The sequence below is a fragment of the Cebidichthys violaceus genome, unplaced genomic scaffold (assembly GCF_023349555.1).
Source record: "Cebidichthys violaceus isolate CVI_PGR_0920_01 unplaced genomic scaffold, fCebVio1.0.p SCAF_3, whole genome shotgun sequence".
NCBI lineage: Eukaryota > Metazoa > Chordata > Actinopteri > Perciformes > Stichaeidae > Cebidichthys > Cebidichthys violaceus.
Genome location: NW_027176483.1, coordinates 1,283,467 through 1,340,602, shown reverse-complemented (window position 1 = coordinate 1,340,602; position 57,136 = coordinate 1,283,467). Strand labels below are relative to the sequence as shown.

General features: G+C 41.0%; 4 protein-coding genes and 1 long non-coding RNA gene across 5 annotated transcripts; 2 read left to right on the top strand and 3 right to left on the bottom strand.

Annotated features, from left to right (window-relative positions):
* Positions 1 to 8,514: 8,514 nt before the first annotated feature.
* On the bottom strand, positions 8,515 to 10,081 carry LOC137881912 (E3 ubiquitin-protein ligase TRIM21-like). Its single transcript, XM_068724105.1, has 2 exons — positions 9,990 to 10,081; positions 8,515 to 9,753 (listed from the first exon to the last, which is right to left on the bottom strand). Exons 1-2 carry the CDS (start codon positions 10,079 to 10,081, stop codon positions 8,835 to 8,837), a joined length of 1,011 nt encoding a protein of 336 aa, XP_068580206.1. The 3' UTR covers positions 8,515 to 8,834.
* Positions 10,082 to 26,641: 16,560 nt separating this feature from the next.
* Positions 26,642 to 32,497, top strand: zgc:172145 (Ferritin light chain, oocyte isoform-like). Its single transcript, XM_068723440.1, has 3 exons — positions 26,642 to 26,995; positions 27,734 to 27,880; positions 30,844 to 32,497. The coding sequence occupies exons 1-3, from the start codon at positions 26,828 to 26,830 to the stop codon at positions 31,132 to 31,134; spliced, it is 606 nt and encodes a 201-aa protein (XP_068579541.1). The 5' UTR covers positions 26,642 to 26,827; the 3' UTR covers positions 31,135 to 32,497.
* A 1,497-nt stretch (positions 32,498 to 33,994) lies between these two features.
* On the top strand, positions 33,995 to 37,971 carry LOC137881211 (myoblast determination protein 1 homolog). Its single transcript, XM_068723024.1, has 3 exons — positions 33,995 to 34,742; positions 35,469 to 35,547; positions 36,436 to 37,971. The coding sequence occupies exons 1-3, from the start codon at positions 34,155 to 34,157 to the stop codon at positions 36,684 to 36,686; spliced, it is 918 nt and encodes a 305-aa protein (XP_068579125.1). The 5' UTR covers positions 33,995 to 34,154; the 3' UTR covers positions 36,687 to 37,971.
* Positions 37,972 to 40,710: 2,739 nt separating this feature from the next.
* Positions 40,711 to 53,475, bottom strand: tnnt3a (troponin T type 3a (skeletal, fast)). The gene is made up of 12 exons (XM_068724104.1): positions 53,472 to 53,475; positions 52,715 to 52,909; positions 51,066 to 51,083; positions 50,167 to 50,185; positions 49,995 to 50,040; positions 49,781 to 49,897; positions 47,838 to 47,915; positions 47,490 to 47,603; positions 46,580 to 46,692; positions 46,393 to 46,483; positions 43,909 to 43,949; positions 40,711 to 41,022 (listed from the first exon to the last, which is right to left on the bottom strand). The coding sequence occupies exons 1-12, from the start codon at positions 53,473 to 53,475 to the stop codon at positions 40,986 to 40,988; spliced, it is 873 nt and encodes a 290-aa protein (XP_068580205.1). The 3' UTR covers positions 40,711 to 40,985.
* A 322-nt stretch (positions 53,476 to 53,797) lies between these two features.
* On the bottom strand, positions 53,798 to 56,360 carry LOC137881300 (uncharacterized). The gene is made up of 3 exons (XR_011103854.1): positions 56,206 to 56,360; positions 54,268 to 54,308; positions 53,798 to 54,074 (listed from the first exon to the last, which is right to left on the bottom strand). It is a non-coding gene; the product is annotated as an uncharacterized lncRNA (long non-coding RNA).
* Positions 56,361 to 57,136: the final 776 nt, after the last annotated feature.

Sequence of the window (57,136 nt, the reverse complement as noted above, 5' to 3'; positions counted from 1 at the left end):
CAGAGGAAGCGGTCAGAGGTCGGGTTCAGGTCCGGTCAGGAGGTCAGGAGGTCAGGAGAGGTTCTGAGAGCGTCAACACACGAGTCCGTTAGTGAGGTAACACTTTACCTGCTCCTTAATATGGATCAATCAATAAGTGAGATCATTAGAACCTTAAACTCAACACACAGTCAGCTGACTCACTGATATTTCTTATCATTTTCTTATTATATTTTTCACTTTTATTCCATTACATTTGCTGTAATATTTGTCGATTTAATCACTTATTTCACATTCAAAATGTTTCATGTTTTGTTGTCAGTGCTCCTCCTTTAAAGGATTCAATGACCTCTTCTTCTTGAGAAGGAAAGCTCTGAATCCTGAAACACTGAAGACATGAAGATGATGAAGACCTCCATGAAGACAGAATGAGAAGTCAACGTTCACTGACAGCTGTTAGACAAAGACAGTGTTAAACAGGCTCACTGAAGCTCTGCTGTGCATGTGTACTCTGAACACCACACTGAGCTATCGGCTGCTCTGCTCTGGTCTAGTCTGCTCTGGTCTAGTCTGCTCTGGTCTGGTCTGCTCTGGTCTGGTCTGGTCTGGTCTGCTCTGCTCTGGTCTAGTCTGCTCTGGTCTGCTCTGCTCTGGTCTGGTCTGGTCTGGTCTGCTCTGGTCTGGTCTGCTCTGGTCTGGTCTGGTCTGGTCTGCTCTGCTCTGGTCTAGTCTGCTCTGGTCTAGTCTGCTCTGGTCTGGTCTGCTCTGGTCTGGTCTGGTCTGGTCTGCTCTGCTCTGGTCTAGTCTGCTCTGGTCTGCTCTGCTCTGGTCTGGTCTGGTCTGGTCTGCTCTGGTCTGGTCTGCTCTGGTCTGGTCTGGTCTGGTCTGCTCTGCTCTGGTCTAGTCTGCTCTGGTCTAGTCTGCTCTGGTCTGGTCTGCTCTGTCTGGTCTGGTCTGGTCTGCTCTGGTCTGGTCTGGTCTGCTCTGCTCTGCTCTGGTCTAGTCTGCTCTGGTCTGCTCTGCTCTGGTCTGGTCTGGTCTGGTCTGGTCTGGTCTGGTCTGCCGTTGAACTTGACGTCTCCACTGTTTGACACTAAACTCTCACATTTCCAAAACAGTCTGCTGACCGATGAAACATTCAATGATTCTTGGGTTTCAGCTCTTCGCCCGGCGGATCGTACCACGACGTCCTCCCCCCTCCTCCTCCCCACCTCTCCTCCCGGGGGGGTTGCCCCACCCGCCCGGACCGTTGCCCCCCCCCACCCCTCCCCCTTCTCTGGGCAGAGCTTGGACCTCGTCAGTAGGAAGCGGGGCCCCCGGGAGCCATTTATACCCCGACCCCCCCTGAGCTCTGCCGAGTGTTAAAAGAGAGCTTCTTTTAAAAACAGAGCAGCCGAACGCACCGGAGCTTTCAATGGGGGGGGGGGTGTCTCCTCTTACAGCAAAAAGCACTCAGAAAAAACGAAGCCGGACGCCTGCTGACAGGTCGGCCATCTTGGAGGACTTTGCTGTGGTGCTGTGTGGCGTTTCATTTCAACACTGCTGTTAAGTTTGCTGCTATATTAGCTTTATTAAATATATATTTATATATATATTAATATATATATATAGAGCTGTCAGTCCTCTCTTCTCCTCCTCTTCCTCTCCTTTTTCTCTCCTCTCCTCTCTCCTCCTCCTCTCCTCCTCCTCTCCTCTTCCTCTCCTCCTCTTCCTCTCCTCTCTTCTCCCCCTCCTCTCGTCTTCCTCTCTTCTCCTCCTCTCCTCTCCTCCTCCTCCTCTTCCTCTCTCCTCCTCCTCTCCTCTTCCCCTCTTCTCCTCCTCTCCTCTCTTCCTATCCTCTCCTCTTCTCTTCTCTTCCTCTCCTCCTCCTCTTCCTCTCCTCTCTTCTCCTCTCCTCTCTTCCTCTCCTCTTCCTCCTCCTCTTCCTCTCCTCTCCTCCTCTCCCCCTCTCTCTTCCTCCTCTCCTCTCCTCCTCTCCATACAGAGAGGTGTACATCAGGAGTTGGTACTTAGAGATAAACGTGTGTTCTGTGTACTAATACTGAGTTTAACAGAAACAGGAAGTGTGTGAGCAGGAAGTGTGTGAGCAGGAAGTGTGTGAGCAGGAAGTGTGTGAACAGGAAGTGTGTGAGCGCTGTGGCGGGGAGTCGTGGGATAAACGCTGCGTTCCCAAAATAGGGAGGTGAAGACCGGAGCGGCTCTGGTCTGGACTCTGAGCCTCCTCAGATAGAGTCCTGGGTCCTGCTGTTCTTCACTTAGGTGGAGCTGATCTCACAGCGTGGTGACAGCTGCTAGTCTGACCCGAGGTTTGAGGACAGGAAGCATCCGTCAAGGTCAACGTCGAGTCATGTGACCCGGAGACAAACCCGCCTCTTAGGACGCATTGACGGACGCCTTAGTGACAAATAATCATATCAGGACTTCAGAGCTCCATGAAATGTTGCTATTGCCCCCAAGAACACCTCATGTATCGCTGGTTTAGCTTCTTCACATAGTTAATCATTCTTGATCATTTTGGGGGGTTACAGCTGTTCAGGAGGGGGGGCCGGGGCCCACAGGAAGTAACCTGTAACTTAAGGTCCCCCCCCCCATTGTTAGCAGAGACGAAACATCGTCAGCTGTGATTTATAATGCTACATGTGTCCGTGTGTCTCAGTGATGAAGATGGATGATGATGATGATGACGACGGACCATTAGACCACAAATACACAACTTCATGTACTACCCTTAAAACCCTGGACTTGTACTCTGATACAGGCTGTGAGTCACTAGTTCACATACATCAAATACAGTAATACTTGATACATAATACAAGTACACGCTGCAGACAGGTGGCTCCTCTTTGAACAGTTATTCATTGAGTTGAGGAATATTTAAACACTTTATGTTTTCAGCCCCAATGATCAGCTGCTGACAAGGAGCAGTATTCTACTTATTACAGTACAACAGTACAACACAAGTACTTGTTAACATAGACCTTCAGTAAAGAAACTATCACAAACTATCACAAACTATCATAAACTATCACAAACTATCACAAACTATCATAAACTATCATAAACTAAACTATCACAAACTATCACAAACTATCATAAACTATCACAAACTATCACAAACTATCATAAACTATCATAAACTAAACTATCACAAACTATCACAAACTATCACAAACTATCATAAACTATCACAAACTATCATAAACTATCACAAACTATCACAAACTATCATAAACTAAACTATCATAAACTAAACTATCACAAACTATCATAAACTATCACAAACTATCACAAACTATCATAAACTAAACTATCATAAACTAAACTATCACAAACTATCACAAACTATCATAAACTATCATAAACTATCATAAACTATCACAAACTATCACAAACTATCATAAACTAAACTATCATAAACTAAACTATCACAAACTATCACAAACTATCACAAACTATCATAAACTATCATAAACTATCACAAACTATCACAAACTATCATAAACTAAACTATCACAAACTATCACAAACTATCACAAACTATCATAAACTAAACTATCATAAACTAAACTATCATAAACTATCACAAACTATCATAAACTAAACTATCATAAACTATCACAAACTAAACTATCATAAACTATCACAAACTATCATAAACTAAACTATCATAAACTATCACAAACTATCATAAACTATCATAAACTAAACTATCACAAACTATCATAAACTATCACAAACTAAACTATCATAAACTATCACAAACTATAATAAACTAAACTATCATAAACTATCACAAACTAAAACTATCATAAACTATCACAAACTATCATAAACTATCATAAACTAAACTATCACAAACCTATCATAAACTATCATAACTAAACTATCATAAACTATCATAAACTAAACTATCACAAACTATCACAAACTAAACTATCACAAACTATCATAAACTATCACAAACTAAACTATCATAAACTATCACAAACTATCATAAACTATCACAAACTATCACAAACTAAACTATCATAAACTATCATAAACTAAACTATCATAAACTAAACTATCATAAACTATCACAAACTAAACTATCATAAACTATCACAAACTATCATAAACTATCACAAACTATCACAACTATCACAAACTATCACAAACTAAACTATCACAAACTATCACAAACTAAACTATCATAAACTATCACAAACTATCACAAACCTATCACAAACTAAACTATCATAAACTAGGATAAACTATCACAAACTATCACAAACTAAACTATCATAAACTAGGATAAACTATCACAAACTATCACAAACTAAACTATCATAAACTATCACAAACTATCACAAACTATCACAAACTAAAACTATCATAAACTAGGATAAACTATCACAAACTATCACAAACTAAACTATCATAAACTAGGATAAACTATCACAAACTATCACAAACTAAACTATCACAAACTATCACAAACTAGGATAAACTATCACAAACTATCACAAACTAAACTATCATAAACTATCACAAACTATCACAAACTATCATAAACTATCACAAACTATCACAAACTATCACAAACTAGGATAAACTATCACAAACTATCACAAACTAGGATAAACGATCACAAACTATCACAAACTATCATAAACGGCAACAGAGTCGAGGAAAAAACACTGAATTGAGGAACTTCCAGAGGTGGAAAGTAACCAAGTACAATTTTGAGGTACTTGTACTTTACATGAGTAAACTTCACTTCACTCAGAAGGTTCCAGTACTTTATACTTCTACGTATTTCTGATTCTTCTCCAGAGTCAAAATGTTTACAACTTCTACTTACTGACAGTATTTATACACTCTAGCTAGTATCTTTCACCACTGCGTTTACACTGTGTAGAAGTACCTGCTGGTGTTGTACTATTCAAAGTTTTACCTAAAAGTATTAGCATCACAATATAACTGATGCTAGATAGTATGCTACTTTATACTTCTACTGTACTACACCTCAGAGGTACATGTTGTACTTTTTACAGATTCAGATTAATTACAGGAAATATAATCAACAAATAAGTTCTGATGTAATATTTTAGATTAATATACTATTGTGTACTAACTTTTCCAGAGAGTAAGTTACAAGCTCAGTAATTAGCAGATAAAAGTATATATATATATATATATATATATATATATATATATATATATATATATATATATATATATATATATATTATTTATATTATTCTGAAATGGCCCAATCTGCGTAATGAGTACTTTTTTGTACACTTTGAATGAAGACTGTTACTTGTATCAGAGTATTTCTACTGCGGTATTCTTTGAGTACAAGACCCGAGTACTTCCGTGACATTAAAAAACACGAGAGCCAGGGAATAGGACGGAGCCCTGTCACGTAACCAGCGACTACCCAGACCCGGAGCGGTTAACGGGACTCACGCTGTGTTGCTTCTCCGGTCCTTCACGGAGGGTCATTGGTCCGAAACCACACCGTGACGTCCCGCCGAACCTGCTGCTTGTTTGGCGCCTTCACGGTGACCACACCCGACCGTTCACCTGCTTCACCTGGTTGCTCTCTCTGTCAGGACACCTGCACCGGAGGCCTGCAGTACCCCTGGTTCACCGCTGTCGCTGGCCCTCATGTACCTGCCGTTACAACCCGGAGAGGCGCTGTTTCACTCATTTAAAAATAATAATGATTGAAGAGAAGAAGAGATCAAATGTTTTATATTTTTAACAACACAGTGAGGGAATAAGTACTGAGATGTTTTACTGAAGTAAAAGTAGCAATACTGCATTATGAAAAAGTAATCTATTACAAGTAAAAGTCATGCATTGAACATTTTACTTCAGTAAAAGTAGAGACGTATTGGAGGCAAAAGGATTCAAGTCATTACTTATTATGTAATATTATTAGTGATGCAATAACATGTAAGAAGTATTTAAATTTATCAAGGTGGAGCTTTAAAAATAAATATATTCTCAGGTATTATTTCAGATATCTAACATTTAATCAGCATTAAAACAACTAATAATGAATGTCTGATTAATATAACGGTTATTTTCTCAATTAATTAACCCATCAACATGTTTTTATAGAACGTAATATCTGTATATATATGTATATATATACATGTATATATATATATATATATATATATATATATATAATATATATATATATATATATATATATATATATATATATATATAATATACATGTATATATATACATATATATACACATACACATATATATATATATATATTATATATATATATATATATATATATAATATATATATATATATATATATATTATATATATATATATATATATATATATATATATATATATATATATATATACGTGTTGTATGTACACATGTGTCTACATGTGTCTATTTGTCTATTACATGTGTCTATTTGTCTATTTGTGTCTATTTGTCTGTGTCTATTTGTCTGCCTGTGAGTCGAGAGCTTCCTGAGACGATCAGATCGTGATGTCTTTCACAGATGGACAGACACCTGTCGTACCGAGACAATGACCCCCCCCCCCCCGTCAGCAGGTCAGCAGGTCAGCAGGTCACATGACCACACAAACACATCGGCCTACTTCTGAATAGTAAAGACGCATAGATCGTATCAATCTGCAGCATTTTCATAAACACACATGAAGTCAACACAACGCAAGAGGACAGCGTTCACGGTTATCAATATGTGTGTACATTATGACAATTAATACAAATAAACATAATTCTTTAATGAAGCAAAGACATGAGTATTAAAAGAGAGCAGCACTAAGAAACATTAATGATAAAACAAGGAAATAAAATGTGTGTATATGCATTTTCACATATACAAATACATACCCAAACTGTATGTATTATAAATATATATATATAAATACAGTTTATTATTGAATGAGGTGAATATATATTTTAATCTGATCTGAAAGTTGTCTCATTGGGCTCTTGAAATTATATTTTTATAACATTTAATAAAGCTCAGTTGTAATTTTCACATCGTTTTTACATCTTTACAGGATTGTGAATATGTTTTATTAGACTCATAGTTTCTGAAGAGATATATTATGAAGGTAATCCACCAAAAACATAAAGTACTCTTTCACCTTTACGTGTGAGGATTCCTGTGTATATTTCTCTGATTTTGTAGAATGTCTTTGAGCTTCACAGTTTTCACTATTTTCTGACATTCTACACATTAAACAATATTGATTGAAATACATAAGAGACTTAATTAGACATACGAGATGTATCTGTGACGAAGGTGTCGCCATGGTAAGTGGATACTAAACTGAGGACTCGAGCAACAACACAAAGAAGAGGAAGAGAACGGGTGACTGCATGACGACGTCCTGAAGTCAGACCAACACAATAAATCGTGGACTTGAGGGCCCACATAGAGACCAGGAGCTGCACTGTCAGCAGTCCAAACGCTGGTGGAGCATCTGGAATCTTCATCCACTTCCACCTCTGACACGGCTCACCCCCCCCCCCCCCCCCAGGCTGGGACACTGCAGGGTGGAGGACAGCAACCTGAAGGGAAGTGTCCGGGGTGGGAACTCCCACGGGGAGGACAAACGATCTGCCATGTTACTGAACATGACGCACCCGACCTGGAAGTCTTGTTTTCTACATCAGACTCAATGTGGTCGACCAATCTCTCCTCAGCCGTCCTGGGAACCCAAACACTGGCAAAGTAGGAGGGAAAGTCTGTCTGCTTGATGTTCCCATCAAATCAATGAGTTAGTCTGAAAACATGAAATAAAAAGAACACAAGAACGAGTCGAAAGAGACGAGGATTCTAAAAAAGATGCTGACTGCTTGAAACAAATGAAAAACACCTAAAATCTAAAACAAAAACATGAAAACAACTTTAAATACTTATCCATCAGAAGTACTCAGATCATACTCCACTAAAAGTAAGAGAGATTAGAAAAAGTAACTAAAGCTGTCAGACAATGTAGTACAGTAAGCATTACTCTGAGATACAGTAAAAAGTACAATATGTACTTCTGATGTAGTACAGTAAAAAGTGTCATAAAAGTATAAATACACAAGTAAATTCCCTCAAAGTGTTCCTTAAATCCAGAACTTGATTAAATGTGAAATAAAAAGACAAATCAGTTCAAACGTTCTTTGTTTTTATTGTGTTGAGGATCAGCAGAGAGGAGGACTGTATGAAATACAAATAACACGATACACAACTTCTCTTCTCTGGTCACAGAAGCTGAATGTTTCATGATCACATTTTGTTGATTCATTTTCTACAAATATGAATCAATAATTCATCTTTTAATGGACCCCTAAAAACATACAGACAGAGATCTCTTGATTTTTATGTTGATTCTAAAATGATAAAAACTAAAACCCTTAAACACCTTTTATTTAAAATATATAATAGTAGTACATGACTTTATCAATAATGTGTTCCAGTATTCATAATGTATTATATATACAATAATCAGACATTAAACATTTTCATTTGGCTCCAGATATTTAAGGAATGTTCAAATGCTTCTTATTCCTGAGTACATTGTTTTTGATGACTCAGCAGTCTTGAAGGCAGGTTATGCAGTTATTAGAATGAATTCGACTACATTAGATCATATCAATCAGTGGATTAATGTCTGTGTGTTGGAGAAGTAGAAAAAACATTTACAGACAAATATAAAAACCCATTGATCATAATGTGAAGAATCAATAATGTTTACACCATAAATCACCAATAATATAGATTTGTTACATTAAATGAAAGAGTCTCTCTGTAGAAGATCAAGTGTTTGTTCTACTCAGTTTGATTGACAGGAGAGATGATCAGAGGAGCAGAGTTTTTACCACCATTGGACATGGACCAAAGTATGGATAGAGCTTCTCAGTGAAGCAGCAGCCAGTAAAGGAGTAGATAAGAGCTGCAGCATCAACGTCATAGAAGGAGACCAGACCCTCCTCATAATCCACAAACACCCCCACCTTCTGAGGCTGACACTTCAGAGAGAGACGGACTGAAGGGCCAGCACAAGCTTTGTACTCATTCTCATTCCTCAACACGATCGTCCAGTATCCATTCTGAGGAGACAGTGTGATGTGTCCCTTCCTGTTGATCGACTCTCTGACCACTCCTAAATCCCAGTCAGTCTTCCCTTCAACCTGAACCTCGTAGTAAAATCTTCCTGAAGAGAAACTCTGCTTTGATAAGACCATAGCATGAGTATCAAATCTCTCTGGATTGTTTGGGAGATTCTTCTTCACATCACCAGTTTTAACTTGTTGTCCATCATCAGACAGGATGAGATAAGGATGTGCTGTATGAGGATCAAGTGTCACATCCACTGCAGATTGCTGGACCCTCTTCAGCTCGACCTCAAACAGCTTCTTCATCTGTTTACTGAGCGTCTCCTCCAGCTGATTCAAAGCTCTCACCACAGTCCCCTCATATGAAGGTGGACTGACTCTGACTCCTGTCCAGTTCTTGGTGGGTGGAGCAGTGTTCAGGGTCCTGAAGCTCTGGAGGAGGTGGAGGTGGTCTGCAGTGTGTGAGAGCTGAACCACCTCAGTGCTTCTCTTCTTCAGCTCAGAGATTTCCTGTTCCAGCTCTTTGATGAAGCCTTCAGCCTGTTTCTCTGTCTTTCTCTGCTTCTCTTTGATCGTGTCGATGAGCTCGTTTAGTTTACTCTCAACAGACTCCTCAGAGCGGTGAAGACCTGAACACCATCTGCTATCTCTCTGTCTGCATCTTCCTCACTGAGCTCCACTGAGTGTTTGATCTCCTGAATCTTTATTTGTCTCTCCTGGAGCATCTGCTGGATTTCAGTCTTCGTCCTCTCCACCTCGGCCTTCATTCCTTCATATTCTTCTTTCAGTAGAGAACAACAACATGTGTTTGTGGTTTAAAATTATACAGAGCTGGAAAACACACATCAGACCCAACAGGTAGAGCATCCAGGGCTTCAGTTTGGTTCCAGTGCAGACGTCACAGGGAACTTCTCCTGGTTTGCAGCTTGTTGCTCTGAGCTGCTGCTGCTGGCTTTCTGTTGAGCTGACTGTCTGAACTGAGCAACCATCTCAGAGATGAAGGTGTTGACCTGCAACTCAGTTTTGTGTTGAAACCCTCTTTACAGTTTGGACACTGATAAGGGACATCAATATCCAGTGTTCAGTGATGCAGGTTTTACAGAAGTTGTGTCCACATGGTATGGTGACTGGATCAGTGAACACATCCAGACAGATGGAGCACAGAAACTGATCTTCAGTCAGCAGACAGCTGGCAGCAGACATATCTACACTCTGAGGACAACAAGAGTGAAAAATAAAACTGTTATTACATATCTTTATACAGTATTTTTTGTTAAATCAAATCAAATCATGGTTAGTAGAATACAATGAGAGTCATCCTGAATTATGTTGTTATATTATATTACATTTACTGTGAAGAACAGCTCAGATATGAAGTTCAGTGTTATAAATCTGATACTTCAGCATTGCAGTGATGACATCCTAAACCCTCTGCTTCTTGTTTATATCATAATTTAAACAAGTAAAATCACAATAGAATTCAATTTAAAGCCCAAAAAACACAATGTGATTCCTAAATTACTGTGACATCACATATTAAGCCGAGATAGTAATACTGCTACCCTGCTGTTTATACTGTTATTAAAGTGAAAATATGTTGAAAGTAGACAAAACGTTTTAAATATTGAACATAACACATACATAACAATTTACTGTGATATATTTAAGCAGTATTTGACTGTTTTATTGAAGCGTCTGAGTGAGCAGAGCAAAATAAAAATCACTTTCTCTGTACAAAGATCTTTAGAGTCAAAGAGTCAGTTTGGACAAAGAGGAGGAAGAGAGAGAGGAGGATGATGATGATGATGATGATGATGATGATGATGATAGAGAGAGAGCAGAGAATCAGACACATTAAATGTACAGAATAAAAGATGGAAGCTATCTGCTCTGGACTGACAGGATATGATATATAACATTATTTATCTTTACAACTCTCACGACCTTTGATTGGAGCTCAGTCAAACATTTGCTCTGAGTTGAACTTCCTGTCTGAGTAGAGCTGAGGGTTTGAGTTCAACCAGGAAACAGGTCTGTGAATTAGCTTAAGCTAATGCTAGCTGTGACTGTATTCTGTCTGACCTTTAACTAGTCAGAGTTCAGTCACTGTGGTTTAGTTTCTACCTCTGATGGTTTTATCTACAACGACACATTCTACGACTTAATATTCTTTATATGATAAAACAAGATGTAAAACAGTCAGATTCTGGTTTGAACTAAACTTGGATCAAATACTCAGTGAGTGTATTTGGTCTGTAGAACAGTGAACTCACCAGAGTTTGTGTTGTTGAGAAGAAGCTGCTGGATTCAGTTTGAATGTTTCTTCAGAGAGAAACAGAGAGACTTGTCTCGACTGCAGCTCTGATGTCACTCAGAATAACTTTACCTTCACTTCAGGTAAAGTGACTTTGAAGCTCCTCCTTCAGTGTAGCTCCTCCTCTCAGTGAGGGAGGGGTGGAGGAAGTATTCAGATCCTTTACTAAAGTAAAAGGTACTATTAACACACTGAAAATATTCCACAATAAGTAAAAGTCCTGCATAAAAACTTACTTTTATAGCAGATATTTCTGTATTAATATTCCTGCTGTATAATGTGTATGTTGCAGTTTATCACAAACATTCAACATCAACACATCTGGAAGAAGTATTCAGATCCTTTACTTCAGTAGAGGTTCTAACACCACACTGTGAAAACAAAGTGCTCCGTTCAAGAGATAACTAAACTAAAAGAATCAGTTCAATGTACATGAAGTAAAAGTACTCATTGGGCAGTAAAATGTACAGTAGTAAAAAGTACAATATTTACCTCTGGGATGTAAATAAAGTACATGTACCTTGTATTTGTACTAAATTATAGTACCTGAGTAAATGTACTTACCGAACGGGACGCCCCGACCTGGAAGTCTTGTTTTCTACATCAGACTCAATGTGGTCGACCAATCTCTCCTCAGCCGCCCTGGAACCCAAAACACTGGCAAAGTAGGAGGGGAAAGTCTGTCTGCTTGATGTTCACATCAAATCAATGAGTTAGTCTGAAAACATGAAATAAAAAGAACACAAGAACGAGTCGAAAGAGACGAGGATTCTAAAAAAGATGCTGACTGCTTGAAACAAATGGAAAAACACCTAAAATCTAAAACAAAAACATGAAAACAACTTTAAATACTTATCCATCAGAAGTACTCAGATCATACTCCACTAAAGTAAGAGAGATTAGAAAAAGTAACTAAAGCTGGTCAGACAAATGTAGTACAGTAAGCATTACTCTGAGATACAGTAAAAAGTACAATATGTACCTCTGATGTAGTACAGTAAACATTACTCTGAGATACAGTACAAAGTACAATATGTACCTCTGAGATGTAATACAGTAAAAAGTATAAAGTATAAATACACAAGTAAATTCCCTTAAAATGTTCCTTAAACCAGAACTTGATTAAATGATGAAATAAAAAGACAAATCAGTTCAAACGTTCTTTGTTTTTTATTGTGTTGAGGATCAGCAGAGAGGAGACTGTATGAAATACAAAATAACACGATACACAACTTCTCTATATTCAATATTTACCTCTGAGATGGAAAACAATCAGGCAAATTACATGTACTAAATTATAGTGCTTGAGTTCATGTTTTTAGCTGTTTTTCACCACAAGGATTATATCAACAGAACCTGTAGAAACCTTGAATCCTGCAGCTTTTCTTTACACTCTAAACAAACCTGAACATGCAGCACCTAGACTCTGCTACTGAAGCTGCGAAACACATCAAGCTCAGAGACCCAAAGTCCACCTGTTAACAGAGGAGACAGTACTTAGTCCGGAGTACAAGTACATGAACATGTACACAAACAAGATACTGAGTCAGCTAATGATGAATCAACGCAGAAACAACTGTTCCTGAGAGAAGAAACGTGAAGAGAGGGGAACAATTAAAGTAATTTAAACTCATTCAAAATAGAAAAGATGAAAAAATTAAACATTAAAAAAATTAAATTATCTTTGAAAGTCAGAGGTGGAAAAAACGCCGATGTTTTACTTAAGTGAAAGTAAAAATACACAGTGTAACAATACTCAAGTAAAGTAAAAGTAAAAAATATTACTCACATTAAAAAGTATTAGCATTAAAATATACTCGTACCCAAAAGTAAAAGTATTCATTATGCAAAATAAAATACGTTATATTGCTGTATATGATTAGTTATTTAAATGTAACACACAAACCAAAAACTGACAAATTATTCATTCATTTATGTGCAAAATCAATATCAATGTAAACCACTGTGCAATATCAACATTTCAAATGTGCAATAATGAAAACTTAACCATTACGTTTGATTATATCTTAATTTAGTTATGTTAGATTTACGGTTTTACTTATTTATTATACTTGGGTTGTTTTTTCTGAAGTCAGTTCTTCACAGCTGCATTCTCTCTAGTGTCCACCAGGGGGCGACTCCTCTGGTTGTATAGAAGTCTAGTCTAAAATGACTCTACTTCTCTCTTGATTTATTCCCTCAGTAAACATTGTAAACATGAGTTTATGGTCTCAATCTCTAGTTTACAGTCTTCTTCAATACAGCATGATGTTCATTTAGTACATTATGCTCCATCTAGAGTCACACACACCATAAAGCAGGGGACGCTTTAGGGGCAGGGCTACACAGTGATTGACAGGTCTCTACCAGAGACGTATACGGCGTCTCTACGTCACTCCTCCTCAGTCCAGATATGGTCACTTCCTGTAATAAAAACAATAGCTCCATTAAAAGCCCAAAGAATAAATATAGCGTGATAAGAAGGCTCTTCAGTCACAGAAGGACATTCTAGACTCGGTTGCAGTCACAATGTTTAACTCTCACACACGGGTCCAGCTGTCCTCATACTTTTGTCCATGAAGATGAAGCAATATGTGGACGATCATGGATTCTTAAAAGGTTCAAAAAGTTGTTCAAATATTCCAGAAACTCTGTGTGCTCTTGCAGTCAGACAGGTTGTCTTCTCTTTCATCATCTGGACCTCACACTGCTCTCTCTCTCTAGCACACACACCCCTCTCAGATGGCCCCGTTGGTCTGTTCCTGCTGCTGCCGGTTGGTCCAGATCGGGGGGGGGGGGGGGGGGGGGTTTGGACCCCCACCCTGTCCTGGCTGAGTGCCGGTCTGCATAGGGGCCGGGACGGCGCCTCCGCTATACTCACCGGGTTCACAGCTCTCGTCTGTGAGTGGAAAACGGGATTATGTCCTGCGGTTTTGACTAAATCCACTGACCCGGGGAAAAGAAAATGTCTGATTAAGAGCCTGAAACACGGCATTACAGAACATGTGAGGCATTCAGCAGAGCAGTGGAGCTTTATGGGGCTGGAAGTCAAACATGTTAATGATAGAAACAGTTCAATGTATCAATTGGGCGGAAATCTGACCTTGTGTTTTAACTGATTGATAGAAAAGTGTTCAGATCACTTACTGTTTGTGTTATCAGCAAAATGTACTTAAAGTAGCAAAAGTAAAAGAAACACTCCTTTCAGAGTTGTATCATTAAAAACACATTATGATATCGGATATTAATAAGTAATGTTGAAAGTGTGCAGCCGTTTGTAGATACATTACTAAAGTCTTCGTATGTTTTGAGTGAAACTCTTCCAAAATAAATTCAGTGCAGTAAAAAGTACAATATTCTCCTCTGAGATGTAGTACAGTAAAAGTATAAAGTAGCATTAAATGGAAACAGTAAAGTAAAAGTACCACAAAATGTTCAGTCTTTAATTCTTTTAATACCTTGTGGGCAACGAATGAATGAGGTTCATCAGACGCCATTTTGGATGTTGACGTTTGCAGGTACGGTGGCTCTGAGTGGACAAACGACTATGACAGAAGTGCAAAAACACTGTGTCATCGTAAGCATGTTTGCATGCTAATGTTAGCATTTAGCCTCAAGCTTTGTTTACACTTGGCGGGTGTAGCGTAACAACGATGTTAATGCTAGCCGTGCTGTCCGTTACGTTATTCTCCAAACCACTAGAGGGCGTACAAACAGACCGAAACCGGCAAAACGCCATAAACCAAACCTCCACAATCATATCTCATATTCATAAACTACTTTATTACCTTTATACAACCCTGTAAAGAAACGAGTCAAGTATTAAATGCATTATAGAGAACACAAAACGTTGAATATCCTGTAAACTATTTGATTTGGCTGCAAAATATTTACTCAAATGTAGATTTTTTTTAAGACTAAGCATCTAAAAATGGATTTTCCTTCAGTTCTTTTAAAGTGCTTTAATTATGAACTCTTTGGGCAGAAAGCTAACCATGTTTACTGTTTCATTTCTTTCACTGATCTTAAAAAACAAGATGGATGTAACACAAGCATTGTCTCACATGTCCCGAGCGAAGCACCTTGCAGCAGTTTTAAGTGCAGATATTTGCAGCCCCAGTGGGACTCAAACCCTCGACCTCGAACCAGGCAGAGTGCCTTGCTCTGGGGCCACACAGGACACTTGATCCCGGTCATATCGGAGGGGTTTAAATGGGTTTAAATGAGGGCTCAGGGGAGTGGTGGTGGTGGTGGTGGTGGGGGGGGGGGATGAATGGCTGCCGTTGGGAGCAGCAGAGAGGCATTCTGGGAACTGGTCATGCTGAGGCCTTCCTTATGGCTCTCTATGAGAAATGGAGGGAGTGTGACAGAAGCCAAATGGAGCCGACAGCCAACTGGTTTGACTTCCTCCAACACACACACACACACACACACACACACACACACACACACACACACACACACACACACACACACACACACACACACACACACACACACACTCCACTTCCATCTTCTTCTTCTCCTCCTCCTCTTCCATAATTTTGTTTTGGAATAACACAAGCTCGTGTTTCGTCTCTCTGAGAGCCACCAGCGCTCTCCAAACTTTCATGTGTCCGTCCTGCTCCGACCCTCCGCTACTTAAAGACCTTTTGTTAAGGCGGGGGGGGGGGGGGGGGTCCGAGAAGCAGATTTTTGGCAGGCGGCAGGTGCTGACAGGGACAAACTCCATAACGCAGAGGGAACCGTGTGCCAAGAGGCTAATGGCAGCCTGAAGAAAAAAAATAATACAAAATAAAGCCGAGTGCGTGTGAGCTGGTTGAGCTCATCTGGGAGGAACGGTTCCTCTCTGGACAGAAGTCACAAGTTAAAACCAGAACCATGACATCAGCTTTCACCCACTATCATCATAGAACTGTGGTTACGATAAAGTTATCGACATCACATATTGGTTTACAACTATCTGGGAACAAAATATGAAAAGAAAAGTAGTCGATTAAAAGTGCTACTAATTTAAAATAATGATGTAGAAACTGCCTTCAATCATCCGGAGGACTCAGATCTTTAATTTAAAGCTACTGTGAGGAACTGAACCAGACTCAGTGTAGTCCTGGTCCTCTATATGAACCAGTCTCAGTGTAGTCCTGGTCCTCTATCAGACCTCCATCAGTACAGAGACCATCAGAGAGAAGATGGTCTGTTTCTATAGAGTTATTCTTAATAATGTCATCGGAGCCACCGGGTTGGATTCTGGTGAAACCAGTTGAACTCATGCAGGTTCACCAGAACCTCCTTCAGCTCAGACTCCAGCAGAGACCTGGTCCACCGTGGACAGACCTAGATCCTCCAGCAGAGACCTGGTCCACCGTGGACAGACCCAGATCCTCCAGCAGAGACCGGTTCTAATCCTACTAAAGTGAATATTAGCAACACAATGTATTTGTAAAGTATTTGCTGTAAAATGTTAGAGCAGTACTACTGTTGTAGCTGCTTCAGGTGGATCTACTTTAACTACTTTATATACAGTCAGATAGTTTAGTCCAGTGGTGACCAAACCCTGGGGTCGGGGCCCCTCCAAAGGGTCCCCAGATGAACCTGAGGGGTCGTGAGACGATTAAAGGACGAGAGAAGAAGAAGAAGAAACTAATGATACACAATCCGTTGTGTCTTTCTGTTTCACTTCTTTGAGACTTTTGAAGTCATTCAGATAAAGATATTTGAGAAGCTTAGAGGAGGAAACGTCTCTTTGGTGAAACTGCTCACTCTTGTTATATTAATCTTTAATCGTCATATTTCATAAGTTAATCGTGTTTTTTTTTTTACGCAAAAAGCAACTAACATGTTGAATAAATGTAGCGACTCTGTGGAAGCTAATGGGGATCCAAGTTGTAGTGGAGTAAAATATAAGTACCTCAACTTGTACTTAAGTACTTCAGTGAATGAACGGTAATCCCCCCCCCCCCCCCACACACACACACATATATATATATATTCGGTCACTTTATTTTCAGAGTTTTATTCTCCGCTCCTTCTGCTGCTGGTTTATTTGCTGTTAACAGCAGTTTGTGTCTCCACTTGTGAACCTCGGGATGTAGAATTCATCACGGTGCTGAAACCCGATCGCCGTTCGTTCCTGGGGGCCTCGCCCCCCCCCCCATCCTCTCGGCGCTCAGCGTTTATGGCCAGCGTGCTACAGTTAAAGCTCGGCGGTTCGAGGCCAGACGGCTCTTTAACTGCAGCCAAACAGGCATTCCTCTGCTTTTGTCACAGCCACGCTCCTCCACACCACCGCCGCTGACGGAGGAAACAGAAGAAGAAGAAGAAGAAGAAGAAGAAGAAGAAGAAAGCAGGAAGCTGGAGGATGCTGGGAGCTGGATCAGACTCGGGTTCAGTTTCCATGACTGAGGAAATTCTTCAGTGGTGTAAAAAGATTATAAACAGCTCTGCTGACTCACGAGGAACATGTCGGCCTGCAGATGATCACGTTTTACATGTTTGACCCTGCTGACCCGTCACTGCTGTGACCAGTAATACCACGGCTGCAAGGTACAAGTACTCTAGTACAACTTCAGAAGTACTTGTGTTTACACGACGGCGTCTTAGAGCCATTGTGGGTCATTTTCTGTTCTATTTTTAAACTACGGAGCCGGCGGAGAGGGGTAATATTCCCATATTTTCAACATTAAAGTTGTAAATTTACAAATTTACTGATTAAAGTCACAGATTTTAAAGAAAGAATTCATATATTCTCTCATATATTCGCTTTGAACAAACCAACGGACATAAAACGTCCTCTCAATGCGATCAACAGTACACACACACACACACACACACACACACACACACACACACACAGAATACATCCTTTCAAAATAAAAGCAAAGCGTACATTCAGACGTGGGAGATGAGGTGTGAATTAATCTTCTGTTGACGCCTGATCTGGATGGAAACGACCAATGAGACGTGTCGAAGTGTCAAACAGGAAAGCAGAGTGGGAGGTTCAGAGGTGTGATGAGTCCTGATTACAGCGATTCAGAGGCAGTTAGACAGCAAAAGTACATGTACTCAAGTACAACTTCAAGGTTCTTGTACTTTAACTGAGTATTTTCATGAAACGTTATTTGTCTACTTACGACAGCATGTCAGGGCCATTGGTAATTTTCAATTATTTTTCTTTTGTAACTGAGGGAGAGGGACAATATTTAGAGAAAGTTGAAATTTTCAGAGATTAAAGTCGTAAATTTACAAAAGAAAATCGTGAATTCTCTGAGAGTCAAGTCATTTCAAAAATAAATTCTCTAAAACTAAAGTCACAAATTTAAAAGAAAAAAAAAAGATAAATTCCTTCGTCGGTAATAACCGTCGTATTTGTACGATAACCTTCCTATTTGTACGCCAACGTCGTATTTGTACGATAACTGTCGTATTTGTAACCGTCGTATTTGTACAATAATCAGCTTCATACTCTTAGATTTTCTCTGTAATCACGTGTGTTATAACAATACATTAATCTACTATTTCTGAAGTTAACTCAATTATCAGCTGACTAAAAACTCAAATAAGAGATTAATGATCGACCATTGTTGTGAAACGTCTGCTGGTTTAATCTCCAACCAGTAAAGGTTGAATATGATGGAGATTATTTCTGCCATTTTATTAACAATTAATCCAAACTATAATCCTTATTCCATCTGATAATGACTAATTATAATATTCACTGAAAAAACACATCCAGCTTTTATTTAGTGTGATATTCATATTAATCTCAACAAATCAAGAAACAAGAAGATTCATTTGCTGAAACAATTTATTTCTTGATTTTTGTCTTGTCAGTATATGAAGAGAGAATATTGAACTATCTAGAATAAAGAACCACACTTGATTAGAGAACAAGATGAACTGTTTCACAGAAGTTCATGTCTTCATCCTCAAACATCTCTGGAGAAGTTTGTTTTTCTCTGAACCATTTCAGGAATGTTTTGGTCCAACCGTCAACGCTCCGCTCATCAAATGGCGTTTGCGGAGGCGTCGACGCTCCTCCGATACTTCACCATTTGACCAGAAGGAAGAATGTAACAAAGTGAGCGGACCACCAGAGGACAGGACACCTCGGAGCTCACCGTTACAGGAGCCGACCGTCCGCAGGCCGGGTCCAGAATCTGAGAGTCTCAGCTGCTGGTCCCGTCAGAGACCCTCCGTCCACTCTGGGAGTCTCAGCTGGACGTCTGAGGAGACGAGGAAGGTAAACACTGAGCTGCTGTGATCTTAGCTGAGGTCTGCTGGTCTTCTGCAGGGGGGGGGGGGGGGGGCAGTCTACAGGGACCAGACCTGCCTGGAAACCAGTCTCCTTCATAGACAAGTTATTCTCCCAATTAGAACTCATGTCAAGTTTATTCAAACAGTCAAATGTCACAAACTGGCCTCAAGGAAACTTTGGAAGAACTTGAGTTAGTTGAGTTTAGTTAATTCAGAAGAATGATATAAAATATAGAAGGAAGAAGGAGAAGAAGAAGGAGAAGTGTGTTGACTCAGACTGTGGAGGCTCCTCAGTCCTTCAGGTTAAAGGGTGACAGACCACACAGAGAGGCCACACACACACACACACACACACACACACACACACACACACACACACACACACACACACACACACACACACACACACACACACACACACACACACACACACGTCTCATTAGTCTGTGATCTGCTCATCACAACATTAACTGCTGTTTAACACAACCAGCAGAGTGTGTTTACTGCTACCTGTGTGTTCAACACACACACACACACACACACACACACACACACACACACACACACACACACACACACACACACACACACACACACACGCTCCATTACAGTGCAGGACAAACAATTGAACCAAATATCAAAATGTAATTCATAATTGTATTTATTGATGTTTATTATTTTGTTATGATATGAAACATTGTTTGTAAATCTTATGAAAAAATAATTGTTTTGAAGAAGAGATTCTTGCAAATTGAGACAAAGAAGTAAACAATAGAAATGTTTAATTTATCAATCAGTTTGTATGATATCTCGTGAAAAGTCGCTTCTCATTTTTTGTGTGTTTTCCGGCGAAAGTCCAACAACACGTGTTAAAATAACTACTGAAGTACTGAAGTACTGAAGTACTAACGTTATGTGAGAAACACATCAACGATGACGTTCTGTTTCACACGAGGAACAAACATCGGTCAGGAGGGAAGATCTCTGTTTGTTGGACCCGTCCACCGTGTGTGTGTGTGTGTGTGTGTGTGTGTGTGTGTGTGTGTGTGTGTGTGTGTGTGTGTGTGTGTGTGTGTGTGTGTGTGTGTGTTTTAAAGAGCTCGTCTTCAAAGGAGGTTTACAGAGAGGACTACAACACACACACACACACACACACACACACACACACACACACACACACACACACACACACACACACACACACACACACACACACACAGATATAAAGGACTGGATGTCACTCAACTTTCTTTAACAAAGTACTTCTTTATTTTTCTTCATTTTTGACTCTGAAAACACATAAATAAAACACAACAGATGTTTGACTGAAAATGCTGCTGCCGGGAGCTGAGCTCTCCTCCTCCCTCCGGAGCTCCGGATCACAGTGGACCGGTCTCTGCTGGAGGATCTGGTTCTGTCCACGGTGGACCTGGTCTCTGCTGGAGGATCTGGGTCTTGTCCACGGTGGACCAGGCCTCTGCTGGACTCTGAGCTGAAGGAGGTTCTGGTGAACCTGCATGAGTTGATCTGGTTTCACCAGAATCCGACCCGGTGGCTCCGATGACATCATCAAGAATAACTCTATAGAAACAGGCCATCTTCTCTCTGATGGTCTCTGTACTGATGGAGGTCTGATAGAGGACCAGGACTACACTGAGACTGGTTCAGGACCAGTTAGAAGTCCTTTCTATCATCTCTAGGGTTGATCTGGGTGCTGCAGTACGTGTTCTTGAGTGCTCTTTGTCATGGTTCTATTTGAAGCAGCATTGGTTTCCCTCTGAGAACTCATAGAGTCACACAAACAAAGTTGACACTGAACGCCTCGCGAGTTCACATGTAGAGCTATATTCCTCTCATTAGTAATCAAACCGGTTCCTCACTATTTCCTCGGTATGGACCGGCGGATTCTCCCGATGTGTTCTGAGTGACGCAGATACAAGAGGACGTGTCGATAGGTTGATCCGTGTGAGCGCTGCAGGTTCAGTTCAGGAGACAGCGATCGTCTCCGCACACGGTATCTGGGTCATCGTCACTATTCCCTCCATGTGGAGGAACAGGAGACGTTAATCTGTGCAGAGATCAACACGTCCGTCAAAAACAACCTGCTGGCTGCAGGAAAACTACTCGTCCATCAGACCTTAGACTGGAAACCAAAGACGAAACATGTGGAGTATTTCTGCACCGTAACACGTTACACCCCCGACATGTTCACCAACAGTTTTCTGATTTTAACGTAATTTTGTTCCGCCGATCAAGTTCCCATGATTCGGCGAGCAAGAGTGCTTGACAGGCCTAGCGACGCTAACCAAGAGGGGGAGGGGCTTAGTGAACGCCACACCTCCAGATTATTCTACTTTGAAAAGGACTCGCAGTCGTCAACCGACGCCGACTCAAAGAACTCCACAACACCTGGAGACACAAGCCGGTGTTTTCCTCTTAACTGTATGTTTACAAGTCACAGGTGTAGTACAGGTATCAGTGGTATTACTACTGTGACAGTACTGGTGGGGACTACTGTGGTACTCGTGTTGAAATTAGTATCTTTCTGAGTTTTAAAGGCTGAAAAAAACCCGACTTGATGCTCGACTTTCCTTCATCACGGTGGTCCGATTACCCACAGACACCAAACGCCTCTCATGCGTAAAGAATGTGTTTCTGCCATCGCTGGAAATAGTCGTGTTTTCACCCCCCCCCCCCGCTCCTAAGCGTCATCATTCATCATTGTTTAATTTGTGCCACATAACACTCGCGGCATCCATTTACCCTCCGTCCCTCACTGGACCACGCCGCGCTATATCGGTCTCTTTAATGAGCCAGGGGGCATTCCAGAGGCTTTCTGGGTAATCACAGCGTCTGGCACAAAAAGGCATCCGGGGTGGGGGGGGGGGGGGGGGGGGGGGGGGGGGGCTCTCACCGCGCCTCAACGCCAAACTCAGATTCACTTTCCTCCCATTTCAGAGGCAACGACATCCTTCAAACATTTTGTTTGGTCCGATGAAGTTTACAACAAATAAAAAGCGGGAGCAGAGTGCAGACGGGGTGTCGGTCCCCCGTAACGAGGCAGACTCTGGTGTCGGGTACCGGCTGTGAAACGGGGCACCGCCGCAGGCTCGGGTGTCCCGCGGTCCGATCAGTAATTGTATTTACCTTGTCTCTGTCTTCCCTCCATTAAGGGCGGTAATGAGTCGAGTTGTGAGCTGAGGAACTCTCCGCTGATGACGGTCCGGAGGATTCCTAATAGACAGCTGTTGGTGTGGAGAAGAGAAGTCCTGCTGATCTGTTTGACAGCTGTGACCCGCTGCAGGCCGGGCCAACGCCGGGCCAACTTGTTGCCAATTTGGTGCCAACTCTGGACTAACGCCGGATCAACGTGGTGCCAACGCCGGGCCAGAAATTTGTGACTTTAATTTATTATTTTCTTGCAGATTTCGGACTTTGCAGTCTCTGAGATTATTCAAGTTTTCTCGTAATTTTGTGAGTTTTGTCTTGTAAATTTCTGACATAAATCTCAGAGAATATCCAAGTTTTTTTCTCATAAAGTTACAGTTTATTTCTCCAAAATTCTAGTTTTTTTCTGGGACTATTACCCCCCCGCCCCCCGTTTCCCCTGCTCTGTAAATTACCATCATTAGTATTATTCTGTACCTATGACGGCCCTCACACGCCTTCGTACAGAGGAAATATTCAGAAAAGAACACAGCTGAATCTCCCGCCCAACTATTGGCGGCTGAGCTGCATTGTGGGTAATGTAGGCCAGACTTTTACAAGGCAGAATGTGGAATAAAAAAGACGATATCTCTGGTTCTGCTTGATACATTTTGATGTCGTCCATCTCAAAGCTGAATTGGTGAAGAACTATTTCACCAACATCGTCATACCTAAACTAGCATAACATTGAAGCTCATTATGATCCTGCAGACTACATCAAACCATATTCACAAGACATGCTGTTACTAAACCCAAACAGCAGTAAAATATTTGATCTTCTCCAGTACTTCAGGTCCAAACAGCCTGACTTGATTCACCTCACAGTAAGATGAACTTGTTCCTTATTTCAAACCTGTTCAGGAGGATGTAGTTATGAATAGTTTACTGATCTTCAGGACTGAACTCATTCATAGAAACAGTAGTGAACATCAGATCCTGAGCAGCGTCCGTGTGTCCCTGCAGGCCATCTGTTTTGGTTCTGTTTAGAGCTGGTGTGTCTGCAGCATTTATAGCTCCGGTCATGTGATGAGAGACGGGAATTCAGAACGAGGGGCGGCGGTCCTGAGCGGCGTACGCTGGAAGAAACGCCGGCGTTGTTTTGCTCTTCTGTCAGCTCGGCTGAAACCTCGACCGAGGTGGAACCAAAAAAAACATGTAACCTCTGGTAGAGACCTGTCAATCACTGTGTAGCCCCGCCCCTAAATCATCCCCTCTTTATGGTCTGTTTGACTCTAAATGGAGCATAATGTACTAAATGAACATCATGCTGTATTGAAGAAGACTGTAAACTAGAGATTGAGATCATAAACTCATGTTTACAATGTTTACTGAGGGAATAAATCAAGAGAGAAGTAGAGTCATTTTAGACTAGACTTCTATACAACCAGAGGAGTCGCCCCCTGGTGGACACTAGAGAGAATGCAGGTCTAAGGCACCTAAAGAATCGAACTGAAAAGGTGAGTCCTAGTCTGCTTCCAAGCGGCCTCTGGTGCAAATGATCCAACCACAAGACTTTATGAGAGCAGATTCGTTATTGTGGCCTGATGTCAAAAGCTAAACTTCACTAATAAATCCATCAGCTGGTCTGGAAATCTGTGTTTAGAGCCGTGTTCATATGTGCAGGTATTTGTCCTGATTAGGCCAAAAGCCAATCAGAGAACATCAAGATACACATCAGAAGCACCACAGTGCTGCATAAATCTGTTTCACTCTTCGTACGTATCTGTTGTTAACTTGTGTTTTGTTTTATGATTCTAGATCGTAACAGTATTTAAAAAATAAAATGTGTTATTCAGTGACTGAGAGCTTCATACAACCCAAACTCTGTCCTCAGTCCACAAACACAACAAACCACACAACTGTCTGCAGAGCAGTAAATCTGCTGCAGCGAGGTAATCCAGCTCAGTGTGTGTGTGTGTGTGTGTGTGTGTGTGTGTGTGTGTGTGTGTGTGTGTGTGTGTGTGTGTGTAAAGTAATCTGCCACCAGTGCAGGACAATGCAGTCGTTGTAGTGTTGGTGGTTTACAGCAGGCAGCAGGTGTGAAGTCCGACACCTCCGCTGTCAGTCTGCAAGTTTTAGGTTTATTAAGTGCTTCGTGTGTGTGTGTGTGTGTGTGTGTGTGTGTGTGTGTGTGTGTGTGTGTGTGTGTGTGAGTCCTGTCTCGTTATTATCGTGTGTTTATCTGTGTTTTTCTCGTTTGCTGCTCTGTAAGGTTAAAACAACTTAACATCACATATTGGAAATTAAAATTAAATTTAATATACACTGTAAAAAAATACATCAGTAATTCTACAGAATTTTACTTTTTTATTTTACAGATTTTTGCTGTTCAATAATTTGCAACAGTGAATATTTATACTGCATCAGTGACTTTAGCAGCAGATTATGACACATCATCTGCATAACGATGAGATTTAGAGGCGCTGGATGGTGTATTTTGTTTGTGACAGAGCCAGGCTAACTTTTCCCGTTTCCAGTCTTTATGCTAAGCTAAGCTAGCAGGCGTAGAAACCTGAATAAAGAAAGTGAATAAACGTATTTCCTAAAGTGTTGAATTTTTCCTTTAATGATGTATTTAATGCGAGACGGCCTGGTGGTTTAGAGGTCTAAGACACAGACCGTGAACCTGATCTACAGTCCAGTTTAACTGAGCTCTGCATCCTGGATCCGTTCTTCAGCAGCTCCTCCTGGTTCAGAGGCGACCCCACCGGTTCTTCCTCCTCTCCTGTTGCAGGATGAGTGACGGGAGGGGCTGGCTGCTCCCAGGGGGGTCAGCTGGTCCAGGAGCCCCGGAGCACCTCAAGGGTCAACAGGACCCCGCACCCTTGACACGAACCCCCCAGACCCCCTCAAACCCCCTCAGACAGCTCGGTAATCACCTGGGCTGGACCTCAGTGTAACAGATTACAGACTCTCTGCAGGAGGGGGGTCAGCTTCCACATGATGCTGCACAGTTAGAGACCAGATAGAGGCCTAACAGAGGCCAGATAGAGACCTAACAGAGGCCAGATAGAGACCAGATAGAGGCCTAACAGAGACCAGATAGAGACCAGATAGAGACCAGATATAGACCAGATAAAGACCTGACAGAAACCAGATAGAGGCCTGACAGAGACCAGATAGAGGCCTGACAGAGACCAGATAGAGACCTGACAGAGACCAGATAGAGACCAGATAGAGGCCTGACAAAGACCAGATAGAGACCAGATAAAGACCTGACAGAGACCAAATAGAGGCCTGACAGAGACCAGATAGAGACCAGATATAGACCAGATAGAGACCAGATAAAGACCTGACAGAAACCAGATAGAGGCCTGACAGAGACCAGATAGAGGCCTGACAAAGACCAGATAGAGACCAGATAAAGACCTGACAGAGACCAGATAGAGACCTGACAGAGACCAGATAGGGACCAGATAGAGGCCTGACAGAGACCAGATCCAGTGCTCTTATGGATGCAGGACTTGCAGCGTGTAATGAAGTATTTCTACATGGAGACAGTGGTACTTGTACCTTCCTAAAGGATCAGGAGTACTTCTTCTCAGGAGTACTGAGCTTCACTGACATCTGTTGAAGCAGCTTAATGCAGCTGATCCTGACCAGAGGAACCTAATGTCTGTTCTACAAAACAAAAGAAGAAAAGAAGAACAACACACGGAACCGGGAGTTTTGTTGTTGATCTGATTATTATTCTGTAATGAAGGTTTTTTTTCTGTGGCTGCAGCTTCGAGCTCAAACGCACCGGATGAACTTGAGCAGCTGACCGGGAAACTGTTGATCTCTGCGGGCTAAATTTATCCTCCGATGACGGTTCAGGTCTCCTGGAAGAAAGACGCGTTTACTGTCCTCAACCCGCGGGTGTCGGGTCGTTTATTGCCCGTGATTCACCGCTCAGGCTCGGGTGTTTATGTCAGCTACGTGTCCGGGACCGAGCTTCTCGCGGTGACCGCGCGGTGACATGACCGAGCCCGCAGGAAAGAGACTGAAGGGCAGCCTGCCGCTGTGCAGAGCGCACCGGAGCTCCGCGGGCAGCCGGGTCAGGCACAACCTGCAGGCCGCCGTGGAGGAGGCTCTGTGCGGCGTGAGCAGCCTGCTGTGGGACGGAGAGTACCGGCTGCAGGCTCTGGTAGGAGACACGTGGAGCTCTGTGGGACAGACAGGGACACAAGTAGTCCACTGTCCTCAAGTAGGCCTGGAAAGACCAGGTACTGGTACTTTCAATGGGTATTAATGGATTCAAATACATGAAATATCGTACTTTATACTGTACTACACCTCAGAGGTACATGGTGTACTTTTTACTGTACTACACCTCATAGGTACATGGTGTACTTTTTACTGTACTACACTTCAGAGGTACATGTTGTACTTTTTACTGTACTACATTTGTCTGGCAGCTTTAGTTACTCTTCAGATCAAAGTTTTTTATACCCTTTCTGTCCCAGAAGTATATAAAGTATATAAAAAGTGAAAACCTCTCAGCAGTAAAGTACAACGTCCACAGTAGTTAAATGATGAATTCTATCTGAACATAAAAGGTTGAAGTCGTGATGTTGGACTTCAGCAGCTGTGGTCTGACAAAGTGTTCCTCTCTCATGTAAATGAGACGGACGTCCTCCGTTTGAGCCGTCCACCTGGGAGCAGTGCATTGTGGGATACTGAGGACCGAAGGGCTCAGAGCCTTTGTGGCTTCTTTACCTTTAGTGACAGAGTTTCCCTCCTCTGACACTTCTGACGGAGAGACAGATCTTTGAGTTTGAAGGTTGAACAAACACTTTTTAGTGTTTTCAGAATAACCTCCAGGTCAACGGTAAGAATGCGTCCATCAGGAGTTCACTGACAGCGTCCCTCGTCTGTCCTGCAGGCCCGTGTGTTTGAGCGCGACGATGCCGCTCTTCCCCGCGCCGCTTCCTTCTTCCACCGGGAGGCGCTGAAGCAGCGGCAGGAGGCCGAGGCCATGATGGGCTACCTGGCCGAGAGGGGGGGCAACTACTGCGGCAGAGACGTCCAGGTAGACCAGGTCTGGACCAGTGGATCCACCCTGCTGGTTCATCCTGCTCTCACTGAGGGGAGGAGGTGCTCCTCTACTGCAGTAAAAGTACTAATACCACACTGTGACAAATACTGTGTGGCAGTAAAAGTACTAATACCACACTATGACAAATACTGTGTGGTAGTAAAAGTACTAATACCACACTGTGACAAATACTGTGTGGTAGTAAAAGTACTAATACCACACTGTGACAAATACTGTGTGGCAGTAAAAGTACTAATACCACACTATGACAAATACTGTGTGGTAGTAAAAGTACTAATACCACACTGTGACAAATACTGTGTGGCAGTAAAAGTACTAATACCACACTGACAAATACTGTGTGGTAGTAAAAGTACTAATACCACACTGTGACAATTACTGTGTGGCAGTAAAAGTACTAATACCACACTGTGACAAATACTGTGTGGCAGTAAAAGTACTAATACCACACTGTGACAATTACTGTGTGGCAGTAAAAGTACTAATACCACACTGTGACAAATACTGTGTGGCAGTAAAAGTACTAATACCACACTGTGACAAATACTGTGTGGCAGTAAAAGTACTAATACCACACTGTGACAAATACTGTGTGGTAGTAAAAGTACTAATACCACACTGTGTCAATTACTGTGTGGCAGTAAAAGTACTAATACCACACTGTGACAAATACTGTGTGGTAGTAAAAGTACTAATACCACACTGTGACAATTACTGTGTGGCAGTAAAAGTACTAATACCACACTGTGACAATTACTGTGTGGCAGTAAAAGTACTAATACCACACTGTGAAAAACACTGTGTGGCAGTAAAAGTACTAATACCACACTGTGACAAATACTGTGTGGCAGTAAAAGTACTAATACCACACTGTGAAAAACACTGTGTGGCAGTAAAAGTACTAATACCACACTGTGACAAATACTGTGTGGCAGTAAAAGTACTAATACCACACTGTGACAATTACTGTGTGGCAGTAAAAGTACTAATACCACACTGTGACAATTACTGTGTGGCAGTAAAAGTACTAATACCACACTGTGAAAAACACTGTGTGGCAGTAAAAGTACTAATACCACACTGTGACAAATACTGTGTGGCAGTAAAAGTACTAATACCACACTGTGACAAATACTGTGTGGCAGTAAAAGTACTAATACCACACTGTGACAAATACTGTGTGGCAGTAAAAGTACTAATACCACACTGTGACAAATACTGTGGCAGTAAAAGTACTTATACTACATAGTGATTTTACTGTAACAGTATTTTTCCTAATACCATCATGTGAAAATACTTTCTTACAGTACAAATGCTAATACCACACAGTAGTAATACTCTGTTACAGTTAAAGTACTAATACCACACAGTAGTAATACTCTTACAGTTAAAGTACTAATACCACACAGTAGTAATACTCTCTTACAGTTAAAGTACTAATACCACACAGTAGTAATACTCTTACAGTTAAAGTACTAATACCACACAGTAGTAATACTCTGTTACAGTTATAGTCTTGCATTCAAAAATGCAAAGTAAAAGTACTCAGTGTATAATCAACAGAATGTACTTGTTAGGCATCAGAAGTACACGCAGAGTTCTGCAGAACGTCCCGTTTATTGATGTATTATTTGACTTTATATTGTGTTTAGTAGGTGGAGATGAGGCTCATGTAAACTACTTCACATTCACTATTTGACCATGTGTGAGTTCACCGTGAGACGAGGAACCAGAGCTGAATGTACCGTCAGAGGGCGGGGGAGGGGCCTGGCGGGGGAGGGAGGGGCCGTCGATCCGGGACGAACGCGTCCATTTGACAGTAAATTTACGATCTGAACTTCACCCGTGAGACGGAGAAGCTTCAGTCTGTAACAGCGTTCTCGTTTTACTCCCCAAAAACGTCCCTTCGGTGGGATTCACTCGCTCTCCTGAGCCGTCCTTCATCCTGTCAGAGCAGGTGTCTTCATCGCTTCTTGTTTTTCCTCGTCTTCATTCAGAGGGGGGAGTTACGACCCCACGAGGGACGAGGGAGGGGAGGTTAAACCCCTGGAGACCTGAAACCCTGACGCTGGCCTAAAGCCAGTCAGGGTGTACATTTCCCCCCCCCACCCCCGGAAAATTGGCGAGATTAATGCCGCGGCAGAGGGACAGTGGTTGCTGATGGCGTTTCCAGATGGTCGGGCGGCAGCGGGCGTTTGGCGCGTCGCAGCGTGGCCTCCGGGTTTTACGACTCGTGTAAAATCGTTTCAGGGCCGAGGGCCCCCGAGTCCAGTCAGCAAGCGGTTTGGGACACCTCGTTATCCGTCTCTCAAAGCGGACCTCAACGAGACGACGACAGCCTCGCTTCACTTCAGGCTCCCGTTTGATCCTATCAATAATACAAATGATGCCGATTTCAGAGAGTCAATGTTCCAAGAGACGGATCGACTAAACGCTGAAATGTTCTGGTGTTCAGACCAGGAGACAACCTCCGGTTCTGAAAAGTTCTTCAGAGCTTCATGTGTTGAAGCTGCATTCTCTCTAGTGTCCAGCAGGGGGCGACTCCTCTGGTTGTATAGAAGTCTAGTCTAAAATGACTCTACTTCTCTCTTGATTTATTCCCTCAGTAAACATTGTAAACATGAGTTTATGGTCTCAATCTCTAGTTTACAGTCTTCTTCAATACAGCATGATGCTCATTTAGTACATTATGGTCCATTTAGAGTCACACAGACCATAAAGCAGGGTTTAGGGTTTAGTTAGGTTTAGACAACTAAACCACCAGTTGAATAGTGGTCTTTTTGGATATTATACAGTTCATCACTTGCTCTGACTTTCTTCGTTGACCGATAATTTGTGTCCCTGTGCACAAAACCAATAGATTCTATTTCGTGACTACGTCACAAACTGCCATGACGCTGGGCTGGTTGATCACACGACATGTTCTGATCTTCCAGAACCCGCTCTGTGAGGCCGTCTGCTCGCTGCTACCGGCTCTGGAGCTGCTGCTGCTCCAGCTGAAGGAGGAAGTGGGCGTCCTGGTCGAGCTGAGCGAGCTCGCCCGCGACCACGGAGACCCGCACGCCGCCGGCGTCGCGAAGAGCCGCTTCCTGACGCCGCGGGTGGACCGCCTCAAACTGCTGGGAGACCTGGTCACCAGCGCCCGGCGGGTGGGCTGCACCCAGGACCAGACGGGGGGGTTCGGGGAGTTCATCCTGAATGAGCTGCAGGAGGAGCTCACCAGATGATCGGTCGAGTCAGTCAAAGGAGGTCTCCATTGATTAGAGACCAGGTGACATTTTGGGGAATTAGCTTGTTAGCAATCTTCCCCAGAGTCAAGATAGTTATTGGTGTCATCTCACTGCCATCAATACAGAGCTGCATCACACACATTTGTATTTATTCTTTCTTAAAAAACACTGTCAAACCCGTTAGCTAACGTTAGCTCATGACACGTTCGTGTTGTTGAATGTCTTGTCGCGTTTACGTTTGTGTTTTTGGAGACACATGTTTTGATGACCATGGAAAATAATCTAAACCGACTGAGAAAGAGACACATCGTCCAGGTCCGTGTTTAGCCTAGCTTAGCATAAAGACGGGAAGCTAGGGGTAAACTGCTAGCTTAGCTCCATCAAAAGTGAATAACTCAAAGAACTCCAAAACTGTCTGATTCACAAGTTTCCCCCAATTTTTTAAAACCTTTATATTCTTAAGCTTTCTTAGAAAACACTGTCAAACCCGTGAGCTAACGTTTGGTCCACCTGTTGTGTTTATTTGCTCTCTTTGATGACATTTATCAGTGAATAATAGAAGGCGTGTTTAGCCTAGCTTAGCACAAAGACTTAAAGCTGGTGGAAACTGCTAGCCTGGCTTCATCACAAGAAAAATACCGCCAACTGTTCCAGAGCTGACTGATTTACATGTTGTATCTTGCTAGCTAACAAGCTAACCACCTGTTAGCTGGGTTTAGCTAACGGGGTTAGCCTCCGAGTCTGGCAATCTGGCAATCTGACTAAAGTCAGCTAAAGTCACAAAATCCAAACACACGGCGGATCACTTTGACATCTATGGGAAGAATAAATGTGCCGATCTGGACTATAAACAACTCAAATGTTTAAAATTATATTTTTTAAGACCTTCATCCGAGGAATTTAAACTTCCTTTCAGTCCAATTCTGAGCAGATGTTTAACGCCAATATTAATATTTTCAACGATGCCAAAAAGAAAGTGTTTATGTTTGATAACCAGAACGACAGAAAAGTAGTTTGTTGGTCGACATCGTTTGTAGTCAGTAGTTTTTATACACGTTTTCCTGCTGGTACTCTGGTACTCTGCGTCCTCCGTTTGTGAACTTGTGTATTCCAACATATAAACGTGTTTTCATTGTGTACTATTTACCCACCGTGTATTCAGTGCTTCGTCACATATTCTTCTTTTGTGACCTTTAAGTCGGTGAGACGGAGCTCCATGAGCTGTGATGTGAAACACGTTTTGGGTTTTTTCTTCTGCACAATAAAATAAAATAGATGAAGATTTATAGCAGTTCGCTTTTTTTTTGTCATTCAAGTTTTTATTGAAAATGTTTGGATGTAAGGACTAATAAAAACATTACAGCCATGTCCGATGAAGATACAGAGATAAATAGATATGAGCACATGAACAACAACAACAACAACAACAACAACGCTCGTCATCATTTCAGACTAAATACTGTCACCGTTACATCTTATGAAGGATGTTCAATATAATCAAAACATGTTTTTTTTCCAGAAAACTTTTGAGATAAATTATTAAACCTGAACCATTGTTTTGCCCCCTGCATCATCACTGTATACTTATGTCAAAATCAGTGAATTTAAAGGGTCCTTCTGCATTTTCTGACCATATAAATGATGTTTCAAGTGTTTAGGAGCGTTACTCTCATTCAAACAAACCTTTATTAGCAGCTAAACACAGGGACAGCGTGTGTTTAGCTGCTGGTCCGCTGCATTAAAGGAGCCGTCCGTCATTGTCCTGGTCTGACGGTGATAATCCTCTGAGCGGAGGGTCTGAATATCTTCTCGAACACTTGAGGCGTCCACGCAGCCTGAACCGTCGCGTGTGACCCAGCGGAGCTCTGCAGCGCCCTCCAGCGGCGTCACCGGAGAACTGCAGCCGCCAGCAACTCTGCTGCACGTTCTATTAATTAAAATCAATAATCTGCATGTTTGAAGGTTTCTGGAAGGAGTCGGTGCAGTGATGATGATGATGATGATGATGATGATGATGATGATGATGATGAGGAAGGCAGCGAATCTCTCCTCGAGGACTACACGTCATTGCTTTCATTCTGTATTGACGCTCTTTAATAAACGAGTAAACATGGAATATGAGTCGTGCGTGAAGTCCGTTCTGCTCATTTTGGAGATGATACGTTTTTTTAATCTTCGTTAAAAAAAAATGACAAAGCATGCAGTCACGAGGAAGCTCAGCTGATCTGTATGATAGGAACCTCTGATTTAAATATGACTTATGAACAGGAACAACTTCACCTTTACGAAATGAAGTTCAACACGATTGAAAAACACTTTTGAATGTTTTTAGATTTAGAAAGTTCCTCTTTTTGATACTATTTTTCTCTACTTTTAATAGAACAAATCAGACATGAATATGTCCTGCTCATCATTTGAACGGTATTTAAACATATGTTTGTTGTTCTGCTTTATGCACACTTGTACTACACCGTCAATGTGTTTGCATGTCTTTGTTTGAATGCATCATGTTATGTTCTCTCATGTATTTTCTATTCTTTTACCGTCACGTAAATACCACGTTTCTGTGTGTATTTGTACACGATAGGTACTAAATAGTATAGAGTACACACATGAAGTGTTGAGGTACTTTATACTTCTCCCCACTGAGTGCAGCAGTATATTACCCTGCTGTTACTGCTCTGTTAGGGGTAATTGTACACTAATTACCGTGAAGTTGTAAACTCCTCCCGCTGCCAGCTGATTGGTCAGACCCCGGATGACCTCACGGGGCTGACCCCGCCCCCCCCCCCGCTGGTGTCGCAGGTATAAGAGGCTCCAGGTCAACAGCTGAGAGGACAGAGCAGAGTGACAGGACTCCACATTCCCAGAAACAAACACTGACAGATCCACGTCCTCACTCCTTCTCCTCCTTCTCCTCCTTCTCCTCCTCCTTCTGTCGCTGGATTGTCTTCTTCATCTTCTTCTTCTTCTTCCTCTTCTTCTGTGGTGTGTGTGTGTGTTGTGGACTCGGAACCATGGAGCTGTCGGATATCTCTTTCCCCATCCCCGCCGCCGATGAGTTCTACGACGACCCGTGCTTCAACACCAGCGACATGCACTTCTTCGAGGACCTGGACCCGCGGCTGGTCCACGTGGGCCTGCTGAAGCCGGACGACTCCTCCTCCTGCTCGCCCTCGCCCTCCCCTTCCTCCACCTCCTCCTCGTCCTCCCTCCTGCATCTCCATCACCGCGCCGAGGCGGAGGACGACGAGCACGTCCGCGCGCCCAGCGGGCACCACCAGGCGGGCCGCTGCCTGCTGTGGGCCTGCAAGGCCTGCAAGAGGAAGACCACCAACGCGGACCGGAGGAAGGCGGCCACGCTGCGCGAGCGCCGGCGGCTCAGCAAGGTGAACGACGCGTTCGAGTCCCTGAAGCGCTGCACGTCGGCCAACCCCAACCAGCGGCTGCCCAAAGTGGAGATCCTGCGCAACGCCATCAGCTACATCGAGTCCCTGCAGGCGCTGCTGCGCGGCGGGCAGGACGACGGCTTCTACCCGGTGCTGGAGCACTACAGCGGGGACTCCGACGCGTCCAGCCCCCGGTCCAACTGCTCCGACGGCATGGTGAGTTCAGGGACCGACAGGTGTTTTTCCCGTGCGTCTTTACGCACGGACACGGTGCGTCTTTACGCACGGACACGGTGCGAGGTTCACTCAGACATTACTTCTGTCTTTTGTTTAAATCATGATGTTGCATTTGTTCTCTGAATTCCATTCATCACATTTAGATTTGTATTATTCCCACGCGACGTTTCAGCCCACGAAGCTCCACTTCACATATTCATTTTTAAATGTATTTATTGTATTTGATTATTCCCTGTTATTGTGGTCTATAGTTATTATCAGACTGTAGTTTAGTTCCTCCTCAGTGAATCATCGGCTTGTTTTTATTCATTCATTATGTATTTAATAATGTTCACGCTGTTTAATAAACACAACGTTTATGTTTTTAAATGTAAAACGATTTCATAATGTTTATGTTTTTAACGAACACATTCAGATACATTCAGTTTTTAATTATTTGATATGAATTTGTTTTCTTCGTTCTGCAGTAATTCAAACCTTTAAAGTAAATACACATTTTATTATTATATTAATAAAAGACTTCATCACCATAACGGAAATAACGAGTCAGAAGTTTGTGACTTTGTTTAAAATACGAATCTTCTGAATTATGTTTTTTCCACTTTTCTTTTGGAGCAGCTGCAACATTCAGGCTTCTGGTTTTCACAAGTTATGCAGAAATGTTATTAAACTATTTATTCATTCATTGTTTTGTTTTCTCTACAGACGGATTTTAACGGCCCGACCTGTCAATCAAACAGAAGAGGAAGTTATGACAGCTCGTATTTCTCTGAGACGCCAAACGGTAAGAAACCTTAAAGCACTGATTATGATCATATTGTATAATATATTATCATATTATAATAATGAGGATATTAATAGCAGCTAACAGGAACATCAGGCTCCTGATTGATATAAACAGACAGTGAGCAGATAAAGAGAAACTAATAAAACAAATGAAATATAAAAAGATGATTTTTGTATAAAAACAAAAATAGTCTAATGCTTTTATTTAATCGCAAACATTTTGTATGAATTAAAATATTACAAGAACAATTTTATTAATTTAATCATCTATTAATAAATGTTAAATAATCTAAAGTGTTCCATAGTTTAACATAAACACTGAGCTTCTATTAGGAACGCTCAGTCAACATTTATCAGATATTAATAAACATCTCGTTAGATTAATGCAGATATTAATAAAGAAACAGTTTGTTATTTTTATTGTTATTTACAGTAAAATAATGTGAATCAAACAGATGAAGTGAAAGCAGGAAAATGATCGAAACATGACTTCTGTGTTAAACTGATGATTAAAATGATGAAACGTTTGATGATTAAAATAATGAAACGTTTGATGATTAAAATAATGAAACGTTTGATGATTAAAATGATGAAACGTTTGATGATTAAAATAATGAAACGTTTGATGATTAAAATGATGAAACGTTTGATGATTAAAATTATGAAACGTTTGATGATTAAAATGATGAAACGTTTGATGATTAAAATGATGAAACGTTTGATGATTAAAATGATGAACTGTTGAACCAACAGACAGAAGAGATGCTCATGTGTTGTTTTGAATCATGGTATTTTATTTGTTAAAGAACACATTGAACTGTTAATAACTGTTAATAACTGTTAATAACTGCTCCTGAATATGAACGGTGGTGCTTTGTGTGTTCAGGCGGTCTGAAGAGTAACCGGAGCTCGGTGGTCTCCAGTCTGGACTGTCTGTCCAGCATCGTGGAGCGGATCTCCACCGACAACAGCAGCCTGCTGCCGGCTGCCTCCTCCACCTCCACCTCCTCCTCCTCCTCTTCCTCCGGGGCCTCGCCGCCGGACCCCGCCACCGGGGCAGCGGCCCCGGGGCCCGTCCAGGTCCCCTCCTCCTCAACCGGCAGCCAGGACCCCAACCTGATCTATCAAGTCCTATAGACCTTCACACCCGGGCCTTTACCATCACAACACACACACACACACACACACACACACACACACACACACACACACACACACACACACACACACACACACACACACACACACACACACACACACACCATTTCATTTGAAAACTACTGAACTGAGTCTTCAAACTGTTTGATCAGCGGTTTTATAATTTACAAACAAATATCAAATATGTTTTTATTTCCTGAAGCTGAAAAGTATGGAAGCTCATTCCTGACAGGAAAATAACAATAATAATAATAATAACAACAAATCTAAAAACAATCTCTAGTTTCTGATCTCTGTCTTCATCAGTAGATATTCATATTTTAATATTATCAGATTTTATAGTCACTGAACAAACTCCACGAGCTGATGAAGATCAGTGAGATACAGTTGAAAGATCTGGAAATAAGCCTCAAGGTTACAACAACAACAACTTTATTTCCAAATATTATTTTTTTGTCTTAATTTAACAATTTAAATAAGGAATGTTGAGAATAAAAAAATCTGTGTTTCAGCGACAAATAATAATCACAAGAAGAAATTAGAATTAAATGATACTAATTTATTATCATACTAATTTATTGTGTTGTTATTTAAACTTATACTCTTATTTTGAAAACGATATAAAAAGGGGGAAATATAGAAAATAAATGTTAAAAAGTGTCAAAGTTGACGCCGTCATTCCAAAGGTTCCGTACGTTTTACTTCCTGCAGGAATGACCTTCCACAGCTCAACAGATTCTACTTCCTGCTGTTAAAACAAGTTTTATATTTAGATTAAAAACCACTTGAATGCTGGGAATTGTAGTTTTTTTTAAAGCAGGTTTACTGATGAATACACATCAGTTCCTGCTGTACTTTTGTTTCGTTGTGAGTCATGAGAACACATTTTAAAGGCTCAGTTTGAGTCATTCAGACGGAGGCCAAAACATAACAAAAAGCATCCGATTACATTCCTCCACCCGTCCATCTGAAGTCATGAAAGCCCCCAGCTGTTCAAACAAACTACATCTGCAATAACCCTGTGATGCTTTCGGACGATGTCATGAAAACCTGCAGGAATAAATAAGTGGAGGTACTTCAGACCTCCTTCCTGTTTGTCTCTCTGCAGCGGAGGACCACGCTTCTGTTTCTGTACATATGATGTAAATAAGAGCCGAACGTATTAATTATGTATTTAATGTTTCTCTCTGTGCTTTTGTTTGTTGTGAAAATGTTAAACTTTATATTTATACATCTGAAAAACTGAGTGAAAGTCTAATGACAAATAAATGAACCTGCTTATTTATACAAGAAAAAACACGACTCTGCTTTTTCATTTCTTTAAAACACTTATTTTATGATACATTATTTAATTTAACTTTTTCTCTTTTCAGAGAAATTAAAGTGTTTGTGGTGAAGTTACACAATAAACATTCAAACAAAGTATATTTTAGATATTTAGTTTTTAGATATAACATTTAAGCATCAATTGAGACTACAATTAAAATATTAATTTAATTGCTTTTAACATACATTTATAATTCAGTTTGATTATATTTTAAATTGTTTCTAAAGGTTATATCTACAAATACACATATATATATATATACACATATATATATACATATACACACACACATATATATACACATATATACACACACACATATATATACATATACATATATACACACATACATATATATATATATATATATATATATATATATATATATATATATATATATATATATATATATATATATATATATATATATATATAGTTATATAAAATAAACAATATGATGATGATTATTATCCGTCATCAGGAAAACGTTTTACTTTAGAATAAAGTGAACATTTAATAATAATTGTCACACTACGTCAATAAAATACAAAAAGCTTTTTGATATTTTTCTCCACAAACGTTGTGTATGAAATTTGAATGTTTATTAAATGAGCTGCTGAATAAACACATGAAGACACTCAAAGAGCTGCAGCGCCACCGTGTGGTTAAATGAAGAACAGCAGGTGTTTTAATCTCATTTTCACTGCATGAGACATTTATTTTAATGGTCATTTCATTCAGTAGAAACACTTCACGTTAATAAGATCAGTTATCCTCTTTCAGTGGAACCACTTTGTGATGAAATCGTGTATCGAGACACAATTGCGTCGTCTAATAACTAATAACTCACATTTCACAGTTTTTGAACACTGTCTTAAACCCTTCAGAATAAACCCTTTTTTTCACAGCAGCCATTTTTTCCCCGTCACAATAAAAGCTCAGGTGTTAATAACATTAATGATTTATAAGTGTCTCAGTGAGCCAAGACAGCGTTTGTTTTCAACATGTGTTAGTGTGGAAACACCGGGAATTCAGAAAATGTTGAAATATTGCAAAACAAAAAAAGAAAAATTTCACACTGGAGAAATATATAAAAGTGAAGCTGTTCTGTGGAACCACGATGGAACAAAAACGGGTTGTTTAGCCTCTTTTAGATGTTGATGTGAGTCTCTTTTGAGATGTTTCAGTCTCTTTGTAGTCATCTTGTATCTCTTTGAAGCTATTTTGCCATTTCTCTTACTCTCTTTGTAATTGTTTTATGTTTTTTTTGGTAATTTTTAGTCTCTTTGTAGTTGCTTTGTATCATTTTGTAGTTGTTTTAAGTCTCTATGTAGATGTTTTGTTATATTTGTGTCTCTTTGTGGTTGGTACTGTTGAATTGTACTTCTATGTAGTTGCTTTAAGACTTTGTAGTCTTTTTGTGTCTCTGTGGCTATTCCGCCCTTTTTCACTCTGTGATGAGTCTATTTGTAGTTCTTTTATGTTTCTTTTTGTAGTTGTTTTATGTCTCTACGTAGTTCTTTGTTATCTTTGTGTCTCTTTGTCGTCATTTTATGTTTCTTTGTGGCTCTTCTTTTTCTTAGTCGTTTTGAGTCTAGCATTGACTCTTTGAAGCCGTTTATCTCTTTGTAGTCATTTTGTGTCTCTTTGTTCCTTTGATCATTGAGAGTTTCTCAGAGTCACTTTGAAGCTGTTCTGCATCTCTTAGTTGTTTTGTGTCTCTTTGTAGTTTTACATTTCTTTGTGGTCATTTTGCAGTTGTCTTATGTCTCTACGTAGGTCTTCGTTATCTTTGTGTCTCTTCGTAGTCGTTTTGTGTCTCTTTGTGGTCATTAAGAGTCTCTTCCTGGTTGGTACTGGCCTATAGAATGAAGGCTGGGTACACCGTGTTGAACTATGAGGTACGACACATGCTCAGTGTAGCCGGAGCTGTGATGTTGGAGGGTTACATGTAGAAACAAAGAGATGTCGCTCATTTGGCTCAGGGAAGCGTGTTGGTTGCATCAAAACTGAACAATAAAACAACTCAAGGTTGACTCTTGATTTTAAAAAACCTTCTTTCTAAATTGTCTGACTCGTTCTCAAACCACTTCCCAACTAAACATCATAGCAGCAACCAAACCGACGCGTAAAGCGAGCTCAATGTTCGCTCTGAACTCTGCTGAGCTTTATAGACTCACCTGAACACAGGTGAGCACAGTCAGCAATCACACACCTGTGTCCTGTTGTCTCAATCAGGTGGTGAGTCACGAGAGTGAGAATTATTGGATTCAAGCCTCTAAAAAATAATAATAAGAAATAGTAAAAGAATAATGATGAAATCGCATTAATCAGTCCATGAAGTGAGTTTTATGACCAACATCTGATGAATCTTTGTCTTTGTAGAGTTGTTTTGTTTTTCTATATATATTTCTTGCACTGTTTGTACGTTTTAATACTAAAAACAATATTTTAAAACCATAAAAACATTATTCTTTACTTTTACTGCTGAGAGCATTTGGATGAAATAAAGATGTTTGAGACTTTGTGCTAGTTATTTAAATGCAGAGCCTCCATAAATCCTGCTGACGAAGTTCAATTCAACTCTGCAGTCAGAAAACAGTGTTGAACAAACGACTGTCTGAAAAATACTGAACTTTATTGATTTGTGAATGACAACAGCTCTACACACATGGCTTGAAGTGTCACACTTTATTTACAAAAATTCTGAGAACCAAACAGCTGAGGGCGAGGAAGCGTGATGGCGAAACAAGTTTTTCTTTTTTTTGTTTTAATTCCTATTGAACAGCAGCTAAAGGCTCCTGGTTGCGTGTATCAGGACGTGGGTTGAAGTCCACCTCAGCGTTACTGGCTTCTTCTTCTTCTGAGCTACGACCTTCGTCGCCGCCGTGTGCGTTGTTGTTTCATCAGGCGCGTGTCCGAGACGATCGCAGTTGGCTTTCTGAGACGATCTACTTTCTGCGGCGGGCGGCGGCTCCCTTCTTGCTGCTGTAATACGAAAAAGACAACAACAAAATGTCAGAAATCTGTGGTGCTTTTAACAATTTGTAAAACATAGAAAGGTCTAAAGTGTGGATCAGGAAACAGTATAAACTGTACGTGAAAACGCAAGTGGATATTTTGTACACAGTTGATTAGCACGTCTGCTAGGACGTCGTCCAAAATCCTTTCAGAAAATATACGTTTTCCCCTTTCCACTAATTTAGTTTGCAGGGTCAAAAAGAAGCAAGTTAAAATCTTTTAGATATAAAATTAACATTTTGCACGCGACCCACTTAAAGTCAAGATAATTGTCAATATGCTACATATACGGAAGGTGTCTTTCAAAGTGGATCCGTCCATGTGATGTCGGCTGTTTAGTTTAGTTTATTTATTTTACACAATTTCAAAAATAAAATCAAAATAAACAAACATAACGGAGATAAATAATATCACAGAGCAGGAAGAGGCAGAAAGCCAAATGGGCTTATTTGAAGCCTCCACTTAAATAATATTAAAATGTGACAATATTACAGAGAACATAAGATGAATATGTAGAAGATATGACTACGTAAGATATTATTGACGTTGATTGGTGTTTTTACAAGTTATGAAATATGATGACAATATCAATGTAATGTCAAGCGGGAAAATAGTCAAATGAAATCAAGAGAGGAAGAGTGAAGTTGGAAATTATATTTACTGGACGCTTAAGGGCCCAAAAAAGGGAAAATGTGGAGCGTTAAAGGTCAGAGATGAATCTCACGGCTGATGCTGCAACGTTTTAATTTAACAATATAGTCAAGTAGCTACAACACTCGCTCTCCCTCTTGTTCACATGTATTCATCAGCTCGATATGATGAGTATAAATTCTTCAGTTTTCAGTCTCGTTTGCATGTAACAGGTTTTTGTTTGTATATTTGTCCGATCGTGGAGTAGCTAACGTAGCTAACGACTTGTTCCCGCCTGGTTAACGTTTACCTGCTACAGTCAATTTAATTTAAATAAATAAATGAACGAGGAAAATATATTTCACTTAATGGAACAAAATACAGTCTAGATCACAAAATAGTACTATTTTAGTACTCAAGGACTAAAACAATGTCATTTTTACATGCGTGACTTTTTCAAAATGACTTAAAAACCACATGCAAAATGGCAAAAAAATGGCAAAATTTCCAGTCTACAACATTACAGTGAGACATCTCTGGTGACGTTGAAGTTCAGGCAGAAAAAAAAAATAAACAAACTCGTGCAACACTTACCTGCACATTCACTGAATCATGACCGAGTCCAACACTAACTTACTGTGATTACCTTTACAGTTACTGTTGTAATGTCTCTCACACGCAAAGAAGTAAAGGGGTCAGTATGAAGAGGAGCGCCCTGACATTTACACTGAAAAAGGATGCACCATTTTGGGTCATAATTGTACTTAATAATTACATTTATTTCAAAGAGTTTCCACTATCTACATTTTATTGAACAATAATTGTTGAGAAGTTTATCCATACTTTTTCAGAGAATGCCAGGGAACACTCCTCACATAGCCGACACTGGGTGATACCAGTATGTTAACAGTTATGAATGGAAACAAAAGATATATATATATAAAACACATAATATGTTTGGGACATTACATATCTCGGGAAAAGAAAATGTAAAAATATGCACACAGATTGCTAAATCAAGCTAACAAATTAATAATATATATATATATATATATATATATATATATATATATATATTAATCTTCAGTCGATTTAGCAAACCATTTGCATGAAATTCCACAATTTGTCTTTTCTACAACATGAACATAACAGTGTCTCCGTGAAGACGTACAAACACGATTAGTCAACAAATGTTTAATTTCAGGAGAGTAAAATCAAACTGAGGTCTAGAGAAAAAACGAGACGTAAAGCTAACAGTCTGAAACCCTACTGTTAGTTTTAAAATATTCAGTTTAGTTATACTCTTCTACAGTAGCTAGTTAGCCTAGCTGACATTCCATGATCAAGCTAGCCATACTAGCCTTCAGCTATATTAGCTGGTCAGCTAGCCTGCTGAATGTTCAAAATGGCGAAAGTAAAATGTTTGTTTTTAACTTTTAACATACGTTTTCTACGTTAGCTAGTTAGCATAGCTAGCCATACTAGCCTTCAGCTATATTAGCTGGTCAGCTAACCTGCTGAATGTTCAAAATGGCGAAAGTAAAATGTTTGTTTTTAACTTTTAACATACATTTTCTACATTAGCTAGTTAGCGTAGCTAGCCATACTAGCCTTCAGCTATATAAGTTGGTGAGCTAGACTTCTACAATTCTGAAATTACTCAAGTAAAATATTTTTTAACTTTTGACTTTTACAAATCCGTTAAATAATTAAATTTCTGCTAGATTTTCTACATTAGCTAGTAAGTCATTATCAATCTAACCATATTAGTCAGCTATATTAGCTGGTCAGCTAGCCTGCTAAACTATTAAACTGCAGCTTATTTGCCTGTTAATTTTAATGACTTAATATTCAACGTGCTGCAGAAATATAATATTCCTAAATAGCTAAACGTCAGAGACAAACGTGACATGACAACATGACCTCTGAGTTCAGATTTTGGGCTATTATGTTGAAACTTAACTAAACAAAACAGCTCTATAGACTGAAGCTACAAATCGTCTCCGACATGCAAACATCTGCCTTTCCAATATCCAGTTTAAACATCAAACAAAAACACATAAAACAGTTTCCACTAAAGGAATGTTTTCTGCCATAAACTGTCATGAATGGTCATGACACTTATGTCCGGCTAAGGGAGGGTTCACGCAGACAGGTGGGAGTTAAGTTTTTTGAGGATTAGCCCACCGGGTGTCAGAAAAACCTGGCAATGCCAGTACTTACTGCTTCTGTAACTCATCAATGCGGTTCCTGTACGTGAGCACCTGAAAAACGACACAGCAGCAGCTTTAACACATTTACCTCCAAGGAAAAGGACTTTCCTCTGCTCTCCTTTAACCGGCTCCATGGGCTGAGGCATCATGGGAAACCACGATGGGGGGCCAATGCATGTGATCAGTGTTTCCTTTGTGTTCACGTTTATGTGATTTGTAATTGCAGAGTGTCCAGAAAGAGCACTGAATGCTATCAATGCTCAAATCTGGGACATACGTACATAACTTCCTGATCAAACTATTGTTGATTACAAACCTTCTGATCATTGCTGCGTTGAAACGCCCGTCATGGTTTCCCCGACAAAGAAAAGAACAGTTTAGAGAGAGTGGACTTCAGCTCGGCTCTGAAACCTCTGAAAGTCCGACTTACCTGTTGGACCGCTCGCTCACACACCTGAACCCAAAGCTCTGTGATGCTAAACATCCAGACCAGGGCAGAATGTGGAGGAGCTCAACACCAGATTTACCCCCACTTTAGATCGTTTATCTGCTTTTAATTGAAGAGTTTGATTCCAAAGTGACATTGTTATTAAATGAGAATATATATATATATATATATATATATATATATATATATATATATATATATATATATATATATATAAATACACCTTTGGAAAGGATGGAAGGTAACCTAATTGTGTCATAGAACAATTTCCTTCATAGTATTTACATTCATTCATTTCAAGTTTGTGTAAATTAGGTACGGAAGCTCAGATGTGTCCTAAATTTGAAATGTTTGTCTACAAAGAAGAACGTCTTTGTATCTAATTTTTACTAGAAATTCTTGTAGTTACATAAAAGAAAAAAGCCCTCCTATTAATGCGAGGATTTATGTGGAAAGTTAATAAAAAATTTTGAAATGCCGCAAATAACAAGTGCAAATTAGACGCGTTTCAATCCACTGGTTTGGAGCGAATAAACTCGGCTGCAGCGTAGTTTGGTCAGAAGTTGGCGCTATAGGCTCCACATGTCTGTAATCCACCATCTAACCTTCTACGAGAGAATCAAAAGATTTGTTTTGGTCACGATTGAGGAAGTTTTATCGAGTTTTACTGTTTGCATACAGCTTTTCTAATGCAATACTTCAAAAATACGTATTCAAATATGTGAATCGAAGCACAGAGTTTCCTTACATTTGAACTAAAGTACTTTTTGCATTAAGAAGATTTGGAGACTGACTCATATGTGGTTTTGTTTACTTACAGCAAAGTGAAACTGAAGCTGTGGTGCTTTCTTTAAATAAATAAGATAAAGGGAATTTAACCGTCTGAGTATCTTTTTCCATAGCGGATGTTCAGGTGTCACTTTTGGAAAACAAACTCTTCAGTTTCCTCCGTCAGTTTTTTTTCCCCTCCTGGTGGTGTTTCGTGTCCTCTCTCGGCCAGCGGGGGGCGCTCCGGTTCTTCATGACCCTTCATGCTAACATGCAACGAGCCTTTGAAACCTCCCTGCTGCTCAGCTCTACTTACAATTTACTGAGCTCCTCCACTCTCTTACGCAGGGTTGTAACCTGGAGGGAATCAGAGAGCATATCGAGGGTTCAAACCCAGAGGGTTCGCTCGGCCGGATGCTCACCATCATCAACAACAACAACAACAGCAGATAGCTGGTACAGTCCGGGAAAAGTGTGTTTTTGTGGGTTTTAAATGTGTAGATCAGAGTACATACCGAGGACAAATCTGTGGAGGAACATGTTGATTATGTGCATTTAATTAAGGCTGAGTAACGATACGATACCTGACAAAGCAAAATGTTTCTTCCGTATTTTTTTTTAGCAAAAGAAGCCAAAGTTTTCAAATACTCCACTCAATTAACCGCTTCAGCTCTCAATCCGCCCTCGATTTGTGCTTTATTAAACCAAAACAACAACTATGAACGAGGAATTTAAATATCCAGTCTAGACAGTCAATTCAAAATGACTAAAAGAACATTTATAAAGTTGTCTTTTCAAAATAGCCCCTATTAAAGTAATGAACTAGCCCATTAATTTATGTAATGGTACGTTTTAAAATAGTTCCTTTAAGATTGCTGTAGTAACATAGACCTGCAATAAAGATATTCCAAGATATTGAAGTATTGAAACTTGCATCATTTGCAGGATAAACTCTTCAATAAACTCCCGTCTTCACGTTATAACAATACCTTTTGTTTCACTAAATATCTGTAATGGGGAAGTTAAAAGTGAAAGACAAAAAAAATAGAGTTTCTCAACCTCTTCCAATCAATAATTCTGCTTTTAGCCCCAATAATTCCTCTGATTTTCTAGATTTTAACAACAAATGTGTTAAATAAATCAAATCAAACAATTTATGACGCATAGAAACGTCCCCCTTGTTGCCATCAAGTGACCCATAGAGGGATCTTGACATCAGGTTGAGAAGCTCCAGCACCAACAGTAAAGATAGGGGGGGGGGGGGGGGGGGGGTCTCACCTCGTATTTCTGCCTCTTCAGTCTTTCCATGTGGTCGAACTTCTCAGACTCCAGCTGGGTCATCCATTCATGCAACTCCTTGATCTTATCCCTGCAGGAAGCACACGAGCACACGGGGGTACGGTGAGTAAGAGGAACACTTTAAAGAGAGAGAGTCGGCGACATCGTGTGGAGCGTTCAGTCGTACTTCAGCTTGTCCTCGTTCAGGTGGTCGATGTTCAGCTGCTTGCGTCTGGCGGCCAGGATCTTCTTCTTCTTCTCTCTCTCAGTCTCTTTCTTTCCTCCTCTCTTCTGGTCAGCCTGTTGATGTTCTTTACAGGTCAACAGCAGTACTTTCATCTCAAAGGAAAAGCACTGAGTGCAACTAAGTACAATCTAGACATACTTGGATTTGAGTATTTCCATCTTATGCTACTTTATACTTCACTACATTCATCTGACACTTTCAGTTACTTTCTACATATATGCTGACATGATATGACGCAGTATTTGTAGTATACGGAGTATATAAAACTGGCTCCACATTGACGAAGTACTACATTAAAACGTGATAAAAGCTGAAGAGTAATATCGACATAATATATTTACTTTTACGGCACAATGAGTACTTTTATTTAGTTGATAATACTTCAATTCAGGACTTTTGCTCTCAATGGAGAATTCAAGGATGGTATTTCTACTTTTACTTCAGTAAAGCGCATTTAATAACCTAAGTATTATGAGTGTATTCTAAGTAAAATGACTCATTATACGCTGTCAGCTACATTTTCACAAGTTATACTATTGTAAATATGCAGCGGACTGAGATTAAGTTAGTTTTATCCTGCTGTCAGATAAAAGCAGTAAAAAGTACAATATTTACCTCTGAAATAGTGGAATCAAAGCATAAAGTAACGTAAGTACGGAAGCCTTAAAGGGACAAGATTCAACACGAGGAAAACAGCTTTGTTAGATAGCAAAGATGACCATATAACTAACTTCTGATCGTAAGATAATGGCAAATTAAATCATGAATAGAGCTTCCGTACGTAAGATTAAAACACTGAAGTAGCGTAGTGACTGTGCACCACTAGCAGGCGCTGTGACTGTGTACTGACTCTCTGCAGGTGGCTGCTGTAGTTGGAGCCCATGCTGGACAGAGCTGACTTCTTCTTTGCGTCTTCATCTGACTTCTTCTGAGCGTCTTTCTCCTCCCTGATCCGCCTCTCCTCCTGTTTCACACGGAAAAAGAAAAAAAGAAATGAAAACGAGTCGGAGTGAGACCTCCGTGAGCCTCAAAGAACAGTTTAAATGATCCAGTGAGTGTGTTACCATGACTTTAGTTATACATGTGACAACCTCAGAACAGACAGATCCCGGCGCACCCCATGAGGTCTTTGGTGCCCCCCCCCCCCCCCCGAGGGTTTAAGGGTTTAAGGGTTGAAGAAGAAGATGAAACCACGAACCTCACGTTTGACCTGGCGCTCCTTCTCCTTCTCAGCGCGGATTCTCTGCTGCTCGGCTCTCTCAGCGCGACGCTTCTCCTGCAGACAAAACATGGAAATATTGTTCAACTTAGTCGTAATGTTTGCAGGTAAAAACATCATGGTCTAAAATTAGGATGTTTGTGTTACATTATTTAAGTTACAGAAGTGAATTAAAATGAGTCAACGGTGACTTTTGGTCTTCACACGGGACACTAACAGAGGTCTCCTGGGTGAAAGAAACACAGTCTCATGGCAGTTTGGGAAATAGTCTCGAACAACTAAACCAACAGTTAGGTTTAGACGACAAAACCAACAGTTAGGTTTAGACGACTAAACCAACAGTTAGGTTCAAACGACTAAACCAACAGTTAGGTTTAGACGACAAAACCAACAGTTAGGTTCAAACGACTAAACCAACAGTTAGGTTTAGATGACAAAACCAACAGTTAGGTTTAGACGACTAAACCAACAGTTAGGTTTAGACGACTAAACCAACAGTTAGGTTCAAACGACTAAACCAACAGTTAGGTTTAGACGACAAAACCAACAGTTAGGTTTAGACGACTAAACCAACAGTTAGGTTCAAACGACTAAACCAACAGTTAGGTTTAGACGACAAAACCAACAGTTAGGTTCAAACGACTAAACCAACAGTTAGGTTTAGACGACAAAACCAACAGTTAGGTTTAGACGACTAAACCAACAGTTAGGTTCAAACGACTAAACCAACAGTTAGGTTCAAACGACTAAACCAACAGTTAGGTTTAGACGACAAAACCAACAGTTAGGTTCAAACGACTAAACCAACAGTTAGGTTCAAACGACTAAACCAACAGTTAGGTTTAGACGACAAAACCAACAGTTAGGTTCAAACGACTAAACCAACAGTTAGGTTCAAACGACTAAACCAACAGTTAGGTTCAAACGACTAAACCAACAGTTAGGTTCAGACGACAAAACCAACAGTTAGGTTTAGACGACTAAACCAACAGTTAGGTTTAGACGACAAAACCAACAGTTAGGTTTAGACGACAAAACCAACAGTTAGGTTCAAACGACTAAACCAACAGTTAGGTTCAAACGACTAAACCAACAGTTAGGTTTAGACGACAAAACCAACAGTTAGGTTCAAACGACTAAACCAACAGTTAGGTTCAAACGACTAAACCAACAGTTAGGTTCAAACGACTAAACCAACAGTTAGGTTCAGACGACAAAACCAACAGTTAGGTTTAGATGACTAAACCAACAGTTAGGTTTAGACGACAAAACCAACAGTTAGGTTTAGACGACAAAACCAACAGTTAGGTTCAAACGACTAAACCAACAGTTAGGTTTAGACGACAAAACCAACAGTTAGGTTCAAACGACTAAACCAACAGTTAGGTTTAGACGACAAAACCAACAGTTAGGTTCAAACGACTAAACCAACAGTTAGGTTTAGACAACTAAACCAACAGTTAGGTTTAGACGACAAAACCAACAGTTAGGTTCAAACGACTAAACCAACAGTTAGGTTTAGACGACAAAACCAACAGTTAGGTTCAAACGACTAAACCAACAGTTAGGTTTAGACAACTAAACCAACAGTTAGGTTTAGACGACAAAACCAACAGTTAGGTTCAAACGACTAAACCAACAGTTAGGTTTAGACAACTAAACCAACAGTTAGGTTTAAACAACTAAACCAACAGTTAGGTTTAAACAACTAAACCAACAGTTAGGTTTAAACAACTAAATCCGGCACTTGAAACTAATAGACTGCATTTCATGACTAGTTCACGAGCTGCTGTGATACTGGGCTGAAATACGTTCCCCTCTAAACATGATTGACAGTTGAGTTTTGTTTTACTATGACGTCATTGTCAGGAGAGCAGACTGCATTGTTAGCGGGTTTAAAAAGGCTCCTGCTGAAGACTCACAATCCTGTCCTTCAGGCCGATCAGCTCCTCCTCCTCCTTCTTCCTGCACTCAAAGTGAGCATCGATCAGACCCTGCAGCTCCACCAGATCCTTGTTCTGACGTTTCTTCTGGATGTCCTGCAGGTCAGAAGTACAGAAAAAACAAACCTTCAGCTCAAAAACACGTCAAACGTCGGACAGAAACCCTTCAATCCGTCACTTCGGGTCCACTTACGTCAAAGTCCACTTTCTCACCATCGGGGATTTTAGGAGCGCTGGGCCTAAAGGAGGGAGAGTTCTCACCTTAAGTGCACTGATTTTAACATCGTTTTACTGCTTCTTTGCCGAACGTCTCGGGTGGAAATGTCTGCAGAAATCATTTTGAAGTGCGCGAGAAGGAAACTTACTTGAACTTTGGCTTCTCCTCTGTCAGGGTTAGGAAACGAAGAGGGGACAAGTACATGTCATGGGGTTAGAAACAAAGCCGATTATTTCACTTTCTCTCAGGCATTACATGGATTAAACTGCATGGTTTAAAAAAAAATAAAAAATAAGATTAATTAAATTAATCTTAATTAATAAAAAAAAATGGAAAATGCAGCCTCAGTGTTTAAATTAGGGTTAGAACAACAGGTACACACTGTAAGAGAACTTGACTTATCAAAGTAAAGAAGGTTTGAGGATATCAAAGAGCTCGCTGTGAGCGAAGTTACAGAAACACAATTAAAAAAAAAGAGCATCAGCTTCCTTTAAAAAAAAGAGCCTCATTTGTCTAGATAAACTGTGACATTTATGTACCGTACGATATGTGTCATGTTTTTATTTGGCTTGACCCCAAAACCATTTTACACAAGCAACACAAAGTACCCCCCCTCCCCCACCACCACCACCACCCACCCTCCGGTTCATTCTTGTCTTTACACCCAGATTCTGGCGCTGCATGCCATGCAGAAGACGAGTGGCATAGCAAAGAGTTTAACGGTGGGGTCGCTGCGCAGTAAAGCACGTGTTAGCATCTCATATTCTTTCACCCTTTTTCTCCACTAGCAGCTTTAATCTCAAAACTTGTTCCATAAGGTTTTTAAAATTGTGGGGTTTTTTGTGGGTTTTTTTGGTTCAGAATTTCAAACTCTCAGTGCCAATTGGGCAGCGCTCCTGGATTTTATTTTTTTTTGACAGACATTTTTTGTGAACAGCAGGCGTTCCCCCGAGGTACAGACGTCAGACCCGGACACCGTGGTCCTCCCAAAACCAGAATGACAGATTACAGATTCGTCAGAATTTGTGTTTTTCCAAATCAACATACCTTCCTCTTCCAAGGTCTCTGCATGCAGCAAGCATCCAAAATGAAAGAGCAGAATAGACAAAAAGCATTAGCAAGAGCTCTGAGAGCCGCACATCAGTTTAACACAGAGAAACTACAAAATGTAACCACTGTAAATTCTCAAATAACAACCGACATGAAGAGGCCAGCACGAGCAAATAAAGGCTTTTAAAACGTCGGAAGTTGCTTGTAATCTAATGGTAGTTTAACAGATATTACAAATAAAAACTGGAAGCAACTGGGAAACATAGGGAAGCTAAAATGTTATGAAAACATACGTATAAAATATGGACGTTTTTAAGTAAAAGCCTGTAATATAAGACTGTTTCAAATAAAGGTCTCGTTGCAGTTTTATGTAAATAAAAGGCCAATATTTGAGAATTTACTAAATAAATATAAAAAAAATGTTTTTGAAGCCACAGTTTCACCTTCAAACAGCTCAAAAAAGTAGGATTCTTTAACAACCACACCTGAATTCACATGCAACTTCAGAAATGTCAAACTAAAGCTGGAAAGTCGGGGTAGACCGTTTTGAACATGGCAGCAAACGACACCTTATAGGTGTCAAGAGTTTGGCGTTAAACCATACATTTTGTGGCATTAAATCAAACAGCATGTGAATGTAACACCGACTTTCCACCAGCGTGTGAGCTTAATATAAGATGGTGTGACAGTGGAAAATGTATAAAAGAATGAAATCTGAGACACCATCTTAAGAGAAGCAGCTCAAGACAACGTGTGTCTTTAATCTGAGGTTAAACTTCATTAGAAGTCAAATAATGAGAAAGCAAACATGTACGCTAAATACAAGTACTTAGAGTACATGCGTAACAGTAGTAGAAGTGGGATTAGACTGATTAAAGAGGCCAATCTTAGTCCTTTTTAAGAAATAGTCCCTGTGTTTGCAGTCGATATCGTTGTCCACTACGCATGACAACATGTTAGCATACGGTATGCTAGGCTAACTTGTTCATTTACTAGCAGCCTGAGTCTGTTTCGATGTATTTGCAGGACTTGTACAACAGGACATAAGCTAATAGTTTAAAAGCTAATGGAACAAAAGCTAATGGAATAAGAGCTAATAGTTTAAAAGCTAATGGAACAAGAGCTAATAGTTTAAAAGCTAATGGAATAAGAGCTAATAGTTTAAAAGCTAACGGAACAAAAGCTAATAGTTTAAAAGCTAACGGAACAAAAGCTAATGGAACGAGAGCTAATTGGACAAAAGCTAAAGGTACATACGCTTACGTACTGTATATAGTGGTGCAGGACTTTGGCTCTTTATATCAGCCTAAAACATGAGCTTTAGTGCAAAAATTATGGACTTTCAAATATTAGTCATACACTAACTGTAAAATGCTTTGGGTATGATCATCTCAACACGTTTGTATCGATATAAGACGTCTTCACATCCCAAATCGCGCCCCTATTTGAGCACCGCCCAAACAGGGCCGTCTTTGAATTTGTCGAGAGGTGAAAGGAAGGTAGCGTTAGCATTAGCAGACATGATGAGCATGTGTGCGGAGTCAGGATTAGTGGGGTCTGTCTGGCTGGCTGCAGCCTTCGGAGCGCACCTGTCGCCTGGGAAAGGATGATAGAATACCCCCTTCCCCCCTTTCCATACCACATACCTTCATACTCAGGCTCAGGCTCTGGTTCTGGTTCTGGTTCTGGCTCTGGTTCTACCACTGGTTCTGGCTCTGGCTCTGGTTCTGGCACTGGCTCTGGCTCTGGCTCAGGGGCCGCCTCAGGGGCCGCCTCAGGGGCCTCCTCAGGGGCCGCCTCAGGGGCCACCTCTACTTCCTCTACTACCTCTTCTTGTACAGCTACACGACATGCAGCGAGTCACCAGGGGAGAGGAAGGGCGGTGAGATGGTTAATGGAAGCAGGTAGAGAAAAGGGGGGGAAACAGGGGGAGAGGTGGAGGTGTTTGGTGAGGGGGGGTTGGTGAGTAGATGAAAAAGAGGTTCATGGAGTGGCAGTTTTGGGGGAGAAACTGCCACCGGATGGCGCTAAAGCATGTGAGACAGCAAGCAGTTACAGGAGGGAAAAGGTCAGTCATTGATGGATAGAGATGGGATTGATTCCTGAAGACAACTCAACGTGGTCGAAGACAAAACAGAGACAAAGTTTACCCTGATGCAATCGACTTCCCTGACGGCTTTTTAAGAAAAATGTATCTCAGTTAGTGTTAACCAGCATGCCGCATTAAGGTTCATGTGGAAAGTAGACGTTTAAAAAAAACCACACGTTTTTACGAGAGAAAAAAAACGACCGACAAATTAGTATCAGCGGCATTAGATTTTACGTCTTACCATCGTATTCTTCACGTCCATCCGAGAAAGAAAGGAACAGAAGAACATTTATCAAAAGATCCCAGGATTGTACCCATTTTTTGACAGGATATAGATTCAAAAGTGTGGGTACACTGGGGATCCATGCTAAGCAAACACAACACCGTCCTCCTGGGCCGATCAGAGCGGAGCAGACGGGACCTTCAACAAGTGGCTTTTTAAATGTCCCGGTCCAGCTCAGGAGGACTGTGCTGTTGCAGGATCGTCATGCGGAGCTGCAGGACTTGTTGTCCAAAACAGGGTCAGTGCAGTTTTTATGTCTTTTTGTTTCATTTAAATTTAGACACTGTCCTGATGGCCAGCGTTGGTGCCTGCAACCATGCAGCAGCGGGGGGGGGGGGGGGGGGGGGGGGACGATAATATATCTGAGCAGATTTGCTCCAAAAAAACAAAAAAACTGGAGAGAGCATTATTGCACAACTTGAATCTGGAGGGAGTCAAGCCAAACCTGTGAACATACGGATTTGTCCAGTGCAAATACTTCTCTACAGGGAATGGAAAGTCAGTTAGGCAAAGATTCATTTAGCATGGAACTCCGGACTGTACCTGACAGCCTAGTTTGTAGGGGGGATTTTATCGATCTATTTATTTTTAAAACAGAGGGGAAACAAAATGATGCAACTTACCCTCGACCCCACTGCAAGAGAGAGGGGCAAAGAAATTCTGATTAATATTCAAAATAATGAGAAAATTCACGCTTGACAATGTGCACATTTGTTTGACCAAATAATCTTGAAGTCAAAGGTCCCGCTTTGTAGCTTCTTTTCCCCCCCAGAGCTTTCAAATACATCTCTGTGGGCCTGTGTGGAGGTAAAGGTGAAAGGACTTACACTTCCTCAGTGTCAGACATGGTGACAGTGGACTTTGCAACCTGGAGGCAAAAGAAGAAGAGAAGAGAAGGAGACTTAAAGTCCGTCTGCAAGGAGCGAGCGAGCAGCACTCGCTGCTTATTTATAGCTCGGGATTAAGTTGCAGATGTCTTACATATCTGCTGCCGGCCCCCCCGCCCCGCTGCCCAGCACATGTGTTAACCCCCCACCACAAGAAAAATGAGAAAATTAAATCTGTATTAAATCAAGACATGTGTTTCATCCTCATCATTTGGAGGATGTTGTATTTGGGAAAAACCTTTTCCAAATTTGCGGTAATTAATTAGCGGTAAAACTTTGGGCTGAAATGCGATCCTCAGCCATGAATCTGCTTCTTTGACGATAAGTGAGAAGGGAGCCAAACTTAGATTTATGCCAACGGTCCATTTTCAACTGCTGATGGAAGAGTTTAATGTTAAAATGGGTGAGGGGTGGGGCGGGGGGGGGGGTAAAGGTTGGCATCCCATCAATCAGCATTGAAGGTGTTAAAGACTGTTTTTATCTTTAGAATCGCTCTTCTGGTAAATTCTCGATCCCGTCCGTAACCCCTCTCAGCTGTTGAAGTCCAGACTGGATCTGATCAGTGATAAAACGCGACCCAAAAGTCTCCGTAGTTTAATCAATCCAGCGATTAGATGTCAGATTAGTTGCCCCTTTAGTCAAATTAGCGTGAGGCCACCATGAATGCCGTCCCAGCATCGCAACTATTTCCAACTGACAGCTGCGCAGTTTCACCAGATCCGGTGTCAGATAAGGGCGGGGTGGGGTGGGGGGGGACCCAAAAGATTGGGTTCCTTCCCCTGGACCCCCTCTACCCACAATTCCACCTTCATCTCCTTATCTGGTCTTCTCGCGCTCACATGGTTCCTTCAATCATCTTCCCTCCGAGGCTCCCTGCTGACTGAGGCCACTTTTGCTCAGGAATTAAAATAAACCCCCGAAAGGCCACCGTGAAGGTTAAAGGGCTAATGCTAAAGGCTTCCTCGTATTATTGCTCTTTGGATCTTCTCTCTTTGGAAATTCCAAATTTGTGTTTACACCATGATGTAATATTGGAAGTCGGGGAGGGTAAAAAGGTTTTTTGGCTCCTGTTCAAGATGTTAAAGTGTTTATCCTCAGGCTATGTGCGGCCTAAATGTGCACACATGCCACGCCCAATTTACAGCTTCATCACTGGACATCAGCAGTGATATCAAACGTATCATCCAGCAACGCAAAACAAAGTGACCCCCCCCCCCCCAGCCCCCAGCCCCCTGAAGTTAAATGTCAGAAATAACAACACCATTCTCCGCCGGATGATGTCGCATAAACTCATTAGTATCGTCTTCTGTCCCCTGAAGCGGAAAGCTGCTTCAAAGGCTTTAAGCCATCTGTAAATCCTTCAGGTATGAACCTCCGCCTGGGGTCTCTGGACTCGGACCAAAACCGGCACGGAAACAACAATAAAAGCCCAAAAGGAAAACAGCGGATGTCCAGCAAGAATGTCAGAACTTTGTTAATCCCGATGATTTTTTAAATACTTTAACGGTAACTTTAAAAACTCCCAACAAATTATAAAATATCTCATTTTGGAGATACAAAAATACTTCAAGGTGTCAAAAAAAACAGCTTCTCAGGCGCCCAAACACCAAATTCGGTAAAATCGCTGCCGAGCTCAAGCGCAGAAGCATCGCACTCTCTCTGGTCTTCAGAGGGAGGCCTGTTCCCGTCTCACCCCCTGACCCTCAGCCTCTTCTAGTCGTGGCAGTGATTTTAACACATGTGGACTCGGCTGTTCTCAGATTGAGTGGACATTGTTTTTGGTGGGGGAACATTGCACTTGAGCTTCCTTCTTCTGCCACACACATACACACACACACACTCACACTCACTCACTCACTCACTCTCTCACTGTCTTACCTCTGAAAAGCTGAAAGAAGTGAGCTCCCCGCTGCTGGCCGAGACTGGCTGTAAGGTTCTGCAAACTTACCGCGCTGATTATGTCCTTCTGTTATAGTGACACACGATCCGCCAGGCCTCCCCATTGGCCGGAGAGACGTCCCGGAGGCGAGGCCAGACAGGGTCCGTGACTTTCGGTGCCCCCTCCTCCCACCGCTGGCACTCAATAAGGAGATGGAAGGGTCGAATGCTAAGGTGGGAGGCTCAAGTTTGCAGAAGCTGGGGGGGGGGGAAGCCAAGACGCCCCCTCTAGGTTGCTATTCTGGGGCGGCTGCATTTTAAGGCAAGCAAATTTCAAGTGGGGACCGAGAGGACGACGTCAGGGGAGCGAGGCAGGTGGTGATCCTGAACCTCTTGAAGAAGTCTGGGACGCATACACATAACGCACAGTCAGAGGAGGTGAGAAGCTGAAGAATTTGTCTATCCAAGCTGCAAAAACATCACGTTGATCCCTCTGATCCACTTGTTTTCTTTGACTCCCTGGTCCCCCCCAAGAAATCACTGGATCTTACTCCATCTAGGTCTTCAAAAAACAAGTAAAAACAACATTAAATGACATCTGAGAAGGGTTCACACACCTGCTGTCAGCCTCGGTTTTTATGAGAAATTAAAGGAAACATGAGATCCAACCTTTAATTAAGAATACATTTGTGCTGTATGTGTCTGACAGCTTGACTTTCCACACAGTGTGATCTGTAATAGCAAAAATATAAACGTATCTGTGTCTTTTAGTTATTTAATATGTGAGGTATTTGCTAATGAATGTTTGTAGTTCATGGTTAGATGGTTTTTGTCCTTAAAAATGTCCCGTTAAAGATTGTATTTAATTGGAATGAAATTGGAGAGAATATTCTTCCAGAAATCGACCCCCTGCCTGATGGAGGATCAGTCT

Coding starts and splice junctions, on each gene's coding strand:
- LOC137881912 (XM_068724105.1), bottom strand. CDS start 10,081: ATGGTTGCTCAGTTCAGACAGTCAGCTCAACAGAAAGCCAGCAGCAGC. Junction 9,754..9,989: donor CAGGAGAAGTTCCCTGTGAC/GTCTGCACTGGA, acceptor TCAGTGAGGAAG/ATGCAGACAGAGAGATAGCA.
- zgc:172145 (XM_068723440.1), top strand. CDS start 26,828: ATGACCGAGCCCGCAGGAAAGAGACTGAAGGGCAGCCTGCCGCTGTGC. Junction 26,996..27,733: donor AGTACCGGCTGCAGGCTCTG/GTAGGAGACACG, acceptor TCTGTCCTGCAG/GCCCGTGTGTTTGAGCGCGA. Junction 27,881..30,843: donor ACTGCGGCAGAGACGTCCAG/GTAGACCAGGTC, acceptor CTGATCTTCCAG/AACCCGCTCTGTGAGGCCGT.
- LOC137881211 (XM_068723024.1), top strand. CDS start 34,155: ATGGAGCTGTCGGATATCTCTTTCCCCATCCCCGCCGCCGATGAGTTC. Junction 34,743..35,468: donor CCAACTGCTCCGACGGCATG/GTGAGTTCAGGG, acceptor TTTTCTCTACAG/ACGGATTTTAACGGCCCGAC. Junction 35,548..36,435: donor TTTCTCTGAGACGCCAAACG/GTAAGAAACCTT, acceptor TTGTGTGTTCAG/GCGGTCTGAAGAGTAACCGG.
- tnnt3a (XM_068724104.1), bottom strand. Junction 49,898..49,994: donor GTGAGAAAGTGGACTTTGAC/GTAAGTGGACCC, acceptor TCTGACCTGCAG/GACATCCAGAAGAAACGTCA. Junction 46,693..47,489: donor ACAGCAGCCACCTGCAGAGA/GTCAGTACACAG, acceptor GAACATCAACAG/GCTGACCAGAAGAGAGGAGG.